This window comes from Juglans microcarpa x Juglans regia, chromosome 1D (assembly GCF_004785595.1).
Source record: "Juglans microcarpa x Juglans regia isolate MS1-56 chromosome 1D, Jm3101_v1.0, whole genome shotgun sequence".
NCBI lineage: Eukaryota > Viridiplantae > Streptophyta > Magnoliopsida > Fagales > Juglandaceae > Juglans > Juglans microcarpa x Juglans regia.
In genome coordinates this window covers 45948691-46020136 of record NC_054594.1, presented here as the reverse complement: position 1 = coordinate 46020136, position 71446 = coordinate 45948691, and the positions used below count along the sequence as shown (strand labels likewise).

At 36.0% G+C, this 71446-nt stretch overlaps 6 protein-coding genes across 9 annotated transcripts in view; 4 read left to right on the top strand and 2 right to left on the bottom strand.

Annotated features, from left to right (window-relative positions):
• Nucleotides 1–1704, bottom strand: part of LOC121263543 — a 2265-nt gene extending 561 nt beyond the window's left edge. The window contains exon 1 of the mRNA XM_041166497.1: nt 1–1704. This exon is cut by the window's left edge and continues 561 nt beyond it. Coding sequence (XP_041022431.1) covers nt 1–1470 — 1470 coding nt within the window. The 5' untranslated portion in view covers nt 1471–1704.
• A 16547-nt stretch (nt 1705–18251) lies between these two features.
• Nucleotides 18252–28618, top strand: LOC121263519 (protein RNA-directed DNA methylation 3). Of its 2 annotated transcripts, none has more exons than XM_041166455.1 (18): nt 18252–18506; nt 19837–20087; nt 20186–20341; nt 20462–20620; nt 20703–20786; nt 21602–21669; nt 21756–22091; nt 22187–22238; nt 22318–22473; nt 22576–22722; nt 22857–22959; nt 23047–23196; nt 23331–23385; nt 23480–23544; nt 23958–24027; nt 24810–24846; nt 24997–25051; nt 25135–28618. In XM_041166455.1, exons 1-18 carry the CDS (start codon nt 18323–18325, stop codon nt 28245–28247), a joined length of 5241 nt encoding a protein of 1746 aa, XP_041022389.1. In that variant the 5' UTR covers nt 18252–18322; the 3' UTR covers nt 28248–28618. The 2 variants fall into 2 exon arrangements, with proteins under 2 accessions (XP_041022389.1, XP_041022396.1); XM_041166462.1 differs by having other exon boundaries at nt 18253–18506; nt 22576–22719.
• Nucleotides 28619–30431: 1813 nt separating this feature from the next.
• LOC121263532 (probable pectate lyase 18) lies at nt 30432–34567 on the bottom strand. 2 transcript variants are annotated; one of them, XM_041166484.1, is made up of 6 exons: nt 34525–34556; nt 34003–34280; nt 33426–33710; nt 32729–33350; nt 32234–32439; nt 30432–30740 (listed from the first exon to the last, which is right to left on the bottom strand). In XM_041166484.1, exons 2-6 carry the CDS (start codon nt 34137–34139, stop codon nt 30491–30493), a joined length of 1500 nt encoding a protein of 499 aa, XP_041022418.1. In that variant the 5' UTR covers nt 34140–34280; nt 34525–34556; the 3' UTR covers nt 30432–30490. The 2 variants fall into 2 exon arrangements, with proteins under 2 accessions (XP_041022418.1, XP_041022410.1); XM_041166476.1 differs by having other exon boundaries at nt 34003–34567.
• An 11241-nt stretch (nt 34568–45808) lies between these two features.
• Nucleotides 45809–49265, top strand: LOC121263508 (SHUGOSHIN 2). 2 transcript variants are annotated; one of them, XM_041166438.1, is made up of 11 exons: nt 45809–46018; nt 46542–46717; nt 46864–46901; nt 47005–47113; nt 47241–47264; nt 47451–47519; nt 47885–47987; nt 48069–48126; nt 48234–48371; nt 48484–48783; nt 48959–49265. In XM_041166438.1, exons 1-11 carry the CDS (start codon nt 45973–45975, stop codon nt 48960–48962), a joined length of 1065 nt encoding a protein of 354 aa, XP_041022372.1. In that variant the 5' UTR covers nt 45809–45972; the 3' UTR covers nt 48963–49265. The 2 variants fall into 2 exon arrangements, with proteins under 2 accessions (XP_041022372.1, XP_041022380.1); XM_041166446.1 differs by having other exon boundaries at nt 45878–46018; nt 46509–46717; nt 48484–49020.
• A 3394-nt stretch (nt 49266–52659) lies between these two features.
• Nucleotides 52660–53689, top strand: LOC121263499 (MAP7 domain-containing protein 1-like). Its single transcript, XM_041166427.1, has 2 exons — nt 52660–52901; nt 53034–53689. The coding sequence occupies exons 1-2, from the start codon at nt 52851–52853 to the stop codon at nt 53658–53660; spliced, it is 678 nt and encodes a 225-aa protein (XP_041022361.1). The 5' UTR covers nt 52660–52850; the 3' UTR covers nt 53661–53689.
• A 2427-nt stretch (nt 53690–56116) lies between these two features.
• On the top strand, nt 56117–69542 carry LOC121263495 (pullulanase 1, chloroplastic). The gene is given in 29 exon segments (XM_041166415.1): nt 56117–56532; nt 57229–57370; nt 57493–57545; nt 57709–57817; nt 58916–59052; nt 59149–59348; nt 59582–59731; nt 60157–60217; nt 60759–60879; nt 61451–61541; nt 61629–61722; nt 61881–61976; nt 62134–62274; nt 63297–63347; nt 63520–63590; nt 63721–63813; nt 64221–64311; nt 64794–64865; nt 65055–65111; nt 66051–66119; nt 66502–66558; nt 66636–66710; nt 67625–67713; nt 67962–68039; nt 68362–68500; nt 68596–68705; nt 68795–68894; nt 69359–69425; nt 69428–69542. Coding segments are annotated over 29 exon segments (2910 nt in total). The 5' UTR covers nt 56117–56280; the 3' UTR covers nt 69472–69542.
• Nucleotides 69543–71446: the final 1904 nt, after the last annotated feature.

Here is a 71446-nt window from a genome sequence, read left to right as displayed (position 1 = left end):
CACAATCACGTTGAGTACATACAGCCCAATCGGGCTAGCCGCCGACCCAACATTATACAAAGTGGAGTAGTACTTTAGGCCGAAAATCTCAGAAATTGTTGTAAAAACTATAGACCATTGTGCACCAAAACCAAACCCGATTATTACTGATGCTACGTAGAGACCTCCATAGTGATGAAATGCCACTAGAAGGTGACCAACACATAGAATTAGAAGGATTAGAGTGAGCATGAGAGGGCGAGGGAACTTGTACTTCTTTAAGAGAATTTCAGAGACCAAACCCGCCATCACTCGTCCAAGATAATTCCATATGCTTACGAGTGACACGAAAGTGCTTATGCTTTGACGCGAGTACCCGAGAGAAGTTCCCATCTGTCCCAAATTGTCTATCGCCGTTAGTGCGCCACCAACGCCGGTAATTACCGCGAAGAAAAGTATCAACATGTCAACGCTGAAGACCGCTTGGAGTATAGTATAGTCCTCTCCTCGTTCTGGGGGACTAAATATGTTTGTCCAACAGGAAACTTGCTTTTCTGTGCTTGGTTCGAGGAGCAAATTTCGTGAGGCAGGAGATGCTTGTGGAAGAGATGAAGGAGTTTGCACGTTCGGCGTCTGATCAGTGATTACATTCAGCTGCGAACCATCTTTTAATGCCAATTGTTTGCTCTTCCAATGCCTATACTCTTCCCTGATAGATACAGCAAGTGGTAGAAAGAGCAGGCAAAGCACTGCAGCTGCGCTACCTCCATACTCGCTTTTCGTGAACGCAACCTTTTGCTCTACTACAATCATAACCAACAGAAACCCAGAAAGGCCAAATGTAATATAAAGGAAATTATAGAACACTTGGAGCTCGTTTGGCTGACGAGTGACCTTCATGAGCCGAATAAAAGGTGCAAAAGCCAAATTTATGGCTGCCGGAAGCCACCCTACCAGCAAAATCAAAGACTTGGAGTCCTTATAGTAGAAAGCATGATATAGCTGTGTTAGTATAGCACCACTGAGGCCGACATATCCCTTTAGAAGCCCTAGCACGACACCTCGGCTTTCAGGGAAGTTCTTGATGCAGGTGACCATTGCTCCGGTGTTAGCAAAAGCCGTTGAATTAGCACCGAGGCAGATGTACAAGCACATCATCCATACTTTGGGCTTCGCCATTTTTTGGGTCACGGCCAGCCATATCATTAAGTACCCGAACAAGTTCATGAATGCTCCGGCTGACAAAACAAACCACGGAGGAGTGACCTCGGCAAGGAGGCCGGACGGGACGCCGACGTTGGTACCAACGTCCTTAAAGAAGCTGATCAAATTGAGTGTAGTCTGGTCGTAGCCGAGCACCAACTTTACGACACTGGAATACAGTCCGAATGCATAGGGTGTGCCGGCGGTGGACATAATGATGAGAGACGCGAAAACCATGAGCCATGACCCATGGAGGACTTGGAGGATGAAGCTCTTCTTACTAGCCATGGCCCCTCCACTGATTGGATGCGATAGATCTCTCTAGCTCTCTGAGTCGTAGTAAGACTCTTTAGGTTGTCATGAATCAGTTAGAAGAGATGTGAGCTACTGCTAACAATACATATAGGCCAAGTGATGAGAAGAGAGGCGAGGTTCAACTTTCATGATGATCTATCAGTTCAATTATCATCTATGGGTTTACGTATTTTATAATTTAATTATGCTTTTCAAATTAATATATATCTTCTTCCTTTGGCGAGATATATATACTGGAATCAAAGCAGCAATATATTAATGAAGTTGAGAAAATTTCAACTCTTACGTACGCACCATATATACCATTAGTCCAGCTTTCTTCCCATAAATTAATCAGGATAATACATGTAGCTGGTATAAGAAAAGAGACATGACAGTTTGCTTTTGATTTTTTATTTAAAAAACATATAATGCATGCAATTATTTACTGATCTGTTTGATCTTAATTTCGATGCGAGATTGCAGGGTCAAACCTTCAAAAGGTTGGACTACATGCAGGGAGGCTTTAGCTGTTCTATCAATATACCTCCGAAGACGAGGGAGGGTGGAGATATTTGTTTTTGAATCGTGCATATATATATATAACCTGAAATATATAGCGGATTTTGAACAAGTATTATAGCCATAAAAAAATTACGTAAAATTAATCATACAATTATCGTACTTTTATATGATCTATCAGATCTATTTTATAATAAAAATAATTATTAAATTATTAAATTACATCCAGTTATAAAATTAGTTTCTTGTGATTCTTGAATTATTGAATATGCATTAGATTAGATGCACGTTCAAGACATGCTACAAGTATTTACATCATTCAGTCAGCTTTTAGGATGATTATTTTGTAGGATCCGGTGCCACAAAATCCGACAAACAGATCAATCAAATCCAAACACGTACAACTACGCAATTTCCACGGCATGTTTCGAGTGGCATACACAACAATAACAAAGATTTTTTTAAGACGATTTTCTTCTGGATCGAATTGAAAATTATCTAAAAAAGTGAGATTTTGAGATAAATTTTAGATTTCATCTCAAAAAAATGACTGAAGAGTAAAATTATTCGAACGCATTTGAACAGTATAATTAGGGATAAAATATTTTGTCTCTAATAATGAAACCGTTCGAATGTAATGTTTTAACGTTCAAACGGTTAAATTTAACCGTTTGAATGTACATTTTAGCGCGTTAAGTAATATTATGATAGCGGAAAATTATTCCACCTTTCGAACATGCAATTTTAACAGTTCGAATGATTAATCAGTATTGTTCGAACGTACATTTTGGCGCGTTAAGTATAATTATTATAGCGGAAAACTGCATTACGTTCGAATGTAAAATTTTACCGTTCGAATGATAAATCAGCACTGTTCGAACATACAATTTGGTGCGTTAAGTAACATTAATATAGCAAGAAATTGATATACCATTCGAACGTACAATATTCACCGTTCGAATAATGAATCAATACTGTTCGAACGTTATTTTCATGGTTCCAGTGATCATATGTTTTTTTTTTTTTTAGAATTATATTTATATTAACTAGTAATTATAAAAAATTTATCAATTTAATTATAGGAATAATATCAATCAATAATTAGTTTAGAAAATATAAACTAATACTAATTCATAATTAAATACTGAATTTACAAAATATTAAATATTGTCCATTCTAAAAATAAAATAAATAAATAAATAAAATATAGAAAGTACTAAGACGCCAAATCTTTTCACACTTCCTCGACTGTAGCTAAGCATTCTTCTATCTGTGTCAGTCGAGTACTGATGGTGACCTGTGTCGCAGACATGGCATCAAGCTTCGTACGTAACTTAGAGATGGTACCAATAATCTCTGTACAAAACTCAGATACAGCAGAACGGACCTCCATACACACTGCATCGATCAACGCTGATGTCTGACCGCTGGTCGCTGCACGCACGACCTCGGCCATGTCCTCACGAGTAGCGTTGTGTACTGATGCCTCGGTCTGTCTGATGTCCCAAAGGCCGCTACTTCGTGATCTCCTGGTTGTGCATCTCTCTGAGGATCAACCGAATCTGGAACATGTCTACGAAGACGCAGTCTCAAGTGTCCCGTGCTGCGTGAGAGGGTGGTGCTTTTGATCGGTCCCATCGGCTCCCGTTTACGCTCGGCAACATCAGGCACGACACCAGAAAATAGTAAAAATCGGGTGATCAGGATCCCGAATGGTAGTATATCCATCGAAATGTACCGAGACTCTGATCGAATCCTATCGAATATATACCCCACCAGGTCGATAGGAATACCACGAGCGACCCGTATCATAAATTTCGTCCGGTCAATGCCAACCTCTGTCTTGTGCTGCCGAGGGTCTATATTACTGACGATTATCAAATTCAGGATCTTGAAAAAAGAAGATAGATCTGCCTGCTTGATGCTCTTTGTCCCGTCATACGGTGGAGCATTTGGACTAACAACCAAATCCCTCACTTCATGATCAGCAAGGGTATCGACCTCATCTGTATAAACTGGTGCCTCCTCCTCAGCTATCTCCGCCTCAGCTGAAGGATCAGACTCTCTAGGCACCACGTTTGGATATGCATCTAACAACCTAGGAATACCGAGATGCTCAGCTAGTCCGTCCCGTGAAAATACAACTGAAACTCCTCTGACATAGATCATGTATGCCCCTCCGTCATCTGGGCTGGCACCACTGAGCTCTCTATAGAACTCAGAAATAACGTCAATATAGGAGACGGTCCCCCATGACTCCTCCTGCTCCTCTAAGATAGGTCCCCAACCACGTTCGCTGAAGATTGATGGCAGGGAATGACCCTCCCAGACAAGACTCTGGAAGTCAGAAAGCTTCACTTGTCGCTCTACTGAAACAGTCATCTCCCTGCCTGGATTGATACTAGTCTCAGCTGGATTGCATCGCTTACGTCCCGCCCTAGAAGAAGATATTTTAATCAACCTGAAATTTATAATTAAAGAGTTTATCAATACATTAACAATAAAAATATAATAAATAACTAATCACTAAATTACATAAGAATAGTAATTTAATAAAGTGAGACATTGTGAACAACAGAATTTTATGAAAATAATATCACATTATTTAATATTAATTAGATTAAATAATTAATAGAAATTAAATATAAAACAAAATGTGATAAATTTCTATATTAATTTAATTATAATATAATATCTATTCTCGTAAAGATTTAATAGAACTACAATATGGAATAAAAACATCGATTCACTAATGTTACTAAAATTAAAAATTCCGTTTGAACGCTTAAAATAGTGTTCGAACGGTATGCAAACCTGTTTGGCTGGTATACCGTTCGAATGGTCTACTACTTGTTTGGATTGTACCTTTCGAACGCACTAACCAGGGCTCGAACGGTATGCAAATTTAACTCAGCGCCTTCGCTGAGTCGACTCAGCCATTGAAATCGATGGAATCTTTCAACAAACAAATTGAAAGAGACTTAAATAAACCTTCCTACAATGGATTTAAGCAAATCTACGATGAGTATTGATGGATAAATTGTTTTATCCTAATTTAAACAAATAATCCATCAAAAACCTAAATTTAAACGGAAAAATAGTAACAAAAATAGCATACCGGTACTTAGAGAAAGAGGCTTCGATTGGGCACTATTCACAATGGCGACGGCGGCTTTAAACGGCTGAGATGGACGGTTCACTTGGAGAAAACGAAATTTTGTTAATAGTTCGAACGTCCGCAAGAACTTATTTTTGCAATACCGTTCGAACGGTTAGTAAATACGTTCGAACGGTCTACTTCAATACATTTAAATATTATACTAATATATTAATATATTATTATTTTAGTTATAGTCTAATTAGATGACACTATATATGATAGTATATATATGTTATCTATAGTCTAATATATTAAGATATTAATTAAGTATTTATGGTCTAATTAGATGACATTATATATGATACTATATATATGTTATATATATAGTCTAATATATTAACATAATATATTTTAGTTATAATCTAATTAGATGACACTATATATATGTTATTTATATAGTCTAATCTATTAACATATTATATTTTAGTTATGATTTAATTAGATGGCACTATCTATACTAGTACTATAGATGACATTATATATGATACTATATATATGTTATATATATAGTCTAATATATTAACATAATATATTTTAGTTATAATCTAATTAGATGACACTATATATATGTTATCTATATAGTCTAATATATTAACATATTATATTTTAGTTATGGTTTAATTAGATGACACTATCTATGGTAGTACTATAGATGACATTATATATGATACTATATATATGTTATATATATAGTCTAATATATTAACATAATATATTTTAGTTATAATCTAATTAGATAACACTATATATATGTTATCTATATAGTCTAATATATTAATATATTATATTTTAGTTATAATCCAATTAGATAACACTATATATATGTTATCTATATAGTCTAATATATTAATATATTATATTTTAGTTATGGTTTAAATAGATGACACTATCTATGGTAGTACTATAGATGACATTATATATGATACTATATATATGTTATATATATAGTCTAATATATTATAATATATTTTAGTTATAGTCTAATTAGATGACCCTATATATGATACTATATATATGTTATATATATAGTCTAATATATTAACATAATATATTTTAGTTATAATCTAATTAGATAACACTATATATGTGTTATCTATATAGTCTAATATATTAATATATTATATTTTAGTTATGGTTTAAATAGATGACACTATCTATGGTAGTACTATAGATGACATTATATATGATACTATATATATGTTATATATATAGTCTAATATATTATAATATATTTTAGTTATAGTCTAATTAGATGACCCTATATATGATACTATATATATGTTATATATATAGTCTAATATATTAACATAATATATTTGTGTTATAGTCTAATTAGATGACACTATCGATTATATATTATAATACGATATTACTATATTACTAAACTATAGTATCATCTAATATGTCTATATATATTAATGTTGTTGTTTTATTTGAATGCATAGTGTTAAAAAAATATTAATAAACATTTATCAAACCGTTCAAACTGTTAACAATAACGTTCGAACGGTTAATGATCGAGCGAGAAAACATCCATTAACGTTCGAACATACTATTTGTACGTTCGAACGTAAAAAGTTAGGAAGGAATTTATTCCCACTAAATATTTTCACATTCGAATGGTTAGTAACTAACCGTTCGAAAAGGAAATCTTGTGCAAATACACTTCAGAACCTCACAATCTTGCTCTCCTCCCGCACGCCACTCTCAGTCTCTTACGAAATAGATCAATCCCTTCGCGAACCAGAGTCATTCTTCCTCAAACTAGCCCCCAAACTCAAAATATTAACATCTCACTCAATTATTCTCAAATTACTACTTGTTGGGGAGCTCATTCGCACTGTATATAATCTAATCTCTTTGTATTTTCATCTCCAAATATTCAGGTATGCATTTTATATTCTCATTTTGGTTTGAATATAATATTTTGCAATGTTAAAAATTTGTATGCTATTGATATTGTTGTTTGTGTTGCTGTGAGAAATTTGTATTCTCGGATTAATGGAGTTTTCGGATGTTGAAGACGACTGAAATCTGGAATGAACACGTTCGAACGGGTTAGGATTACTGTTCGAACGTATATGTTATGTTCGAACATAGTGTAGCACCGTTCGAACGTAAACTATACATCAATATATTTACAATTAGAATACAAATATATAAGAATAGTTGTAAATTATATGTACAACTAAATCTTTAAATTAAAATACAATAGTTAAGATTTAATAATACTTAAATACTTAATTCTAAATTAATAAAATGAAGTTTATAAATTATATGTACTACTAAATCTTTAAATTAAAATACAGATAGTTAGGATTTAATAACACTTAAATAGTTAATTCTAAATTAATAAAATTAATATTTAAATTTAAATACTATTAAATCTTTAAATTATAATAAAATAGTTAAGATTTAATAATACTTAAATACTTAATTCTAAATTAATAAAATAAAGTTTGTAAATTATATGTACTACTAAATCTTTAAATTAAAATACAAGTAGTTAGGATTTAATAACACTTAAATAGTTAATTCTAAATTAATAAAATGAAGTTTGTAAATTATATGTACTATTAAATCTTTAAATTAAAATAAAATAGTTAAGATTTAATAATACTTAAATACTTAATTCTAAATTAATAAAATTAATATTTAAATTATATGTACTACTAAATCTTTAAATTAAAATACAAATATAGTTAGGATTTAATAACACTTAAATAGTTAATTCTAAATTAATAAAATTAATATTTAAATTAAAATACAATTTTTGTTTGTTCATCAAAATAAACCTTAGACATGTTCGAGAGTTATCAATCCGAATGAATGCTTGATTGATAACTCTTGAACTGTCCAAATTGGACAGTTTGAGATTGTAAGATCATTTTCGCAAACTATCAAACTATATTTGTTGTCGTCTTACATTATGATTTTGGTAGATTCATCAATTGTTCTCCAGTTATGCAGTTTCGGTGATGGTGCAACGACGTGTTAATCGTCAGTGCACACAACCAAACGAGCATATTTGGAGAACTATGGGTAGATGCTGCAAAAATTTTGTTGGACGTGATAGATAATAGATCATAGGTTGGCGACTATGATCTTATAATCCCGAATGGGATATGACCAACTACCCGGTGAAATGTGGCATACTCCTTGATTGATACATGATACATGCTTATTTGTTGATGCACATGTCATTATTTGTAATGAATATAGTCGGCATGGATAAGAGTTGGATGAGAGTTAGCGATCGATTGGGTCAGAATTACAATGTATATGCTGAAAGTGTTAAGAAATTCTTGGAGTTCGCATTGGGTACATGCAATAGTGATGGGCGTATCAGATGCCCATGCAAAAAATACAGGAATTTGCGTTCTCATAAGATAGACTTGGTGAAAGAGCATCTGTTTGTTAAATGTATTGATAAGGGTTATACTGATTGGGTCTTACATGACGAACCATATCCAACTTCATTTGAGGCTCCACATGAAGAAGAAGAGATCAATGAAGATGTACAACCAGAAGTTGTTGGAGATGAATACGATAAGGATATAGAGCAAATATTAGGTGATATCAGTGCGGGAATGTTTATGGATGAAGGTGACACGGACACATCAAGCTCAAATGATAGGGGTCATAACACTTTTGCGCGATTGTGGAATGATTCACAGCGTGAGCTATATCCAAGATGCAGAAGACACAATAAGTTGTCATTTACAGTAAGATTGCTTCACATCAAATCAATGTGTCGATTATCTATTAAGGCAGTCAATATGTTACTTGAGCTGTTTAAAGAGGCACTACCAATAGATAATACTTTACCTCGTAACTTCTATGAAGCAAAAAAGTTGAAATGAGGACTCGAATTTGATTACAATGTAATACATGCATGTAAGAATGACTGCATATTATTTTGGCGAGAGAATGAGCAGTTGAACGAGTGTCCCATATGCCACGAGTCAAGATGGACATCGGACAAGCAAAATGTTATGCAAAAGGTCATACGCCACATTCCATTGATACCTAGATTACAACGATTACTTATGTCACGAGCAACGACTGTAGACATGACATGACACTCATCAGATAAAGTAAGGAACGATGATATTTTGTCACATCCTGCTGACTCTCAGGTGTGGAAGGAATTTGATCAGGAACACACATGGTTTGCTGAAGAACCACGTAATGTAAGACTTGGGTTGGCAACAGATGGATTTAATCCGTTTGGGAACATGAGTACTAGTCATAGTACTTGGCCAGTTGTACTTATGCTGTATAATCTACCACCGTGGAAGTGTATGAAAGATCCATATTTCATTATGAGTTTGCTCATTGCAGGTCTGAGTTCACCTAAAAATGATATAGACATACACTTACAACCATTAATTGCAGAATTGAAAGATTTGTGGGAGAATGAGGTTGTCACATTTGATTCATAACAGGCAAGTCATTCAAGATGCATACTGCGGTGTTTTGGACAATAAATGATTTTCCCGCTTATGGAAATTTGTTAGGTTGGAGTACTAAGGGGAAAATGGCATATGCAAATCCGTATTGACATTGATGTTAATTGAAGGAAAAACAAAGAATACAGTAAACTCAATGAAGGATTTGAAGCGGTTGGGAATAAAACGGGAAATGCAATTGCAAGAAAATGGTTCGTTTGTCTACATGCCGATTGGGTGGTATACGTTGTCAAGAAACGAAATGGTTACATTTTGTGAGTGGCTAATGAAGATAAAATTACCAGACGGTTATGCCTCGAATCTAACAAGGTATGTGAGAACAAATGATTGGAAAATAACTGAATTAAAAAGTCATGATTGTCATGTCTTCTTACAGCGTATCTTGCCTATTGGTATTCGTGTGTACTTGACGAGAGATGTGCGCGTGGCTTTGACTGAGTTGGGTGCATTTTTTAAAGACTTATGTGCTAGGACGTTGAATGTAGAAGCTTTGGATCGAATGGAACGAGAAATTGCCATAATATTGTATAAGCTAGAAAGTATTTACCCACCGTCATTCTTCGACGTCATGGTTCACCTAGCCGTTCATTTGTCACGTGAGGCTCGACTTGCAGGACCAGTTCAATATAGATGGATGTATCCCATTGAACGATTTATTGAAAAGTTAAAACGTACAGTGGGTAACAAGACCCGCCCAGAAGGATCAATTCCAGAAGCATATATTGACGATGTGTGGCATACATCTGTTCCAAATATTTCCACGGAGTTGACACTCGGTTTGATCGGCCGGAAAGAAACTTTGAAGTTGACCGAGCAAGACAACGGCATGTGTTTTCTGTGTTTTTCCAACAAGTTCGTCCAATTGGTGCAGTGCGTGGTTATGACTTGTGTGGAAAAGAGTTCGAAAAAGTTCAATGGTACGTGTTGAACAATTGTCCTGAGATAGAGAACTACTTAAAATAAGTTATAACGTTTTCTTAATTTAAATTCGCTCATTTACTTTAAAAAAAATCTAAGAATATAAAAGATTTGTGGTAATCATCAATTCCAGTGATCATATTAACGTGCTCAAGGAACTGAGAGTAAATGATATAAACCAGAAACATGAAAAGGAGTTCCCGAGATGGTTTGAAGAACGGGTAATGACATTACATATGCTTTACTCAATAACCAATAAAAAAATATTGATTTAAATTTTGATATAATATATGATTTACTCAATATGTAGATTGTACAATTACATGCGAATAATCCAAATGATATATTGGATGAACTGTATGCATTGGCGCGTTGCCCATCGAGACGCGCTGCTCGATATTCTGCATGTATTTCTCGGAGAAGTAAATATCACACAATGGATCGAGATTGTTATAAGAAAATCCAAAATAGTGGTGTCTTAGTCGAATGAAGTCATGATGAAGAAAATATTGATTTCTATGGGGTTATTGTCGATATAATTGAAATGAAATATTTGAGAGAACTTGCGGTGTATCTATTTAAGTGTGATTGGTGGGATTTAAGTAATCCTCGTACTGGAGTCTGTTATGATGAATATTTTTTGAGTGTTAATACAACAAAAAAATGGTATGAAGATGATCCTTTTATTTTGGCTTATCAAGCATCTCAAGTATTCTACTTAGATATTCCGAAATTAGGAAATTAATGGCAAGTAGTGCAAAAATATTCTCTAAGAAATATACATGATGTTATCCATCAGGCAGAGGGACAAGATGAAAAAGAAGATGACCCATCTACTCAAGAAGCATATTAAGAGAGTCAACCCGCCTTAAATTTGTTTGTGGATTTGAGCCAGTATGAGATGAACCATTAAATAGAGAATATATTGAGGCTGAAATTATTGATGCGACAGTTGAGAAAAATGTTAAATCATCTGAAGTATCTACAGATGATGAGAGCGAATTGTCAAATGAAACTGATACAGATTATAATTGACCAATTATGTGTTAACATTACATTTGATGACAAATATTTTACTTATTGAATGTATCAGTAGTTTGAAATTATGCCGCCAAAGAGGAAGGCAGTTCGCAACCCATCTCTACCTGTTCCTAGCTCTCCTTCGGACTCACCATTAGAGATTGATTCTACAGAACAAGGTAAAAATCTAATACTCATAAAAGTTATTAATTAAGGTTCTATAATAGACATATAAATGAAATTGATTATAATGTTATATTTTATAGAGTCTACAGTACAATCTCGTCAAGGTCGAGGCACCACTAGAGGGGTGACGTTAGAAAAATATCGGAAGGTGGAGTAAGATCAAGGTTAACATTCTTGGCGAACATACTGAGGGCGAAGGACAACCAGCAGCTTGGCTTGCATCGCACGTGGATGCTCTTACACGAACTTACGTACCTTTGGCAACGACTTCATGGAAGAAAGTCCCCCAAGATGTTAAAGAGCTTATCAAGCGTTGTTTGGTAATGTTTAAATAATTGATTTAGTATAATAATTTTCTATATTTTACTTAAATTTAGAATATTATAAATGATAATGTGTTTGTGACTATTTTTGTTAAGAATGATTTCGAATTAAATTTTGGTCGGAAAGATGAGCGTAAGACTGTGGAAGAGCTTATAGGTAATGCATTCTGCAAATATAAGGCGAGATGTCATGAGCATTATAATAAGTTTGAGAAGAAAGAAGATGCACGCCAACATCCTTTTCAGGATGCCCGACCTTCTGAGTGGGAAAAACTTTGTGACATATTTGAGGATCCATCATATCAGGTATAATTAAATTTAATTATTTTATTTGTCCTATTTGTTATTTCGCTTCATAATATTTTTCAATTTCTTTGCAGGAGCGAAATTCTATAAACAAAACAAATATATGAAAATTGAAAATTAATTATCATGCAGACTCAAAATCTTTCCATCGTCTCTTTAAAAAATTGGTATTGCTATTTTTTTTTATTAGATATAGTTAATTATTTGGATGAATCGTAATGACTTTATATCTTAACACATTTATTGTAGCAAAATTCATATACCAATTATAATCTGACAAAATTATATGCTGCATCGCACATTGATCGTAATGGAGAGTGGATTCATCCTGATGCCCGTGAAAATTATGTAAGAATTCTAACCTGTTTTCATTAAATATATTAGAATATTTATGACGATATTAATTCTTTATCTTATATATGTCTAGGATAAAATGGTTGACCTACGTGCTGAATCTGCATCAGATCAAAATTCCTTAACAAGTGATATTGATATTTTTACACAAGTTCTGGGTCAACGTTCAGGATATTTGAGGGGTTTGGGTTGCTGTGTAAAGACTTCTCCCTCTTCCTCTTCTTCTGGGAATGCATCTATAACTTCTATAGAGCTAGAGAATGCGAATTCTAGAATTGAAGAATTGACTGCAAGGCAGCATGAGTTAGAGGCTCAACTGACAAAACAAGCAGATATAGAGATGCGCCTCAAACAACATGAAGAACAACAAGAAGAGTTCAGAAGACAGATGCAACTCCAAATGCAGCAGCTTATGCAACAATACTGGCCTCCAAGCAACCGATTTTTTTGCGTATAGATTTTGGGATTATCTATTTATGTACGAACAATGCCCGTCTCACTGTTATTTATTTAGTTCGCACTTATTATAAAACTTTTGTGAGTGTTAAATAGTTTCTAATATAATTTTTTTTTTCAAATATTAGAATGTCTATTTGGGTTTCTATTATTGAGTTTAAATAAAATAGTTATCGTTCGAACGAACAATAACGTTCTAAGTGTTCGAAAGGTAACATAATGTTCGAACGCAATTTATTTTCGTCAAGTTTGAACGATCACATAATGTTCGAACATCATTTATCTCCGTAGTGTTCGAACATAACTTATACCGTTTGAACCAATATACCGTTCGATCTGACTCTTGAACGTTCGAACGCAAAGCTATATTCATGCCGTTCGAACGAATTCATGTTTGTTCGAACATATTTTGTTATCGTTCAAACACGTTACTACTGTTCGAACGAAAAATTATTTTCGTTCAAACGATATTCTAAGACAAATTTCAATCGTGATAAAAGAAATTCCCGTTCGGACGATTTTCATCAATTTCGTCCTAAAAGATATTTTTTGAGATGAAATGGTGATTTTTGTCCTAATATATCTTTTGACATAGTGTTGTTGGCACGAGCTTGGGACGATTTTTTTTATCTCAAAATATATTTTGGGACAAAATGGCTGTCTTTTGAGACGAAATAATTAAACCAATAAGAAATATCCATTGTGATTGCACGAGACACGTATTTAATATTGTTTTAAAATGTCATCGAAAGTTCGTAAATTGCTTTTAATTAATCAACAATCACGGATTCGTATGATGTTTTGAGACTTCCCATAAAAAATCTGCGAAGTCTTGAAGCATGCATGCACGAACCTTCCATTTTTAGACCATCTCATGCAGCTGGCAGATTCTCGAATAAATGGGGGATCCGGATCGAAAAAGTCATCTGCCAACCTAGCTCGAATCTGTACATGATCATAGTAAAAGAATCAGAATCAGTACATAAAACTTTGTTAAAAATTAATAAAATTTTCAGAAAAAGAAAAACGTCCCCGTAGTTTAGTACGCTCAATATATATGTTGCTCTCATAGCTGCAGAGCCACTTGATTAATTTCATTCGAGAGTTGATATGATTTTATATCATGAATTTCTACACTACTTTCAGTACTCTTATGTTAAATCTGCTGCACGTGTACGTTAGTCAATTGTGATCAATTATACAAACGAAGATGCATATGTATTAATTTCCCAATTCCAGCCGGTGTACGTACGTGTTGATGACAAGTGATGATCTGCAACATAGAGAGAGTCAGAAAGGGTTCATTGGAGCGGAACCCCTTCTTTTTTATATGATGAAGACACCAAGTCATTGATTTTGCTAATGGGATCTCTTCTGATGACCATATCTTTCATTTTTCGTTCAGAAACAAAACCCCGAAACTTCTCCATCTGTAATAGCATTACTTTTAATTTACAAACATTTTCGCTTCCCAAGTGCAGAAAATCAACCTTCCTGCAGAAAACCCACGTCTCAGCCGCCAGATATAGGGGAGAACCAATGGATGATACCATAATCTCAACGGTTTTTAGCACTGACATGTTACTGCTGCTCTTGGCCACAATTTGCAGCCTGGGGGCCGGGACACTTTAGCGGTGATGGACAATTTGGGTAAGCTTGGAATTTCATTATGAGCCCGTGATACTCATGTGTAACCTGCACATTTATTTAAAAACATATCATTTTATCTTTTTATTTTATTTTATTTATAAATATGTCTGAATCATTTTTAATATTTGAATAAAAAATAAAATAACATATTTTTAAATAAATATACAGTAGATGAGACTTATATTTCTAATTTTTCATTTCATTACATATAAGGCGAGATATTCTTCTTGAAATTGAAGCACTTTTTCGTTGTCCGATTAGCGTCTGGCCGATATATCTCAGATCCTGGTCGTCGCAGGTTTGGTGTCAGAGTCTTTTCTTTTCTAACCAAGTGCAGCTTACTTTCCTTTCCTTTCCTTTTCTATTTAAAGTTAATTGTAAATAATTTTTTATTGTAATAAATTAATTATAAAAATCCATTTTTTTTTTTGGTAGGGGCCTAATCTCAGAACATTTTGGCCTTCAACACGATCTGTACGTACAATACCGAGGAAGTGGCTAGCCCAGAGGGTGAGGGTGACACCGTGACAGGGTACGTATTTGTCTGGTAGGGAGGCTGAGATCTAGAATTGGGGCTCGAGATCAGGGAGCCTGGGGAGGAGCTCTCGATCGATTGTATTACCGGGGTCCGGGGCTGACTGCTTTAAGCGCTAGCTCTTTCGTTATCAGTATTTCTATCGTACAAGCTACTGCTGCTATGACAGTACTATTCAGCTTGCTCTTTTCGCCTATTTTAGTACTGCTCATGATCAGGACTGGAAATTCTAAACGAAGTACTTCCGAGAGGAGGTGATCCGGTCAATACATACCTGAAAGGCTACTATTACAGGCGACGGAGCTAGCTAGATTGTCGAAGAACGTACGTGACCCGATGCAAAGATTACCGTTTGAACAAACTTTTAATAGAGGAGATCAGGGATTGATAGATCATGCATATATATGAATATAAGAAAGTAAGAGAGACATAAGTTCCAGTGTTGTACTCATGCATGCATAATATTTGATGTCACTGGGATTTTCTTGATTTTTCTTATAATTTTTTTTTTTTTAATTTCCATATGGATTGGGGAATATGGAGACTCGATTTCCGATTACTATATCTTGTTAAAAAAGATAAATGTGCAAGATGTTCAATTTTAACGTATCCATCATGCTAGTACTCTTTATTTCATATATATATATATATATATATTATCATCCTTAATTACAATTACTAAAGTGATATATTTTAATTGATTTTATACATCAGTTATAATATTCTAATTCCTTATATATTGAGTTTATGAACGTGGTGTATTAAATATCGAATTATTTAAAAACGAGAGACTTTTGCTCTTTATAAAAATGATTTTTAGGAATTCTAATTGTAATATTGATTAAGATTCAGATCATTTCCCTTTAACTTTTCTTAGATTTGAACTTGTAGTAATACCTCTCGAGTTTTTCTTGATTAGTCTTTAAGAAGATAACCTTCCATCATTATTATTATTATTATTATGGAAGAAGGCATCAACTCTTCCTCTTTTACTGAAAATGTGGAGGACAAAGATGTAGAAAACTTCACAGATTATCTTGAAGCGGTGGATTATAATGTATATTGATGTGACTTTTAAGCTTTGTTTAGAAGTTAAACTTAACTCAACTCAACTCAATAACTTTTTCAAATCCTAACATAAAATATAATAAATTATTCAACTTTTTCAAATATTAAAATAATAATAATATTAAAAAATAATATTCTAATAATATTTTATTATCTCAACTCAATTCAGTTTAACATCCAAACGCAATCTTAGGCTTTTAGCCGTGCCATCAAAGACTACCATTTAGTGATCCTCTCAAAGATTTAAATTTCGTACCGTACCGGCCGGTACGGCCGAAATTTTTCGTTTCGGCCGTCCGGCCGGTACAGGTACTTTACCTGTTCCGTACCGGCCAAAATACCGGCCGGTATCGGTCATACCGGCCTCAATTTCGGCCTGTACCGGCCTATATTTCGGCAGGTACCGGCCGATATTTCGGCCTGTGTTTTTTTTTTTTTTTTTTTCATTTTTTCAAACTACAAACTTATTTTTTAACCCTCAATTCAGACTAGACTATTTATAATTTATATATATATGTATTTGTATATAATTTATTTATATATAGACTATTATTTTAGAATATAATTTTTATATATATTTATATATATAATTTATTTATAGATCGACTATCCCGAAACGTTATCCCGAAACGCTATCCCGAAACGGTACCGGTACCGAAATATTTCGTTCCAGTACCTTGACCGGTACGCTGTCCGATACGGTATTCAAAACATTGGATCCTCATCCTCTCCTCTCTCTAGTAGAAGAACATGGGCGCATGCCAATATTTTTTTGAGTCCGGCTACTTTAGCCAGCTCTACTTGATCGCTAGTTATTTTTTAACCTCTTTTTTTTTTTCTATTCACATTTTTTAATAGATTTAAATATTTATAAAAAATAAAAAAATACATGAATATACTTAAAATCACTTCTTTAATCATTAAATAAAAAAAATTTCACTAAACAATACATTTAAGCAATATGTTTGGGGCGACATAATAGCCTTTTTCTATTTTTGTATATGTATTGATAGCAACACTAAAAAGGTTTATATTTTTTACCATTCCTTTTTTTTTAATTATAATGTAATTGTATTAAAAAATTATTATGGAATAATGTCTATTATCAATATAAAGGTTGAAGTACATTATTCATTCATTCATTCTTTTGTATTCAGATTGTAAGAACATTTTGAAAATTTCTCATCCTCTTGTGAAAAGAACCTTTCCCATCTTGTGATATATGCTATTAGACTTCTCAACTTTTCTTCTCATTCTTATAGAACCTCTGACCTACAGATAAATGAAAACGGACCATTATATTTCCACTTTAGACAATTTACTAAATATTACTAACAATGTTACTATTTATTCTAATTTGCGGAGGTTGCACTACTAATTTATTAGTTATAAGTTATTTATTTATAGGTTGGTGCGTAGAATACGTATCCTTAATAGTTAAAGAATAAGATTTTATTTATAATATTTAAAATTTACAAAAATGAGTAACAAGTAATATTAAATACAATTATTGATTGTGTAAGCGTCGTATACTTTTTTTAAAAAATAAATTTTTTATGTGAATCTTATATTTATTAATTTTTTTAAAATAATGTTCGATACTTATATAATCTATAATTACAAATAGTATTTATCATAAATAAATATATGATTTTATAAAAAAATTAACTTTTTTCATAATAAATTATATTTTTTTAAAAAAGAGTTCACGAACAACTCATAAGTTTATTTACCATTTATAGTGTCCTTTCGGCTTTCTCACGCTGACTCGGGAAGCACAGTACGGGGATACTGCCGTAAAATCATATTGTTTTCTACCAATAAATAGAGCCCTGTGAGTGTGCTCCCGTAACTCTCACCTCAGTAAGCGGGAAAAATGGCGAGGAAGGGCAAGGAGGTGGCCGGAAAGGCTCCCGCCGGCAAGAGAAAGTGCAGCAGAAACGATGAAAAGTCTGGATCCATTCGGAAGAAGAGGAATCGCGAGGTCCTCCAGTTCTTCGAGGACGTTGCTGCCGACGCCAACGATACCGATGCTAGCGACGACAGTGACATAGATGATTGTGCTCTCTCTCTCTCTCTCTCTCTCTCTCTCTCTGTCTGTCACTCTCTCTCTATTATGTTTTCTTGTGGTGCATTGTATTTGTTCTAGGGTTTCCTTGGGGATTTACTGTATTTGATGAATTTTGGCGATCAAATTGTGGAAATGAACATGCTTTCTTATTTTCTTCGTGTCTTTGATTTTGTTCTAGGTGGAATTTATGGGTGCTTTTGTTTTTTCTACGATGGGGACTTTTAGGGAATTGGATGTTAATTTCGGAGCTTGTATTGTAAAATGGTGCTTGTTGATGGTTTTTTAAATTATTTTGTGGGGTTTAGTTTAGGGTTTGTGGAGTCAGTTTTGATCTTTCGGCTCTAAGGGGTTTTCCGTCAAATATTTTATTTTGTTTCAATTTTGGGGTATGTTGCATGAAATGGTGTATATGTTTGTGTTTTCAGGTTTTGTGCGTGTTTGGTGGAAAATATATAGGTGGATAGGATTGTGCATGAGTAGGGTTTTCTTTTTTTATCGCTAACTCGCGCATGCACCCTATGGGTCTTTATGCCACAGCTTCGCCCTCCACCCTGTCTTATGGGGAGGAGGTAGTAGGTACCAATGGAGCTAGAGCTTATTGGCAAATAAAATCACTAAGTGGTTTTAGTTGAAATGACTTTGGGTATGGTGGACAATGGATTGAGTTATAGGTCCAAACTGCACGTTTTGGTAGCAATGTTGCTGAATTTCCACTGCATTGACATTGTTTTATGTTGTATGTGTCTCAGTTTTGCTTTTTATGGGAAAGGATAAAAATGGGAAAATTGTGCGTTTTCACTACAAGCACAGACATTTGTGATATACTTTACGGGACTATATGCGAATTAGTTTTTGCCAAGATTTTCTTATGGCAGTCTAAACAATGTTAGATTGCTGTAGTAATGTCAGTAAATTGTGCTTCTAGTATTTACACTAATATGTGCAATGTGCATGAAGGGTTCATTAAGCCATTTTTTAACAATTGTTGAAGTCAGAGGAACATATTGAAATGATTGTGTCTACGCCTTCCACTATGTTGCAGAAAATTTTCATATCTTCAACCTCTTGACTTTCTGACTGTTTTCTGTCGAACTTTGGGTTCCATACTTCAATTACGTAAGTTTTTGCGTTTCTGGTGTGTCTGGATGTTGGTCACTTGTCTGGCCAACAGTGCTGATGGTACAATGCAATTCTCAATTATCTTAGGTCTATTTTCATTATTTATCCGAAAGAAAAAAATGGTTTGATCTGCCAGCATACACAATTTGATCAATGCAAGTGTTTTAAACTAATATTCCTTTACCAATAATTGGTAACAGATTTTATGGAGGAAGAATTTTTTTCAGAGCCGAATATCAAGAGTGAAACAGGAAATGCCCAGGACGTTCCACTTGTGCCGAAAGAGGAGATAAATGAAGATGATTTCGATAAGATAATGGAGGAACGATATAAGACTGGTTCTGATTTCTCTACATTTGCTGGGGACGATTATGATAACAAAAGATCAATTGAAAGAAATTCTCTCATACCTTCTGCTAAGGATCCAACCATCTGGAAAGTTAAATGCATGGTATGGTACCTGGAATATTGTTTTGGTAATTGTTGAAGCCTATCCTCCCCCTCTGGTTCTCCTTTACCTTGTGTCTTGCTGAAACTTGTTTTCTGTAGGTTGGACGCGAGAGGCAATCAGCTTTTTGTCTCATGCAGAAATATGTTGACTTGAAATTATTAGGTTCCAAACTCCAGATACTTTCTGCATTTGCTCTTGATCAGATGAAGGGTTTTATTTGTATCGAAGCGGAGAAGCAATGTGACATCAATGAGGTAATGTGTTGGATTAACTTTGATGATATTGTGATTAACTGTACTCATAAAATTTTTTGTTACTGCAGACAATTTTATTATTAGTAGACTAATATCTGTACCATGCTTTTGTGAGCTTAGGCATGCAAAGGCATTTCTAGTATATATCCTACCCGTATAATGCCAGTGCCGAAAAACGAAGTTTCTCATTTGTTCTCTGCCCGAAGTAAGTGCAATGAAGTTTCTAAGGGAACGTGGGCTCGTGTGAAGAATGGAAAGTACAAAGGAGACCTAGCACAGGTGCGGTCTCAACTTGACATAGTTGTCCACCAGTTGCTTTTAATATTTATTTCTTATTTTTTTTAATTTTTTCTTCCTGTAGATTGTAGCTGTGAACAATGCACGGAAAAAAGCAACAGTGAAGCTTATTCCAAGAATTGATCTACAAGCATTGGCTGCGAAATATGTAATGCAATTTATTTCTGCATTGGTTCCCTTTTCTTTTTCTTGGTGATAGTTAATTTTTTACACGTATGATTTGATATATAATACATAATTTTGTTATATACAATTCTCAAAGTTGATTTCGATTTTGCTGGGAAAAAATGCATTTTCTGTGTAATTGCTTTTCAGATTTACTATCTTTCATGAACATATTAAAAAAGACGTACCTATCAAAAAAATAAATAAATTAAGAAAGACGCAAAAATGATAGTTTATTGCATTTTCTGTTGTGGAGTTCATCTTTGTTATATTCCATCAGATTGAATTAACTATTAATTGACGTATTTGTCAAAGAAAAAACTGATAGTTTCTTGATTCTCTTCATAAGTTTAAAGACAACAGTCTCTTGCTTTGTTAATCTATAGTGTCCCATCTTAACACCTAGGGATTGGCTTGAGTGGTAAGGACTTTGGTTTTTGGGGTATGCTCCCTTGTCTAAGATTTGAACCCTTGGGTGCAAGTAATTTCTAAAGGCCATGTCGCATTGGTAAAAAGCAAATAATCTACCTAATCTGTGTGATGTGGGCACTTATAGTGGGCGTCTTATATGTGCTTGGGGTATAACTGGATAAAAGACATGTTGCTTTTATAGCCTTTTAAAGGAAAATAGGGTTAATTATGGGAGAAAGGAAATCGGGTTTATAATTTTAATTGTTGAGAAGTTTATGTGCTTTGTTCACTGCAGTCAGAACATTGTCTATTTTTTTTTTCTCCTTTGGGATTAATGAACTTGGTATGTGTAACATTAATAATCTATTTAGCATATCATTCTTACAGGGTGGGGGAGTTAAGCTCAAGAAAAATTCAATTCCGGCACCAAGATTGATGAGCACAAGTGAACTTGAGTAATATGCATAATCTTTTCTTTTTTAATTTATCTTTTCAAAGTCTCAGCTTCTCTTACATATATGTTTTTATTCAAACTTTGTAGGGAGTTTCGGCCTCTCATTAAATTCAAACGTGATCGTGACACCGATACAGTTTTTGAGATGTTAGATGGTTTGATGTTTAAGGGTGGATATTTGTTTAAGAAAATACCAATAGATTCTTTAAGTTGCTGGGGAGTTGAGCCATCAGAAGAGGACCTCCTGAAGTTTAAACCTTCTGTGAATACTGAATCTGATAATTTGGAGTGGCTTTCACAGCTTTATGGTGAGCAAAAGAAAAAGCGGATCATAAGAAGTGATAAAGGGGGTGGAAAAGGAGAGGGCTCTTCAGGATCTGGTGATGTGAACGGTTTTGAACTATATGATTTTGTTTGTTTTGGGTGAGTCCTGTACAAACTCATGCAGCATTCATGATCCTGTGCATATCACTTATATTTATCCAACTGCTTTGCATTTATTTTGTTTGCTACTTCAGGCGTAAAGATTTTGGTGTTATCGTAGGCATGGAGAAAGATAATACTTTCAAGGTAGATAATTTGTTGATGTGGTTTATATCTTTATACGCATTTTTTAAATTGGTCACTTACCCTGTATTTATTGTTATAGATTCTGAAAGAGGGGTTGGTAGGACCTGATGTGGTGACTATTCAGCTGCCTGAGTTAAAGAGTGGGCCTTTTGATACGAAATTCACTGCTTTGGATCAGCGCATGAAGCCCATATCTGTCACTGATACTATAAAGGTTTTGGAAGGACCAATAAAGGTTTGATGCTATTATAAATGGAAAGTTGTCTTATACGTAGTTTGCTTGATTATAATTGGCTTTAGAGGTTTAAGATTAATATACTAGTTATTGACTTTGCAGGGTAGGCAAGGGATTGTTAGGAAAATCTACAGAGGCATAATCTTTTTCTATGATGAGAATGAGACAGAAAATGGTGGTTATCTCTGTGCTAAATCCCACTCGTGTGAGAAAATCAAGTTATTCACTGATATGTGTAATGAAAAGGTCGTGAGTATTAAAAAGCAGCCGTAGTTTCCTTTCTTACATTTTCCTTTTTGTTTTTGTTTGAGAAAGGAGAGAGGGGGGGGGGGGTGTTTGCCTCCTAACGTTCTTTTAAATGATCTTTGTTCTCCCTTGTTCAGGGTGGTGAATCGGGTCCATCGGGTTTTGAGGACTTCGCATCATCTCCTAAATCACCTCTTTCTCCTAAAATGCCGTGGCAAGCTGGAGAAAATAGTCGTGAATGTATGTGTTGGTGTTCAGTTTTTTAAGTCCTGAGCTATAGAAACCAACGTTTTATGTCTTGGCAATTAATAAATGTTTTCTATGCAGTCAATCGTGGGGACAAAGATGGAATGTTCTCTATTGGTCAAACCTTGAGAATCCGTATTGGTCCTCTAAAGGGATACCTCTGCCGTGTTTTAGCTTTACGTCATTCTGATGTTACAGTCAAGCTTGATTCACAGCATAAGGTTCTTACAGGTTTGTTAATGATGGTCTGCTCTTATTCTATTGCATGAGATATGTGACTGTTTTGATGTTTTTATTCTTTTTTATAAATTTGTCACTGTTATGATGTATCTCCATGTTTCGGTATTTTTTTGGTATTACTGCAGTTAAAAGCGAGCATCTTTCTGAGGTTCGAGGGAAGAGCTGTACCATATCTCTGAGGTACTCATTTACAATTGTAATGATGCGTTTCAGCGTGTTTTTTTTTTTTTTTTTGCAATAATCATTCTGACATGCTTCGTCCTAACTTTAAAAGTGAGAATCCAGAGTCCAGTTCTTTAGAGCCATTTAATCTGCTTGGAACCGAAGGCTGCTCCAGAGGTGGGAACCTATGATACTCCCAAGTTTGAATATATTTTTATAGGTATTAAATGATTTTATCAACGAAAACAAAAGGTATAGCCCGAGTTTGAATATTGATGCTGGAACAGCATATTATTAGATCATTGAATTTGCATGTGGTAGAAGAATCTGTATGTGTACTTATAAAAAAAAAAAAAAAGAATCTGTATGTGTAGCGTGGAGGTTAAGTTGTTAGATTATGCACACAAATTTATCTTATGGTTTCTTTCTCCTATCATTTTCTGTTTCATATTAAGATATATGTTTCCCTTGTATCTTAATTTTGTTCTTCAAGTTAACTTTTTATTTTATTTGTAAAAATTATTATTCAAATTGTTGCCTTTTGTTTATGGAGATTGCCTTCATGTTAATTAGACATTTGTTTTTTGAAGATTGGATGCAGGGAGCCGGAACATCAGCAGGGAGTGATGGGTGGAATTCTGGAGGGCCGTCTGCTGAAAGGTACAATTATGGTGATATCAATGATACTCATTCACTTTCTATGCCATAAAAATTTTGAAATAGAGGAAGTATATATTGGGGATGGGCCGATGGCTACCAGATTTCATGGAACAATGCTGTTGTGAATTATCTGTAAATTTTAAATGCTTGTCTTTCTGTCCCATGAATTTGAATTCGTCCATTTATATGTCTTGTAATGATTTAATATGTAAATCCATCCTCTAGAATCAGAGCTCCAAAGAAAGTTGGAGCTATCCCTTTAGGAGATGGGATAGGTCATATCGTAACATTTCTTGAAAATTTCTTGTTCTACAAGTGCTAGATGTTGGATGGAAACTGTCTGATTTCACTTTGATCTAAAATATTTCTGGACGTTCTTTTAGTTGGATTTTTACCATTCTTTATTTGCTTTTGGCTGTATTATAATAAAGAAAGTTAAAGTAAGTGCTGCTTTTTACTTCTGGCTTATATCTTATTGTTATAACTGCTTAAGTCACTCTCTTAACTACATCGGTGCTTGTTGGAAATAAAAATGCTCGAATTGATGGGCACAACCTAGAAATAACAAGAGGAAGACTGAAAAAAGGGACTGCAACTGGGTTTACTATATTCTTGTGGGTTGTTCTACATATAGGTTTAATATAAATTTTGTAGCAAACAATCTAAGTCTTATTACTTTTTATGTTAGCGGTACTATTGCTTCTACCTTTTCTTTTTACTATGAAAGTATATTTCAACCCTGGCTTTGCCATATTCTGACACTGGTAATCACTTTCTTGCAGGAGCTCTTGGCCTAGTTTCCCTGCCTCAGGGTCATCGGTTGGTTTTGAACTTCCTCTAAATATGTCAGCTCATTTGTGTGTGTGTGTGTGTGCGCGCGTGTGCTTATATGAGTATGTATGCAGGAATATCTAATTCTCCATTCATCTGTGACCATTTCTTATTTAATGGATTTGCTGATGATTTCAGCTTCAGCCGGAGTCCAGTTCTGCGAATCCTTTAGAGGGTAATGATGCCGAAAAAGGTATTTATTAATACACCGTGCATCTCAGTAATGAATTTTATGTTAAGGTAATCAATTGTGTGAATCCTTGTTATAATGTGAAGGTGTAGAAAATGCTGCTTGGGAGAGCAAAGTAATTCCTAATCAAAGTTCATCCTGGGGTGTTGTGGCAACTCATGAAAAGTCATCTTGGGGTGCTTCAGCATCTAATGGAGATCCATCCTTGGCTGCTGCAGTTATTAATGAAAAGTCATCCTGGGGTGCTTCCACAGCTAATGAAAATTCATCATGGGGTGCTGCAGCTGCTAATGAAAAATCATCTTGGGGTGCTTCCACATCTAATGAAAAATCTTCTTGGGGTACTGCAGCTTCCAATGATAGGGCTGTTGATCAAATTGCAGGCTGGATAGAGGGCAAAGATGCTTGGAACAAAACTATTTCAAAAACTGGATTTGGGGGCAGTTCATCTAACAGCTGGGATAAATCAGTAGCACCTGACAGAGATCTGCCAGGCTCTGCAAAAGTTTCTGGAGACAATTGGGGCAAAGGAAACCTCAAAATTGGAACTCTGGCTGATTCTTCAAATGATGCTGGTGTCACCTGGGAGAAAAAGACTGTATCTGATAATCAGGGTGGCAAGAGAACATCAGGGGAACCCTGGAATAAAGGTAAGAGTATTGCTGCAAATCTGACCAGCAATTGGAGTGATTCGACTGCTGGAATGACTCAACTGGATTCTTGGGGCAAAAGTAAAGATGCAGCTGAAGCTGGATTGTGGGAAAGAGAAAAGAACGGAAACTCTGCTGTTGATTGGGATGGCAGGAAAAATATGGGTTCTGGCTGGGATCAACAGAAATCATGGGACCAAGGCAAAGGTGCAGTTGTTGGTGAGGGATCTACTTGGGGAAAAGCTGTGGACAGTGCAGCTAAAGGCACCGCTTCTGGATTTCAAGAAGATTCTTGGGGCAAGGCTATTAAAAACTGGAGCACTAAGGATGGATCAAGTGGAAGCAAGACTGACTGGAAAATCTCGACTCCTGTGGCTGAGAATCAGGCTGGGGATTGGGGTAATGCTGGTGGCAATCAGACCCAAGCCAGAGGTTCTTGGAATAAACCAGGTGGAGGGTCAACGTGGAGTAAACACGCTGATGCAACTTTGGAAGATGAATCTAAAGGCAAGAGGGATCAAGATGACTGTTGGAATGGATCCAAAAGTTCTGGTGGGGATCAAGGTTCTTCTTGGAATAAACAAGATGGAGGTTCCTGGGGTAAACCAGCTGGGGGGTCGACATGGAGTAAGCAAGCTGCTGCAAGTTTGGAAGATGAATCTAGAGGCAAGAGGGATCAAGATGACTGTTGGAATAGATCCAAAAATTCCAGTGGGGATCAAGGTTCTGGTGGTTGGAACAAGGGGTGGGTGGAAAATAAAGAGGATACAAATGGGCGAGGTAGCTGGGCAAGGCCAAAAGCATTCGATAAGGATAGTGGGTTTGGTGGGAGAAGGGGGAGAGGAGGTGGCCAGGGAGGTAGAGATCAATTTGGCAGGGGAAGTTCATTCAGTCAGCGACTTTCTGGTTGGAATGGAGCTCAAGAAAATACAAGTACAAATGATGGGACATCCACAGGGAATTCGTCTGGGCGGACCAATGACCAAGCATGGGGCAGTGGGGATACTCGCCGAATGTATGGAGGTAAGTCCTCTGGCTGGAATAATATTACTACTGGAAACAATGAAGAGGATGACCATAAAGATCAAGGGTGTGATTGGAACAAGGGGAAAACATCATATGATGGTTCGGCAAGTGGATGGAATCAAAGTTCTGGTTGGAAAAGTGGATCAAATGATGGAAAAAATGATGATTCTAATTGGGGCAGAAGTAGTTGGAACTCTGGATCAAGTGATGCCACTAGAAACCAGGATTCAAGATGGGGTAGAAAAAGTGATGGGAAAGAAGATGGGAACCAGGATTCTAATTGGGGCAAAAGAAGTAACTGGAACTCTGAATCTGGTGATGCAAACAAGGACTCAGGCTGGGGCAAGAAAAGCAATTGGGCAAGTGGCAATCAGTCAGTAGCTGGTGGAAGTGGAGACCAAACTGAGAGTTTCAGTGAAAGGGCAAGTGATGGGAATTACAGAGGAGGTTTTGGAGGTAGAGGCAGTTCAGACAGGGGAGGCTCTAGAGGTAGAGGGGGTTTTGGAGGCAGAGGTGGAGACAGGGGGGGTTTTGGTGGCAGAGGCAGAGAACGGGGGGGTTTTGGTGGTCGAGGTAGATCAGACAGAGGAGGTTTTGGTGGTAGATCAGACCGAGGAGGATTTGGAGGCAGAGGCCGTGGAAGGTGGGATCAAAGTGGTGGTTGGAATAACAGAAATGATGGTAGTGAGGATAAGCTCTCTGACTGGAACCAAGAGGCAGGGGAGGGATGGAAGAAAAATGACGGTGTAGAAACTTGGAATGGAGCTGGTGATAAGAATAAGTCGCAGAGTTGGAATGCAGGAAGCTGTGGAACTAGCAATCAAACCAGTGGGTGGAATAGCGAGGGTTGGAACCAGCCAACAGCAGCTAAAGATGCTGCTGGTAGTTGCTGGAACAGAGGATCCGGTTCAAGTAATGAAGCTGGTGGAAGTAAGGGAAACAATGGAGGATCAACAGAAGCCTCTGGTGGGAACCAGTCGTCAAGCTGGGGCAAATCGACCATAGCCACTGATATTAAAGAAACTAATCAACAAGGGGGTGGCTGGAACGGTGGAACCAAATCAAGCTCTCACTCTGGGGGCTGGAACAACCAGGACTCAGGTAGTAGTGCTCTCACTGGTGGCTGGAACGAGGGAACAGTATCAAGGAATGAAGCTGGTGGAAGTAGGGGAAACAATTGGGGATCAACAGATGCTTCTGGTGGGAACCAGTGGGGCAAATCGGCCATAACCATGGAAATTAAAGAAACTAATCAGCAAGGGGGTGGCTGGAACAACCAGGATTCAGGTTGTGATCGAGGAATGGGTACAGAGATTAGAGCTGGTGGTGGAGATAAGGCAGTTCCATGCGGTCAATCAAATGCTGCTGATAGGGGTCAGACATCTAGCTGGAATCAGTCAAAAGATGTAAAAGGAGAATCTAATAGGATGAGAAACCAACTGATTCGTGGGATAAAGCAACAGCAAGCTCTTGGGGGAAGGGAAATGACATTGATGGTAAAGGAGGGTGGTAAAAACGCTTAAGCATTAGCTTGACGTATGTTCAGAGTTCTTATGCCTGTAGATATCGGTACTACTTTCTGGTGTACACGGGAAGGGTCTAAGTGAACTGTAAGGGTCTTAAGTGAACTGTATGGAACCCGATATTATACCTAAAATAACTGTATGTCTTTACATTTTGAACCATGTTGCTGGTGTAGGCAGTCGTTGGACTGGCAAATCATGCACAGCTCCTCGATTTAGCAAGAGATGTTCATGTTTTTCATGGCATTGGATGCTGAATCGCAAGCATTAAAAATTTTGTGAGTGCTTGATCTTTTAGCTTCAACGACACAATTTCCACATGTTCTTACCAGATTTTTAAATTTCAACAATTTCATTAGTCTTCTTTTTTATTGTGATTCATTTCCTTGTTTTAGTAGGTTCTAAAATGCTAATGCAATTATTTCTAGTAGAGGCGCATGTGGGATTCTTCCTTTATTTTGTATTTCTTTAAACCTCCTTTCCCTTGGGTAAGAGAAATTTGAATCTCCTTCTGTTTCCTCCATTGTAGGTTCAAGGGAAAACTATAAGAGAGCTTGATTGATATCCATGCCATATAAGCTGATGATGATGGTGAATAAGACGACAAATAGCATTTTTTTTCCCAAATTCTCATATTATAACTTGATGGGTATTGATATAAGATGGATTATATTTTAGTTTTATCCATATTAATATTCTTAAAATATTGAGCTGACAGAGAAAAGAAGATAGTAAATTTAATTTTGGTCTTGCGTGGAGAGTTATCAAATGAAACAGATCACCAGAAAAATCAGAGAACATATACCTTAAATGTTGTACATCAATGGTCAGACTTAATAGGCAAGAGCATAATGCGCTCATGAGTTACAAGTGATTCTTTAATGCAACAACTTGGGTTTCTGTTTTCTATTTTTTTGGAGCTGCTTGTCTAGCGTCTACTAGCTAGTCTCCAATTGGCCATATTTATAAGGCAAATTCAACAAATTCACCACCAAAAGAGCCACTGCTTACACCCACATATTTAATATGATCAGTCTCAGTCTTTCTAAGATTACTTTCTCACTTTAAAGGTGAATGGTCATTTAATTAGGATGCACCTTAATTTCAACTAATATGGATGGATAATGAAAAGACAGAAGGTGGGGAGAGAGGCGTCTATAGGCTTCGTTTGGAAGCTAAATTTTTCTCAATTCATCTCAATTTATTATTACAATTTTTTCATATTTCAACACAAAATATAATAAACAATTCAATTTTTTCAAATCTCAAAATAATAATAATATTAAAAAATAATATTTTAATAATATTTTATTATCTCAACTCAATTTAACTCAACTCAGTTCAACATTTAAACGCAGTCATAATCTACATCTTTGAAATCATTTCATATTATATTATTGTGGGAACGAACGATAGATTCTTAAGAGCTGACTATTAATAATCATGAAACCCTTATTATTGGACGGTTTGGCAATTTTCTCCGCCATGGAGACATGCCATGTTAAATCCTCTATTATTACGAAGAGACCACAAAACAAAAATCAATGAAAAAGTGGTTGATTCAAGACTAATTATGTGGGGCTTTGAAATTGACGTGGCGTCCGAATTCCACCTCATCCACCCATATCCTATCCCGAAAAGACCTCCCTTTTTTTTATCCTTAAATGGGGTCTACCTTTGTCCATCAACAAACTGCAATAGTGAAAAAAAAAAAAGAAAAATTTGTCTGTAACTGTATAATACTTACGTAACTGTCATCATTAGTATTTTTTTAAAGTAATACTTACGTAACTGTATTATACGTATTATACTTATTATACTTACATATTTGTTTTAAAGTATTATACGTAACTGTATAATACTTATGTATTTTACAATTATATATAATATTATTTTTTCGTAAAGAAGGTCTAAAAACAAAGCTGCGCGTATGGCGGAGAAAGCCAATAAACATGCAATGTGCGATGAAAGCTCCACAAATTAATTGGCCGGCCAGCTCGTAATATATATATAAGTAATTGGTCATATCACGCAACTCGATCGATTTGTTGATGCTCTTTATATGAATAATAATATGCATGCATGGGGCAAGAAGTCAAATTGATGGGCAATTTGTTTTTTTTATTTATTTTTTCTTTCTGGCTTCATCTAATAATTACGAAACCTATACATATATACATACATACATACATATATATATATATATATATATTCGATCTAGCTTTTGCCTTCAACTTTTAAAATTATAATTTTAAGGGTAACAATAATAGGAGATGGAGATTGGTGGTAGTCATGTACAAAGTTAAAATAAAAATTAAAAGTGACAAAAGGACTGAAGTAGTAGAAGATAACGTGAGAGGTACTGGTGCCGCTGCGCTCCCGAATATCATTCCAAAGTAGTCACTACCGTCGCCGGACCCAGTATTGTCACTGTACGTGGTGCTACCATTAATGAATCCTGGATATGATGTCGACGCTGTCTCGCTGCTCTCCGCAATGGATCATCATGCACAAGCCACGAAATAGATAACACATTATTGCTAAAACTCATGATATATAGCAGCATATTATATATTATACATATATAAAGATCAGTCATAAACAAAACAAATAATGTACGTACAACGTAATTATGACATTATATACATATATAGTTTTATTTTTTCTTCATAATTTGAGCATTATTAAGGGCTCGTTGGGTATATAATAATAATAATTTTAAATTAAAAATAATATTTACATGACTACGTACTGATCCCGACATGTTCTAAAACCTCAATTAATACATGGGGCTGGGTATCAAAACAGAACAAGCTCGCTGTCATCATTAGTATATTATTGGCAGGCATTTTTAGTAGGCCGGAAATTAGGGCCGGTGTGATCTACACATGGACTAAGATGGCTGACCTACTTCTTATACCAAAACTTCTCAAACAACTGTTACAATTGGGTACCATTTTTTAAATGTAGGGATGCATATGATATGCATGGAATATTGTGTGATATTCAATAGAAACTGATCAGTTAGTTTCTCTCAATACGAGAGGCGCCGCGAATGCAACTCATCGTGAAATTCCCTGAAAGATATATACATCGAGGGAAAATGATAGGATACAGCAATTACAAAAAGTCATGGGAAAAGACCGGCCCCATGAATTTTCATTACTAGTGATACAGCATCTACCTGGTTGTCCAGTCCGTGACTTGGTTTATATCAAATCAGAAGAGGGCTCCAAAAGTCCTAATAATTAATACAACATTTGCTTTACTTTACAGAGAATAATTAATTTAAGTCACCGCTCCCATCCACTCACCACAAATAATCTCCCACTTTATCTCATTTTACTTTATTTGTAAAAGTATCGTTAAATACAATTTTAAAATGCGTAAGTCTTGTATCTATGCGTCGTGCCTACACAAGTTTTTATCTAACCAGTAGAGTTTTTTGGTGCAATCTCCTACTCGTAGAAATCCCTTGCAGTTTTGGCTGTAATTCTGGGTAGCTATTCAAACGAAATTATATATATTCTAATAATATAAGAAAGAGTTGGGTGCATTTGTGCCATGCATTCAGCCGATAAGGATAAAAAGGTCCCTCGTGGAAAAAATGAACCATTCAAGTCCCTCGTGGAAAGTGACCTTTATCAGTTTTCACTTTCCGCCCTCTTTTTTATTGCTTTCAATTCATGTTTAGTGAAAACCCATGTTGTTGGTGAAAGCCCAGGGACTAAAAAAAAAAAAAAAGGGCTCAAAAATAGCGCAAGTTGACATAAAACGATGATAAATATTCCCACCCAGAACAAGTTGGCAACGCCCCCAAATTGCGATGGTTGTTTCAAAACCCAAAACTCCCTCAACGAGACAGGTACTTCAGTTTTTTATTTTTTATTTTTTATTTTGAGATATACGAGAAACAGAGCAAAAGGGTAAACACAGAGAGTGAGTGACGTAGAGAGGAGTGGGTCAGGATTAAAGGATAATAGTACCTGGGCCCACCAAGGACACCAGCGTTCATGGTGAGCTGATCAATTAGCCCAGCGGCCTTGGGTTCTACACTTGAGGCCTTGGCGTATTGGACGCTTGCTCCCGCCCCCGACGGCACAAAGAATGCTCCATTTACCATTATGTCCCCCTCCGTCCTCCAGTTCCAGTCCGTCCACTCCCTCTCGTCCGTCTCCACCCGCTTTGTCACCTGTCAACCATATTTTATTTACAATATTATTATTATTATTTTTCCCATCTGAATTTCAACATATACCCCCGACATAAACGGTAAACCTCATCTAAACCGTAGCGAGTAAAACAGACGCGCCGCTGCTTAAAGTGGGATAACGTGTAACGCATTTCAGATACAGAGACAAACAAGCGGTAACAAAGATCACTAAAGTGGGGTCTTCGCAAACATAATTAAGCAATCATAAGCAAACAAAGATATGAATGAAAAGGAGTAACTAACGCATGATTAAAACAATAGAAGTTACCTCCTTGGCGTTTGGGTCCCCCGGTGCTGTGTAACGATTACCCTGACTATTAATGGTCGGGTTCGCGCTACCGCCGATGGCGTACATCTCCCACTGCGTGAAATCGTTGTTGACCACGTGTATATACCCGCGTCTGCACCGTGGCATGCGCTGCACTAGCGCCTCACCGAAGTGATTGAACGCTATCGTTACCTGCATGCCCGAGTCCAAGGCGTAACGATCGTTGTGACCCAGCAGCATCACCTCGTCGTGATGCGAGAAGTAACTGTTGGATATGGTGATCCCCGTGGACCCCATTATGGCGTCGATCAATCCGTCCGTGCAGTAAGACAAGGAGCAGTGGTCTATCCATATCTGTCGCGCACTGAAGATGGAGATTCCGTCGCCGTCCGATCTTCCCCTCCATCCGGCGTGCGTCGGTGAAGACCGTATGTTGGCGTTCCCCGACGGCTTGCAGTGGTGGATGTGGACGTTGTGGATGATGACGTTGGACACGTACTGCAGTGTGATGCACCCGTTGCCCACAATGTGGACGTTCACGCCTCGACCGTCGATGGTCTTGTAGCTGTTGACGATCAGCTCGTGCTTCAGTTTTATGCCCATGTCCGCCGCGAATACAATCCTGTCGACGCAATAGCTTGTGTTTCATGAGCTGCATAGTGAAATATGTTTGAACTACATTTTAATTTAACTTTACCAGAGGGGTTCTTCTTGGATCACGGCGTGGCGGAGGGTACCCGGGACCGGGTTTGCTGGGTCGCTGTCGGACGAGTCAGTTACGACGTAGAACTGACCACCTTTGCCACCGAGGGCGTTGTGACCGAACCCGATGGCGCAGTCGGCGAGCCTTTGGCGGTTGTTCTGCCAGTCAGCGTCGCAGCGCCAGCAATCGTCGATGGGATTTCCGGTGAGGCATGGGGAAATTTGGTCCTTTGCTTGGAGAGAGAGCATTTGTCTCTGCGAGAGAGAGGCATTGACGCGCCTGCAAAGAAAAGAGGAAGGGTGAGATGGTTGGAAAGGAGTACTCTGTTTGCTTCTTGAGAAATGCAGGGGAAAGTGGAGAAAATGAGGGAACCTCGATCGGATGGGGGGGCTCTGTTTGTTCTGGAATAAAATGGATGAAAATAAAAGTAAAAATAAATTCTCTAACGATTGAAGTAAAATAAATTCTCTAACGATTGAAGATGGGATTTTTTTTTAAAATGTTCGAGACTAAAATCTTGGAAAGTGAGGCCATCTCCGGAATGTAAACACAGGGTTGGGGTGAGTATTACCTTTGGACTTCTTGGACAACAGCTTCAGGATCGGGGTGTTGGTGAGGGAGCGTCCGATTGAGTGTCGCGTTGGCGAGGAAGGACAGAGAGGTGGAGAGAAAACATATTAAGAGAATGCAGGTGGTAGGAAGCAGCATCCTTGAACGAAGAATAATAATTACAATTTGGGGATATATACCGTTGGATTTTCCTTTTTTATCTTAGCTTCTGTAACTTAAGACTCTTTCAGCCTCTTGAATACGTTATGGGCAGCAGCAACCAATTACTAACTCAGAAAGCTGCAAATTTTACAAAAATGTGATGTATTTATATAATAAAGCAAGAATATTATGATGATTGTATTGTTAATAATGCAAAATGCGGATGCTTTTCTCCTCTGCTCAGGGTTTTGAATAGGATTCAGTTTATTTGAAAGGGAAGAAAAGAAGATACAGGCCGAGTTTTGGCCGTGATTATGGAGGTGATGGACGATGATGAAGGAGGAATTGGAAAGGACACTCTCTCAGTCACTCACATTCTTACCTTGCTGGATAATCATTCTAGGTGGAGTGGAACTATATATTTATCATTAACAGAAAGACAGGCATAGTACGTATTTATCCTGAAATGGCTGCACCAACACCCCCTGGTTCTCTTGCTTTCTCACTTCACCTGAACAAAACTAGATCATCTTTTTGGCCTTTGTCTACCGTTAAAGATTCTTTGCCTCAAGGATGCACGGGTTCTTATTACGACAATCCCCGCACGTGAAATACCCTTTTTGATTTGTAAAATGCTAGTTTGTACTTTGGGTTTCACGGCTAATTTATTTTATTTTTTAAATATTTTAAAAAAATTACTAGTAATAAATTTATGTATTTTTTAAAAATATTTAAAAATAAAAGAGAATGAATTAGCGGCCACGCTTTTTAAGAGTTGAGCTGCAAAGTAGCATCATCCTTTATTTGTATATTATAACTCGGTGAGAATTTAGATCGAGGGTTTTGATGGATATATCATTATAAGGGAAGTGATTTTTTCTAGCGATTATTTTTGTTTGGAAAAGTCCTATAAATTGCCGCCCCCACATTTTTTTAGTGATTTACACATCGCTACATGTTTGCCAGTATTATTCATCTACTTCTGATCTATCCCAACAAAAATAAAAAATCGCTGCTAAAAAGTTATCTTTATCGGTATTTTTTTTACGCCACAAATGCCCATTCGGTTTGCCCATTAAATCGTTGGGAAAACATCTTTGCGGGGAATTTTGGTCATCACAAATATTAAATAAATCGCCGCAAATGAATAAATCTATTCCAACGGACTAATTAAATCGCTGGTAAAACTTTTTCCCGGCACTTACTTATCGTCGCCAATACTATTAAAATTGCCGCAAAAATAAGTATTCTTGAAGATTTTAATTTATTGTCGGCAGAATATATTCCTAGTAAGTTATTGTCGCTAAAATTGAGTTTTTGCGACAATAATGTGTCGCCGCAAATAGCTTTAATTTACGAAAAAATTATTTCTGGCAAGTTTTACTCGCCGGAAAAGGGTTTTCACAAAATAAAAATAAAAAAAATTACCACCAACAGAATTTTACCTTACAGTTTGGTTTATAGTTCTTTTGACATTCTCAAAAAGGATCCCTACTCCTAATATGACCATATTATGATCTCCTTAACTCAAACGAAAAGACTATAGTATATGCTTAAGAATAAAGAAACTAAAACCAAAAAATCCAGATAAACTAAGCTTGAGAATGAAAATTGAATAAAATGTCACAAAAGCAAGCCTCCAAGTGAACTTACTGCATACCTACTTATTGCATACCCACTTGTTGAATCCAACCACAATCATAATACTTGCTTAGAATTCACCATTTTTTCTAAACAAACTTCATGCTCCATTCACTACATACTCTTAACTTTAGAGCCACAATCAAGGAGTCCTTAAAGTCACACATTTCTAACTTGTGTATAGCATGGCGAATGCAACTAGGGACTGTATGCATCTATAACCATCTTACATTTTTAGCAACAAAGAGCACAGCCAATTTGTGCAAGAGAAAGAGCAACCAGCCGCAATTCTTGCGGTGATGATAACAGTTGTCAAGGCCATTTCCCAAAATGAAGAACCAAGATCTGAAAGACAAGAAAGTGAAATTTATTCAAATAATAGTTGTCACTACAAAGCAGTTCGTACCAGACTGCAGATCACAGTTGACAAGAGATATAACATCAATTCAGAGAACGAATAAGAAAGGGCAAATTTTTGATGCAGTTGATATCCATTGGATTACGAGTCTTTGTAGTGTTTCTTTAACAACTTTGAATGCATGAAAACTCAACAATAAAAGCACTTCCATAAAGGCTTGATGCAGATTTGCCATATTCCATTTTAGACGTTTATGTCAGTGGAGGGTTGTTAAGTTTGAAGTTTCTGCTATAGTACTTTACTATTACACGCTGCAACTCTTCTTGCTAAATGACGTGGAACAAGATCAACCTAAAAATGATTGCAATTAGAAATGAAATTTTTAAGGACAACAAATTACATCCAGTAGGCAAGATCAATCAGTAAACCCCACCACGAGTTTGTGTTACCCCACCCTAATTTGCGTGAACCTCCATTCCCTCTACCTGTATATAACATTAGATCATGTTGCAAATATTTTTTTTTTAATTTGCAGATCATATTGTAAATAATTAAGCAGAAAATAAGTGCAGAAAACAAGCAAATACTCTATTCCATGCAATAGAATCAATACTTTCTACAAAACTTGGCTTTAAAATTGGAATAATTTAGATGTCACCTTGATCATGCACACATCAAGACAAGCTACAAATAATTTTAAAATCTGAACATATAGGTAGTCATTCAGGATCCAATTTTTCTTTTTCCAGAAAAAAATGGGTATGTCCCTTCTTAGATCCAATTGAAGATAAGCCTTCCAAATGGTGAAATCAGGTGTTAGAAAATTGGAAGTGTTGCGTGAGCAGAGGAGAAATGGGAGGGAGTTTACCGTAAAAACGTATGAAAAATCTCCAAAATCCAACGACTGCACAAAATGAAATTCATTTCACAGAAATTTCATAGGAATGGAAATTAACTTGAAGTGAATGTGGGTGTTTCATGACAAGCAAAGAAGGAGAAGGGCCTTACCACTGATCAGCAACTCAGAACTCCAATAACGAACACAAACGCGCAGCACCAAACCCACAAGAAATTTACAGTGGGGAGAGAGAGAGAGAGAGAGAGATGGAGAGAAATACCTGGATGAGCACCGTGCGAGAGAGGAAGGTGGATTGGGGAGAGAGGGGGGAGGGGGAGCGGCTGGAGGGAAATGAAGAAGGGGAAAACGTGGGCTAATTAAATTTGTTAGCTTTTTGCGGCAAGTTAATATCGCCGCAAAATAGATAAAATTTCGCCACCAAAGATGATAAGCTTATTTCAACGATTTAGAGAATGGTTGTAACTTCTTATTTGCGGCGACTAAAATTCGTTGAAAATAGTCCAGTATAGTTTTGCTTAAATTGGTAAAAGACTTATTTCTGGCGTTGTTTATTTGCCGTTGATAAGAATTAATTTGTTACATAAAATTTTTACGGCGACAATCTTCGCTACAAAAAGAATATATTGCGGCGATTTTCATTTTCAACGGAAATAAAATACCACTACAGTAACAATACTTGTTGCAGCAAGAAAAGTCGCTGCAATAAGTACAAAAGTCACCACAAATAAGTGAACAGTGAATTCAGCATCATAATTTTTGACTATATTGCATTGGAATTCAGTGTCGAATTAAAAATCGCCGCAAATAAGGACTAATTGTGGTGATTTGTTTTGCGACGATATAAAAATCACTGAAAAATGCATGATTTCTTGTAGTGTATATGGATTCCTCAGTAAAGATTGCAGGTGGCAGTTAAAGGTTCTTTTAGTCAAGGGAATATGGAGGTGCCCTTAATTTAATAGAGCTTTTTTTTTTTTTTTTCCCCTTAAGCTAGGCCAAACAATTAGATTATGATAAGTGCTACAACTATAAAAAGATCTTATAAAAATAAACTTACAAACTAAAGTAGTTACATACAATACGTTAGGTTTACTTTACACTAAAAATAGTTTTATAATCCAATATATATACTGTATCGAGTTATGAAAGTTTGTGAATTTATTTTGTATGATTTCTTTGTAGCTAAAACATTTCTTCTATATTATTTGCTAGTGTTGCGTACTTGGGACTACCACATTGAGTGAGCGTATCTGTTTGAATTATTCTCAAACTAAATGATTGAATGTTACTTTATATGCATCCATAAACATTGACAATGGATGAAAACAGTTGGGAACAGAATGCTTGGCCGCCCTAATCATAACTGAAAGAGAGTTTAAACAATCTGAGTGGAAGAATGATAGCTAAGAAACAGTAGGCCGAAATGAAAAGAGAGTGTGATATATTGAATATTAATGATGATGATTATAATACAAGAGTTGATCAATAGAGTTTGTGAATTTAATATTTTTAAGTTGTAATATTATTCCCTAATTGAAATAATAAACAAAGAAGGTTGGTTCAAATGGACAAAAGGTCGCCACGATAACTAATTATGCACTCAAAATTGTTGTCACTCTCGTTTCCCATGGATGCACCGACATTAATCAACATGTCACTTGACTTACTATGACCGACATATAATGCATGCGTTGGCTTCTGCGTTTGGTGCCTGAAGCTTCATTTGCTTTTTTGTCGATTTCTTTCTTAACAAGTAAACTTCCATGATTGCAAGATCCATGCTCATGCCAGCCCACAATAATAATAATAATAACAATAATAATAAGAGAAAAAATATTTATAATTGTGAATTGTGCAACCGTCGGCGTATAATCACTTTAAAAAAAGTGAATAAAACATGACATCCATATTTTTTAATAATAGACTCTAATTTTTTTCAAAATAATTACACGATATTTACGTATTTTATAGTTATATGTAGAATTACTCAATAATAATAATAATTGACATGACCTAAATTGTACTATATATTGTTTTGAGATTTTTTGTGAACTGATACGATATTTTTTGTGATGAAATTGTAGGCAACCCTTTAGACTAATTTGGAGAAATTCGATAATCAAACTTTGACGGAGTTAATAACCCAAAAATCATGTCTTAATCGAGAAAAATTCAATACATGATGAACATGAGGCGGCGATAAGATTCTTGTACACTTTTCCAAAAAATCGGCCGTGAGAGAAGAAAGAATTAAATATCAGCATGAATAAAACGATTCCTTTATTTTTTATTGAAACAATAATAATAATAATAATAATAATAATAATAATAATAAAAAGTATGGAAAAGTTTGGGCTTTTAACATTCCAAAAATTTCTCTGGCCTAATTAATTATAACTACCAGCCAGCGATCGACTTGGTTACGGCCTGCATGCGGGAGATAAAACGCGAAGAGGTAATTAATTAGTTAAAAAAGTTTGATACTGATCACTAAAAGAACTATATGATCATAAAGGGAGGCACTGATTTTAATGGAGGATTCAAACTCCTAACTTCGATCGTTTTCCAAAGTATAATTGCTTTCCGTGATTAATGGATTGGATATAAATCATGTTTTGGAAGCATAGCGCAGAAATTAAAGCATATGTTTTTCGAAGACTTACTGCCTACTAATGTTCAAAAACCAACCAATTAAAGGTGATTTTTCTTGTGATCTGCTTCTGATCCCTTAGTGGCTTCAAACGTGTAATCTAAGGGTCTTTCGTCCCTTCATATCTGATCTGTAATGTTTTTTTTTTTCCTTCACTGTACGTACTGTTAACAAAGTCATGAAAAGGCCAAAAAAAGAAGTGAAAAAGCAGCCGGTGAATTAAATAGAAAAATTAAAAAAAAATAATTAAGTACTCCAGCTTATTTTAGCTTTTTAATTAGCTGATCATGATCATGAACGAGTGAGTCTGATCTTCTCTCACTTTTGTTACAAAGTGCATGCTGTTGTGGTGGTTTGGAAATCTTGGATTCAAACTACCATAATTTGTAGTCGATCGTCTCTAGTCGTTGCAACCTGGCCTACACCTTTGAACACATGCATGACTACACGACTTTGAGTGTTAATGGCTTTGTTTTCACCGTCGATGTCGCAATAAGATACTTTGACGAACTCCTCGTGAACCTAATTGATTCAGCAATTAAATGCCTTCACATTCAAGTTGTCATCAAAGAAACTTGTGATCTACTTAGTCCCAGTGGTCAAGCTAGCGGCCGCCTAGCTAGTATACGTAGTACTTGATCCATATATATTCAGATTGAAAAATTTCTTCTTTTTTGGTGGGTTTTGTGTCAATATCCGATCGAGAAGATATATAATTAATCAAAAAGTTAATGTTGTCTCCTTAAATCATGTAACTCGTGAATTTGGAATCCCCGGATATTCCAATAATTAGTGCTGCTTTTCCAAGTTATTCTGTTTATCAAATCCAGTACTTTTTCTGTCATAACAAACTAACCCCATTTTAGAGATCCGGCCGATAAGGATGCCGGCCATATATAAGAATGGGTGGCCGGATCGGTGCCAACAACCGGCCTATATAGCTAGACACCTTTGGCATGCAAGGTAATTTGGTTAACTTTACGTACTCAGATACGATTCCTTCATATGTAGTTCGATATTTGTTCGAATTGGAGCTAGCTAGGGAGAATTAATTCGAAGAGAAAGTGGACTGATCCAGGGCCGGCAAGCCCCAGAATATTTCCCAGGTTTTAATTACATGGAAAGTCTTTATATCGTGTTTCCTCTGATATATGCATGCTCGGTAGATCAGACCGAAAGCTAGCTAGCAAAGATCTATGACACTTTTTCCGATCAACATTTCATGCTTTGCTTATGTACGTAATAGTATCCGATAAGGTGAATAATTCGAATGCTTTATCAACTTGCAAGACTATGACATTGATACCGACCTATTCTTATACTTTTCTAGTTCTTTGTATGGAAACACTTCGAGCTCATTGACCATTAAGGCCGAAAAACAAATTATATTAAAAAAAACGGCAGTTTTGTTTTGATAAGGAAATTATATGGGGTGGGGAGGCTTGCGGTGCTTAATCTACGTGGATTTTGTCTTGGTTGGAGGAAAAAGCTGATCCGATTCATTGCCTCGATGAGGAGAAAGTACTAGAGCATGAAAACGGGCGGCTAAAGTATGCATCATGCATGCATGGGTCGACGAAAGTACCAAACTTGTCGAACTTATAAGAGATCGAGAGAAGAGATCAATTTGGCGTATATATTTAATTCTATGATTCCCAGTCTTGCATGAGTCATAAAGTCGGATATATGAAAATGGGATGACAGACTGCTTTTTGAGCAAAATACAATTAGGGAAATGCAAATTGAGGCTTGGCGGAGGAAAATAAGTTTTGATGATCAATGCAGATAATAGCAACGTTTTAACCCAAAGCAACGCACAACTTAGATAGAAAGATACTAAAGCGTATCGAGGAAAAAGAGGCCGGGTAAAAGCCTTAGCTTTCCTAGTAGATAGATGCTAAACCAGCAATGAAGAAAGGTACGGTTTGCTTGAGATGACTAGGACCCATGCACGCGCGACAACGAATTGATTATATATATTGACAATCCATGCAGATTTGATTCAATAGAAGTCAGGATGGCCCCACCTCAAGCCTCCTGATGTTATAATCACCATTAATTAAATCTAATTAATTGGTTAATAGGCGAAGTACCTCATCCTTTGGTCATATCCGTACGTCTCAAAAATATTCAGAAAGAGGAAAAGGGATGAAAAGAAACACCCTTTACTTAATTGATTGGTATTAATCGGAAGTAAGTTTGTTTTGCATGTGAGCAATGTTATTGTAATATCTTTAATTGGATGATTTACTTATAGGATGGTAGTGAACGAATTCTTATATTCCTTGGGAGGGATAAGAAGTTTAAGCCCTTCGTATATTATAATTTCAAAGAGCTCAAATTATAACTATTGATTAATCCTTTTAAATTATAGGTCTAGATTTGTCTTAGCCTGGACATTCTTTAGACCATTACGAATAGTATTAGATAGGCCTGCAACCCGCCAGTTAAAGCCAGGTTTGCACCCGACCCGACCTAAAAGTCCTCATGATAAGGCGCCAACCCAAACCGACTCGACTCGAACAAAATCAAGCCGGGTCGAACCTGTATGACCCGACTTTTAAAAACAAGTTGATCTCCTTCTCCACGCTTCTAGAAACAGAAACTGATCTTAAAAAAAAATAAAAGAAACGAAAACCGATTTAGTGATTTACAAACCATGGAGAGGAAAAGAGAGAAGTTGTATTGGGATCGAAGGAGAAGATCTCGCTGAGAAGGTGAGGCATCCCCAAACATCAACCTGCCCAGTACCAGCAGCGGCAACCGTAGATGTGTAAACGGCGGTGTCTAACGGCGTCTTCTAGATTTATCTCATCTCTTCTCTTCTCTTCTCTGCATAGCAAACTAAAAAAAACTCATCCTTTTTTGCTTCTCTCTCAGCAACTGCTAAGGAATTTAAATTATGGTGGACGAGAAGAGGGCATGGGGTATTGGGTGGAAGGAAAGAGAGGGCCTCCAAGACAAGAGAGCAAGAGAGATAGTCGACGAAGATGAGCTTGGACTCTCCAGCACCTTACTGGACCGTGATTGAGCATAGTCAACGAGATTTTGCCACATTGTTGGTTTTTGGCCGCGAGTTTCAACCTTTTCTATTTCATCCTCCATGCCGGTTTCAAGTTCTTTTTTTTTACTCCTGATTTTTTTGTAATATTTCTGCTACTGAATTCTGATCTGGTGATGAAGATAAGATTGATAAGATGAATACGGAAGCTTCGCGACGAGGACCAAGTCCAACGATTGAGTAAGCAATTGGTTAGGGTTTGAGGAACTGTCGGACAGGTTGACATTAATTAATGAACCCGTTAATTTAGTCGGTTGGAGACTCGCTCAAGTCATACCTGACAAAATACGGGTCGATTCGAGTCAGCATAATCGGGTTCAGCGGGTGTTCGGGTCACATTCACACCCCTAGCCTGCAACCTGACCAAACCGGGATGTGTTTGGGCCCGATCCGACCCTATTCGACTTCCAGTCTGACACTAACCAATCCGACCCGATTCACTTCCAATCTGACACTAACCAATCCGACCCGACTTGAATCGGGTCAACCCGTTATAACAACTACTAATTAAAAAGCCTCAGTCTGACTGCATGCATGCCCAACTTTATTGAAAACAGAGTTTATATCATTATATTTGCCTTGACAAGATCTGGATCTCTCTCTCCCTTAAAATTACTTCAATGCCTCGTAATAATCCTTGACTGCTAATTGAGAAAAAAAAAATCCCTGACTGCCATCTCATCACCACAACTTCAAACTACTCTGCATGCAACTGAGAGCTCTAATAATCTTCATTATTATTCAACAAAAGTCATTCAATCCTACTGCCACATCTCCGTGAGGTTCCATCTTAATCGTCCCAAGGTCTGAGAGGTTGACTTTTCCCACTACAACACTCCACTTCTCTCTGTCTCTTCCTCGCAACCATTTTCTGCACAAGATAGAAACAATTAAACAAAGATTGAGGGAGGGGAGAAAGAGACCCTTTTTGTTTTGAGTGAGAGAGAAAAAGAGAGAGAGAGATCGAGAGAGATAAAAACTAGTGCTGCTTCTACTAGTTTGAGCCTGCACCAAAAATGGGTTCCATTGCATTTCTATTCTATGTTAATTTCATCTTTTTGTTTACAAGCCCAACATGGGTTTGTGCAAATCCAGAGCTTAGAGCGCTCATGGACATTAAGGCAGATTTGGACCCATGGAGCTAGTACCTATCTTCATGGACCATCGATGGTAACCCAAGTGATCGTTCCTTTGAAGGTGTTGCCTGCAATGAGAAAGGTCAAGTGGCGAACATTTCGTTGCAAGGAAAGGGGCTCTCAAGCAAGATCTCTCCAGCCATTGTTGGGCTCAAGCACTTAATCATCAACGAATGTAGGGAAGCGCTGATGAACAGAGAGGTGACGACGATGACGAACAGAGAAGACGGCGATGACGATGATCACAAAGAGAAATGGGGAGGGATGGCAGCAAGGGGGTGAGATTTGAGAGGGCCAGAGAGTTGGCGGCTAGGGATTGAAATCCCTTGCATTGTTAAAACATGTAGTCGGATTGTTTTTACTTTTAGCGGGTTCGACCCGCAAGCTAGTTGAAACCACATTTCTCGGTCGGGTCGGGTCGGATACTAAAAGTATAGGATCATTTGAGTCATGGCACTTATAATAGACTTGACCTAAAGAGGAGCGATTGTTATATCCCAAATTGTTTGGGAGAGACAAGTTTAAGCCTTTTATAATGAGTTCAAAGTGCTCCAATTTGCAATAATGGTTAGTCCCTTAAGATTATAGGCCCATATGTACTTTGAACTTTCTTTAGGTTGTTAAAAATGGTATTATTTTAATCATATATAAATTTCTCAAACAATATGTTTCAATCAAATGCATTATCCATGACCACACGATCATAGAAAATTACCAATATACTACAAAAACATCATGCCACGAAGGGTATCAATATACTACAAAGATATCATAAAGTGAAAACATTGTCATAATGGGGTGTCAAACATAAACTTCTCCTTCCTGATTGGAGGCCCTTGTAGTCATTTTAGAAGGTTTTGAATTTCTTACTTCCAAGTAAGGTGGAATCTCATTCACCATGTTTCTATACACAGGTAATTTAGGATATTATAATTGTTTTTCATCCTTAATTTTATAATTTTCAATCACATTGATTGATGTATTACATTTTAAATAGTTTTGTAAGTTAAATACTTAAAAGTACAAATATGCTTATTAACTAAGAAAATTCATGATAAAGATAAAGAAAAATGTTAAGTAGTCACCTGATTTTGTCCCCTCAATTTGATTGCTTATGTTTTTTAAGGTTTATATTTTTTTTTGATGATTAAGAAAGTAATTACTAGTAAATGTTTATATTTTAAAAAAACATTTAAATATATTAAAAGTGTTTGAAAAGAATTTAGAAATGCACTATAGACACGGCTCCTAGCACTGTCCATAGATAAAATAAAATATGACCTATATACCTTAAGAAGATGCCCAAAGAGAGTTGGGGAGAGTGATGATTAGTTGCCCATTAGGAGAAGTTGTTGGGCTGAGTGGCCCATGAACACTGAGAGAGAAATTCGGTGACCTCTATAATCTTTGCACGCGTTCATCTTCTGTTTTTCCTTGCTTCAGACATCACGTTCTGATTGAGAAATGAGTTGTATAAATTTTAAATTGATAATTTTTTTATAAATTTTTGTAAAAATAAATTCTATTTGAAAAAGTAAAAAAATTTATATTTTTTATTAGTTGAATTTATTTTTTATAAAAGATTTATATCATCTCGTTTGTATTCAAAACTCACTTCAACTTATCTCATCATTATAATTTTTTTAAATTTTTACACAAAATATAATAAATAATTTAATTTTTTTAAATCTCAAAATAACTTTTTTAAATCTTCACATAAAATATAATAAATAATTCAATTTTTATTTTATTATTTATAAATCATCTTAATTTATCTCTGAATCTAAATATATCCCTGTACTACTTAACATTGCTTCATTCTGATTTGTCCTTTCACGAATTTATGTGACAGGCTGTAATTCTATCACGGTTGTCCAGTCGGGTCCGTGCCGACGTTAGTTTGAACTTTGAAAACAGGTTCGGACTCACCGAACCTCGCTTCGGGAAGCCGTTGGGTTCTCCAAACCATCCATCTCATTGACGGTTTTACCCTTTTTTTTTGGTTCTTCTCTTTCCCTCCTCAGATTCAATTCCTATTTCCTAGGCGAGCAGACTATGCTAGTTTCCTCTGAGAGAGAGAGAGAGAGAGAGAGAGAGAATTAGGGTTTTAAACTTGCACACCACAATGGACGGTGACATCATACTTGATTTAGAAAATTGTGTTGCTGGTGGTAAGCAAAACGCTCTTGACCTAATTTTTCCTTTACTTCTTGATCTTTATAAACACTAAAATGGCCGTACTATTAGTTGAACTTCATGATTTGAATCTTATTTTTGTGTTTGATGTTCATTTCTTGATTACCTATTAGGCCTCTAGGGTTAGAGTCTATTATATCATGATTGCGAAATGTGGTGCCGGGTGGGTTTTTGGGATTAGGGTTTGCTTGATCTTATGAAGGGCTTTGCATGCGCATGATGTTGTTACGGATAGGTTTCGGTAGAATTACAGTTTGGCTGGGAATTGAGTTAAGAACCCTTTTTTTTTTTTCATGAGCAAGATGAAGATTTTATTAATGATGAAAGAGGATGTTACCTCAGTACACAGGAAGGGCGACTTATTGACCATTCACGATATTCAATATAGTTTTATGGTTCTTTTTCTTCAGTTTTCTAATTTTCTTGGCACCCAATTAGGGGTTCACGTTTTTTAGTTGTGATTAGATTCTTCAATTAGTGACAAAAAGTGAGTGGCAGACGGTAACGCAAAAGGAATGGTAAAGGGACCCAAAATTGGAAGTGCTCCAAGGAAAAGGCTTGCTGACATAACCAACTTGCAGCAGCAGCAGCAGCAGCTAAAAGCAGTAAACCAAGATGTGAAGCAGCTGCCCATTTCTCTTACAACTAAAGAGTATATTGAAAAGCTACGGAAGGTATGTTTATATTGATTCCATATTTTGTCGACTATATGTTTATATTGATTCCATATTTTGTCTACTATATGTCACTGGATATTCATGATCTTTAAATATGTGTTCTTAGTTTAATTTACTTAGGTACTCCTGAATATGATTTTCAGGAAAACATGACACTTATGAAGCTTCTTGTAGAAAGAAAGTATCCTTCATGAACAATCTGGCTTACCGATTTATTCATTTTCTCACATTAGTTTTTGCAATATGGTTGTGGCCTTTCTCCTTTCCTTGACTTTGGTTGGCAGTAAAATTATTGAACTGAGCGTAATTGAGTTACAGAAACTGAGAATCAATTTTCTGAAAGTGCAGCAACAGAATTTGCAACTTGCCCAAGCAAACAGCCAGATGTTGGCGGTACCTTCACATCTATTAATTCTCAGTTGTTCAATTTTCTTAAAACTTTCAGTTAACTATTTTCCGGGACTTCTGAATCAGAGTGTTGATGCCTTGATGAAACTGACATGTCATTTTCATCCTGCAGGAGCTTAATTCAGGTAAAGACAGGGTAAGTTAAATTCTGTTGCAAGAAAGTGGTACAACTTGATTTCGTTCTCTTATTAGGTGTTTCTCATGTAGGCACTCGGGCAATACCTATCTTTTCATCAATAAAAGAGAGTGTTACAGTGTTACTACTCGATGCGCTGATCCCTTTTTTAGTAATCCGTAATAACTGTGTTTTGTTCCTTTTCAGCTAAAAGCACTTCAGCATGAGCTTGGATGCAAAAATGGCTTGCTCAAAGCACGAAAACTAGACTTGGAGGTTAGTTTAACTAGTATCCCATTTAATCAATTCCATGTTCTGGATCGGAATCGTGAGGTGTACTGCTTAATCATTTCTACTAACTTAAAGCCCCAATTAGTATTCTCGTTATATTATGGGTAAATTTCCTTTGGAATAAATTACCCAATTTCTATTACTATTACTGATACTTTGTGTGAGGTTATTAGAATAGAATGTTGTTGACCTAGAATTTTTTACTTATATTATAAAGAACTTGGTTTTTTTTTTTTTTTTTTCCAATATCAAAGTGAAAAGACTAACCCATCAAAATACAGAAAATGAGGTATGTGGTTCTTCAATCTTTTGCTGTCTCCTGAATTACTTTTTTCATTCACTGCTTTAAGGTAGGTACAACTAAGCGTGATGAAGCAGGGGAATTGTCTCAAGCTGATAGGAGGGATGCTAAACCATGCCACACTAACAGGAGACGGCAATCCAAACGTCAATGTAATCATCATAGTAGACATTCATTTGAGAATTTGAATCTGTTTATGGTACCAACTTTTTTCTTTTATGTTTTGGATGCAGCTTTGGCTCCTACCACAGTTAACCAAGTCCATGCCACAGAGACGGTTGAAATTAAGAGGTTTGTCTATGCCTGTTTAATTGCTTCGTGTTAAATTGTAGTCAGTGTTCCTGTTGACAATGATCCAGAGAATGAAAGGCTCCTTACGTGCATTGATGTTCCATCAGCCGTAATTTGAGAAGGAGATCTACAAGGCTTAAACCTGAAGAGCCAGAGCCAACGGAAGACATGTTTGAGATAGTTGACGCTTCTGGTCCTACCTCTCTTAAACCAGTCCATCCTAAAGAGAATATTGGAAATAAGAGGTTTGTCCGTGCATTTTTCATAGCTCTCTGTAGGTTAATGTTTCCAATGGATTTTTACAAATTATCCAGAGAATTAAAAGATCCTTAGATGTACTTAATCATTTTCTATCAGGCATTGTCTGAGAAGGCAATCTGCAAGGTTTAAATCTGAAGAGCCAGAACAAGCTGAAGACTTGTTTGAGATAGAGGATGCTAAATTTCCTGTCTCTCCTGTAGTTGATGATCTGGTGCATGACATTGGTCGAACATCATCAGGATTGTCAGTCAAAAAAGAAGATGAAGGAAATACCTCCCTCAGATTTGAAGCACAACAAACGCGAAGATCATCTGTTGGAAGGCCATTGCGCCGAGCAGCTGAGAAGATTCAGTCCTACAAGGAAACTCCTATCAATGTGAAGATGCGACGGCAGGAGTGAGTCCATTCTGTCCAAACTCCAATTTTGGTTGTGTGCCTGGTGCCATTTTTTTTTTGCATTGTGTTGTTCTTGGTTCTCGCACGGTTTGCACCTTCTGTTTAAACAACTTATATCTTTCTGGATACATGCTCCTAACTCCGCTATATTTTTTTCCTTTATTATCGTTTGCAGATGATACTAAGGATGCAACAAAAAAGTTAACTCAATTTAGTTCATTGAGTTGCACTTGAATAGGCTAAACTCTCTCTCTCTCTCTCTCTCTCTCTCAAATCTGTGTGTGTGTTAGGGGTTTCTCTTTGAACCTAGGTAATAAGTTGTTAGAGTAGAACTTAGTAGTAGGAGGATTTGTTCCAAATCTAAGGTATGTCGCATCTTTTATAAGATATATTTATTGCTAACCAAAGCTCTAATGTTGGCCTAACCACTAAAGAGACATTATCACAATGATTAATTGATCACTAGCATGATTGACCGGAAAGAAAATTAAAAGATTTAAAAATAATATTTTTTGGATAAGTAATGGAAGTTCTTACAAAAAAAAGATTTAAAATAAAACGAAGATCAGAAAAAACCCATGGAAATAATATCAGACGATTATAAAAATGTTTGTTTACATTGGATGCATGACATGCAGGCCTTTACCTGATACGCATGGTAATATGGTATATGTATAGGATAAAAGATAACATATATTGTGGGGTTCGCTTGTCGGAGAATTCGGTGTATTTGCATTAGGCCTAGGCAGGTTAAAAATAAGACTTTTTTTATCAGAATTAATTTTTGTCGGATAATTCCCCTAAAGTCTTGCAATTTCAAAGGTTTTCTCACTGTTGAGTTGACAATAAGTACAAGGTTTGCGAAATCATATTTTGGGCATTGAAAAAGATAGATTTTCTCACATTTGCATTCCTTTTCCCTTTTTGTATTTTTCAGCAAAAAGTGTAAGGAGAGGGTAATAGGTTCGTATCTACCACCTATGAACCTACTACGTGGTTGTCTGCTGGGGGTTTTACTCACCGTTGATTTTTCATCGGCTGTCTCTTCCAATGACTTGCAATTTCCACTGAATCGGGAATTATATACAGATTCTAGAAAATCATGTTATAATTTTGACATATTGAACATTAATGAAAAAAAATATTTAACAAAAATGACTAAGATATCGTTTGGATTCGAAGATGTGTTAAGATGAGTTGAGATGAATTGTGAATAGTAGTGAGATGAGTTATGAATAGTAGTGAGATTTGTGAGTTAAAGTTGATGAATAATAATGAATAGTAGTGAGATGAGTTGAAATGAGTTGAGATGATTTACGAATACAAACTGAGCCTTAAGAGGAGAGATTATCCAATTTCGATATTATCTATCTATCTATCTATCATCGAAGAGATGTACGTGATCATATATGTAGCATTAATTCCACATGATCTGTGTACGAGTCTCGCAATGACAGGGAGTTACGATCATTATTTCAAAATGAACTTTAATCGTAATTCGACTCGGCCAACCCCACAAAAGATAAATTAGAGAATTTATGTTTATAAAGACTCGAATCCATCGAAACCAAATCGGTACAAGTATATATAGTTATGCTAGTGCGTAGTTGCATTCCATTTTCAAACTGGCTCGTTCTAATCATTGACAATATATGATAATCCATTACTAAAGTCAATAACGCCTTTGTCCCTTCACATGATGCAGTAGTAAATCTTGTTCGTTTTTCTTGGTTACTATCCAATCAACATTCTTCCCTCCTAGCTCTTTGACGTGTGGGTCCAGCATCTTTAATTCACCCCGCGCACATGTAAAAGGGAAAGAAATTAAGGCTGTAAAGGTTGAATCTGGCCAATATCGTATGTCATACTCCTACAACGCCAAACCGCGTTAGCGCACGAACAAAGCAAAGCAGTAAAAGTTGAAACTGATGCGCTAGTAAAGTTGTTAATTGTTGAGGTATTTATTTATATGTTTCTTCGTATGAAATACTAAAATTTATACAATGATTTGATTCGAAGGATCGAATTAATGATGGCATGCTGCATGAATCGTGATGGCTATATATGCATGCGGGTCTGCATGCATGCAGTGATTATTATTTGGACAATAACATGCATGGCGATTGCATCGCACAAACTCGACAATTAACAAAGATCCAGGAGGAGGCCGTCCAGGTTTTTTTCAACCGAAACTCGAAGCCTAATAATAAAACATGTTGGTGTGGAATATTGCACTATAATGCATGTTGATCATGGACGTTGGAAAGAGGAAATTAATGGAGGACCCACACGCGGCAAGGCATGGCTTGTCCGAGTTTCCCAAAACAGTGAGTTTTGAACGGGTCAAGTTGGACAGCCGTTATTCTTTTTCTTTTTTTCACCCCACGTAAAGGATAACACCTGTTGTCCTAAAGGGCTCCATAAGGACCCTACCCAGCATCTGCTTTGCCATATTTTTTTTATGGAAGATTTTCGGTTCCGCTCCCTTTTCTGACTGAATATATAATGTGAAAGAGGAAAAGACAAATTAAGGTGCATGCAGCAGTCTCGAAGGATCGGGGGCAGTGATGTTTTATTTACAGTCTGTGAAATGATCATTAATGTTGGTTGCTCACTTTGTGTTTCACTCCAAACATAGTCTGAATCTGGTTTAGTAGTAAATATATATGAAACAAATTTCGATTGTACCATGTTTTTCACAGTTTGTCCCGATACAATGATATCTGTAGACAGTAGACTCCTGGTCGTTTCCCAGCTGGTTTCTCTTCTTAAACAATATGCAAAACGTACGACAGTTGTGAGCAGGGATATTGTTTTCGATTGTACCGTGTTTTTCACAATTTGTCCCAATACATGTGATAGCTTAGATGTACAGTAAACTCCAGGTCGTTTCTGGTCGTTTCCCTTGCTACCCGGGCTCTCTTCTTAAATAATGCAAAACAGCAGTCAATTCTGAATTTTTGTTTACATAAATGAGTCAACATAAGAGATGAATCGATGCTAAGACTCTAGTTTTCATTGATTTCCTTTCACTCAGTATTTTAGCAAAAGGAATGGCAGACTTCAACATCAGCAATGTGTTTAGCGTGTGAAAATTTGTCCCGTCAACTTAACTACATGAGAGTATTGGTACTTTCATTTTTTTATGAAAATAATGAGTCCTATAATAAACACCCGATTTATAAATAGCATAATCCAAGAAAGAATACTCATTTTTAGATGCACTTAGGAGTTACGCTCGTGGGTTACATCCATTCATCTCCTTTACTTCTCTATTACAGAGAGAGATAGAGAGAGAGTATGTTGCATATATGACATACTGCATGCTGTAGTACAATGATCTTGTCCATTGTATGAGTCAAAAGAAGAACCTCTGCATACGAGCTCAAAGGAAAAAAGGGTGTTTGGATCAGATAGCTTTAATCATTCATCAAATTGCACGATCTTTTAGTCTGATAGTGGAGAGATATTTCCAACACTATACTAATAATGCTAGGATTGGTTTGCTCTTTTCTTTCCTTTTTTCTTTCTTAAAAAAAAAAAAAAAAAACAAAGAGAATTATGGTAAACATATATAGCTTAAAATAGTATTGATGTGTGTTAAAACAAGCAACGTGTATTGTAAACTTGAATGATTTCCGTCAGTTTTTGATATGCTAATTAAGGGGACACACATCAAGCATTAACGTTTTCGAATTTACTTTTTAGCATTCGCACGTGCCCGCCGCAGGTAGTTACACAAAAAGTAGTAATATGAAAAGGAAGTGGCTCTCACTTTTTACTGCAGATTTCCACATTCCTTCCCTCCTTGTTTCAAGTCGTGCGCACAGCATCCAAATACATAAAGATAAACGCACTCCGCAATTTGGCCTGTGCTTATACTTTTTGGCCTTTGTATTTTTGTCCAAACTCATGTCCCGTGAAAAGAAAAGAGTTAAAATTACGAGAATAAAAGGAAGGTAAACAGCAACGAAGTGCTTCAATTCTATAAAAAGTTCCAAGAAACCACACCTAAATAACCCCCCCATCCCTTCCACCTCTACTTTGGGCTCAGACTACTGCAAGCAATGGAGGTTCAATGCAGTCTTCTTGGCTGGGAATTATGCCACCACGAAGAGGTGAGACATTCTGTAAGCATGTTTAAGTCCTGTGCTTGCTGTCTTTTGTTTGGCTAGGCATTTTTCTGTTTCTTGTGATTGCAGTTTGTTTTTTAGGGGTTGTAATAGTTGTTACGACTATGAAATTGGCAGGGAGTGGAAGAGTTGAGACGTTCTCTCTTGTACACAACCTTCGAGTTAGAGACAACTCTTGTAGCAGCCAAGGAGGAGATCTCCAGAAGAGAACATGAGCTGATTAATATCAAAGATCTGTTGAGCAGGACCATCAAAGAGAGGGATGAAGCACAGGCAAGATGCCAGAAACTAACTTTGGAGAAACTCATGCTTCAACAACAACTACAGCAGCAGCAGCAGCAGCAAATACTAGAGCAGCAAGTAGCTGCTTCAAACAATGAAGATGAATCAAAAGGCACCGACTCTAGCAAGCATTCTGCCTCTTCTGACTCCCATGGGAACATGATTTCCTCTCCGGACTCGGACCCAAGTTTACAAGCACTGCCAGAAGCCGCCATGCAGTTCATAGCCGAGAAGCCACTGCCAGAAAAAGGGAAGCTCCTGCAGGCAGTGATGGAAGCTGGACCACTCTTGCATACCCTCCTCCTGGCCGGACCGCTCCCTCGGTGGCAGCACCCACCTCCCCAAATCAACTCCATTGAGATTCCACCAGTGGCAATTTCTTCCCCTTCACCACGTCTTGTACACCAAGACTCTGGAATTAGTTTCAATGGATGTTTTAATAACAAGTCTAATGCTCTGTGATGGCTCTGTTTCTTCCCACAAGGGCCAAGAATTGAGAGGTTGCTCTCCGTTGACCAACACCTAGCTAGCGTTTTCTCCTAATTTTCTAGTATGCCCATCTTTTTCATACTATTAAAAGATGAAAAGGTCATTAGCATGAAATGGATGGCGTTTATTATGCATTTACTTTCCAAAATCTGTACACAGCTTTATCTTAGAAATGAAAATCCTCTAACTTCTCAAGCATCCCGGATAGAGAACTAACCCGTCTTCTGACGACTCTGATTCATACTAATAGTTTATAATGTGAAATGGATTTGTGTTTGACAAAACGACTGGAAATTCATTACCTCTGGGATTATCTAAACACTCATATCTTTGTGCCCGTAAAATGGGGCCAAATCTCAGAAGATGGATTAATTTAATAAAAGCAATATTGTTGGGCTCATGTGATTCTATCTTGCTTTTGCTTTTGTTTTTTGTTTATATCATAATAAAGTAGAATAATGATGGCAAGTATGACCAAGACAATCAATCATAAATCTTCCCATGGATTTTTTCCTTTTCCATGAAGCACACCTACCACTCACGGCTAGTGTCTGCCACTAAAAGTACATCCAATTAGATTTCAATAGCATAACTAATGAGTCGAGCCAGATCCAATAAAAATAAAAACATCAGGCTTTGATCCACATCAGAACTTTATGCATATATGCCCGCCAATAAAAGCAGCAATTGATCAAGTTTTAATTGTAAAACCGGCTTTGAAATTATGCCCAATGTTCACATGGAGATCAGCTTTGGTTATTGATTGATATAATAGACCATTAATGCAACAAGTCAAATGTAAATTGTAGCTACTTGAGAAGTTTCCAATCTTAAAAGAGTAGTTTCAGCCATTGTTGTGCGAGGAACATGCTGGTGTGTTGGAGATTTACCTATTTTGGTCCCACCCAAGACACATTTTCAAGAACGTTGTTTTGCACCTCTGCTAAAGGTCAAGGTTTCGGCTACTTTTGTTGTTTTCTCTGATCAAACTGATTAAACCACTATCTAATTAACCAAGGACTATATATGCATAAGATGGCTTGAAATGTTGGAAAAGTTCTTTCCTGCTCACAGCTTAACTTTAGCAGCAGACCAGATTATGTTAAAATGTTCAAGCAACCTAAAAATCAACAAACTTTCAAATACGAACGTTATCCTGCAAGCTGGTTTATTTCATGTGTGCGTGTGATATTAGAGAGGCCCAAAAAGCAAGAACTTTTGACGGGGTTTAATAATCTTTAACCAGATTTTAGAATTCTGACCTCGGCTTAGCTTACCAGATTGATGGCAAAGGAATTCCAGACTGAGTACTGGGTTAGAGAAACGTGAAATAATAATAAAAAAAATGTTTCTTTTTTAACTCTCAAACTGCTCTTTCACATTCCTAACAGATTTATCCGACAAAAGTTATATATTAAATTACAAAAAAATGTAAATGAAGACCTACGAATTAGGATTAGAGTCCGCAAGAATGATGCAAGTATCATTTGTCTTATAAAAAATAGGACTCACAAGATAAGTGTAAATGAAGACCTAGGTTATTAAATCACGTACAAGTATCTTTAAAAATAATTTGAAAAAATTAATTGTTTTATGATATGTCTCATTTTTTTTGTTCAAAGGACTCACCATGCACGCTTTGAACTCGTATATCTCATCCTATAACATCATTATAACTTTCTTAAATCTTCATACAAAATATAATAAATAATTTAATTTGTTCAAATCTCAAAATAATAATAATATTATAACAATATTTTATTTAACTTTCAACTTTCATCTCAACTCAATGTCCAAACGGTAATTTATAGGATTCATATTAATCAATTGATCACCTATCTTTATAGGAGAGACACATTTTCTACAGAAGTTATTGTTTTTCTAAGTGAACCTTTTGTGATGTACTATATGTTAAGTAAGTACTTAAAGTATTATAAGGCTGTGTTTGAATGTTGAACTGAGTTGAGTTGAGATAATAAAATATTATTAGAATATTATTTTTTAATATTATTATTATTTTAGAATTTAAAAAAATTGAATTGTTTATTATATTTTGTGTTAAAATTTAAAAAAATTATAATGATAAGTTGAGATAAATTGAGATGATTTTAAGTTCCAAACAAAGCAGATTCGGATATAAGTCTACCTCTATCCACTTGGTCAAAAAAATTTGAATATAAACCTAAAAAAATATTGATATAACCTGCTTGAACAATTATATTCAACAGTTCTACACTACACATTAATTTTTTTTAACAAATATATGGTATAGAGGAGCGAGATGCTGAACAGAAAAACATTTTAATTTGGACTTTGGGGTTGGGAATCCAACAAACGACAAACCGTATACTCTCGGGTTACAAAAGCTACAGCTCGTCTTGTCCTTGGAGCGGGAGGACGCTTTGTATAAACTCGGTAGTCGGTAGTGAGTCACTGAATAGAGTCTAGAGACGATACAAGAAGCAGAGCAGAAAAACTTGATCCGAATGGGAGCCACAGAGAGATTTTTTGCCACAGAGAGATTGAGATTTGAGAGCTTCTTTCTTTCTTCTCTCTAAGCAATTGGATCCCAAGATATTCGAGATCCACACACATGTTTCCTTCTTTAGCATCTTCCACTCCCCTCTTTATTCTCTCCTCACCAGCTTCGCCTCCAACTTCCATTGCTCACTTCCTTCCTCCTCCTCCCGTCTCGTGTCCTTCGTCTCTGTCTCGACGTCGTGTCAGTCCCGGACCAAACCCTCACCCTCTCCTCTCCCTTCCGTCCCATTCCACAACCTTCCCCAGACACCTCCTTCGATGCTTCTCCATGCCCGTGTGTGAGTCCACTTCTACGACTACCCAGGTTTGTTCTAATTGATTCTTTTTCCCTTTGCGAGCGTCATTTTTCTTCGATCGTTAAAAGTAACATAACTGAGTCACAGAATGCTATTTATTTTTTTGCAAAGAGATGGATAAGTTGCCGAGTTTGAGGTTTTTGGTCTTTGAGCAAATGGCGATCGTGCGTTGGGTGTTATGATCATGAGGCTTAAATAATTAACTAAATTAGCATCAAACAGTTTAGAGCTTTTGGATTAATAGTTGAGTCTTTAACAATTGGTATCGGAGAGATTCCACGTCACGCGTTTAAGTTACGGAGGGCGATCTATAGGCTGGATTAAAATGCTTTGGTAGTATGTATAGACATAGTGTTAAGTCATTGAATACTGTTCTATCAATGATAAGGATGTTCACAAAAATATATTATGCCGTTGAATTAAGGCCACTGTATCCAAAAAAAAAACTATATATACTTGACGTTTATAAAAACCCAGAGCCTGCGTACAAGTTGAGAAGAATCGGGTCGAACTCATATTTGAGTTCCTGATGATGACATGATATCGGTGTGTTATCGTTATCTGGATTTTTGGTCTGTTGATATTAAATATTGCCGGAATTGTTTATTATCGGGGTCTTTGCCTTTCTTTTGAATTTAAATATTTTTCTTGAAGTGATTATACTGTAACTTATAAGCCTTTGATTTGATTAAAATGCTGATCAGCTGCGGGACAGTTTGTTGTACTCGAGAGCATACTGGGTAAGTGAGTCTACAATTGCGTGGAATGTGGATGTTGGAGATGATTCCTGCTACTTATTCACCAGTAAATCTGCTACTTTATCATTTACAGATGATAAAGTTAGAGGTAGATAATCTACTGGCTATTGCCTCCATAAATACCTTCCTGATTTGATTTTGTGATAGTTTAGGTGGCTTTGAAAGCAAGTGAATAGAATCTGAAATTTGACTAGATTTCCATTGTACCAGGTGAGGACTTCAAAATTAAGCTCGAAGAGGACAGTGAGGGTCTTCCAGAAAATGTAACATGTTTCGTAGAAACAATTATAGTTTTTAGACCTAGCGCAAGTAGTATTTATGGTCTCTCTGTAGTTTGCTTAGACATGACGTTCTATTGGTGATTTTATGTTGTGTAGATGAAGGACTACTAATAACTACTTGCTCCTCTGTTCATAATATTGTTAGGTGACCGAAAAGTTTCCTCATATCCAAGATTACCTGGCATTTAAAATGCCTCCTGGTTTGGATACCAAAACTCTACTCAAATGCCAGTTAGCAGTTGCTGCTCTTAATTGTAAGCATTGTGTTGTGTTTTTTTCTTTCTTGGTCACTCACGAACAATTCTTTATTGGGGAATGATAAGAATAAATGATCTACATATTTTTTTTTATTAGTAAAAAAGAAACTTTATTAATGAGAATAAGCGGACCCAAGTACACGGGACTTATAGAAGAGCAACACCTATACGTGATTGTCTAAAGATACAAGGAAATCATGAATGCTCGTGCCATCAAAGTCTATTACAATCGACCAATGGAATAAAGTATTAAGAAAATCATGAATATGCCATCAAAGTCCATCATGATTTGCTTTGCTGTGGGGAGGCGCGTTTTGTCCCAATCGGGCTTGGTGTATATTGGATGGGCTTACTGTTCATTAGGGGTTCTCTATGATGGGCTTCTCTTGTATACACCCAATGTACTTGGTTACGCCTATTGATATTAATAAATGTTTACTTATAAAAAAAATAAAAAAATGTCCATCCATATGCTGCACCAAAGGCAAATCAGGACCATCTTCGGCATGGCTGTGATTTGAGTATTAGCTTGAATGCCTCTCCAACTTGCTAGTAAACCACCCTTCTCAGCATCACCCAAAGTAACCCCACTCTAGCAAAGATATCATTCCTTAATTTGCTGGCCACTTCACCATGCAAATGATCTACATATAACTCTAATAAGTGGTATAAAATCCTCAGCTTGGCTCTTAAAGCATATTTTTTGGTACAAGTTCTCATTTAAAGGATTGATCTGTTTAAGAAATTTGACTAGTCTTCCATGTGAAATGTACCTCATGCTGTTATATATATATATCTATAACTTATGGCACAATTATGTCATTTGGTGATATACATACACGCGCGTGTGCACACACACAAACACATACTCTTTTGCTTACGTGCATACTGCGTATGTATGTATGTATGTATGTATGTATGTTTGACTGTACATGCATGCATAAGTATGGCGCGCTTATACACACACGCAAGTATGTGTTTGTTTGAATAACAGTTTGTGATAGACCCAAGTCAAAGTAACACTTCTATTTTACTCACTTTATTTCACTGGTGTCTATTGAAATGTATACATATCCTCACCTCTTTTTCTTACAGCTGATGGGAAATGCACAAATGCTACTGGTTTGCAGTTACCTGGTGTCCTTGATGAATTATTCTCATATAATGGTCCTCTTGGTGCGCTTTTCTTTGAAGAATCTGTGTTGCTTTACCTCTGGGCTCCTACTGCTCAAGTATATCTATTTCTAAAAACTTTAATTCTTTCGTTTCACCACTGTTATTCTCAAAATCTCTCAATATTTTTCTTAATTACTAACTTGTCAAAATAGGCAGTACGTGCTTGCATTTATAGGGATCCATCAGGTGGGGACCCCCTGGAAATTGTCCAGCTTGAGGAGGTTAACGGTGTTTGGAGTACTGAAGGACCAAAAAGATGGGAAGGCTGTTACTATGTCTATGAAGTGTCTGTATACCATCCTAGCACCTTGCGAGTTGAAAAATGCCATGCAAATGATCCATATGCTAGAGGGTATGCTGGTTGTCTCAGTTACCCTACAATTACTAAAATTGCCAAGGTGTATCTACATTCTCAAGTAGTACCAGTTTAAAAAATTTGATATTTACACGTGCGAACATTTTTACCATAAAAAAATGAATATTTACACATGTATGTGTGTATGTTTTTTATGGTACGTGTGTATGTGGATACATACGTGTATGCACTTTTCCCTTATGTTCTTATTGTTTTCCTTGTTAAAGCAGGCTCTCTGCAGATGGCAAGCGGACATTTTTGGTGAACTTTGATTCTGATATATTAAAACCTGAAGGATGGGATAATTTGGCAAATGAGAAACCCGAAATACTTCATTTCTCAGACATAAGTATATATGAATTGCATATAAGGGATTTCAGGTGCGAACTTGATTTTTATTGTGCTTATAACTTTTTCATCGCTTGTTACTTTCAAACTTGCAAATGGAGCCTGCTTGGTCTATCATTTCTTTTGTTTTCTGACAGCAGAATGTAATGGGGTGATCTTAAGTTTTCCCGTTTATTTTGTCTTGATGTAACACCTCATAAAAACAATATATTTACTTTAATTAGCAGCCCAGAAGAGAGATACTCAGAAAACCCAATTTCCTGTCCTGTCTTACTCAAGAAGACTGAACAAAAAAAGATTCAGAGATTCTCATTCTACCCATACGTAAATAACATCTGAGAATGCTATTTCAGGTTTCAATCGATAGGCGTTGTTGCCGGTTTCTAAATTTTTAATATTATCTATTCCTAAGTTCTGCACAGTTGTGTTCCTCTGATATTCTGTGTTGCTATTGCAGTGCCAATGACCATACTGTGCCTCCTGAATTTCGTGGTTGTTATCTGGCTTTCACTTTGCAGGTGTTTATCTTCTCTCAGTCCTGATTATAGACAAAGTTGCTCTTAAAAAAAAAAGAAAAAATTCTTTCCACCCTTCTATGCCATAACAAATGTCATCCGTACATGTGTTTATTTTTTCCTGGATGATTATTTTTAGATCTAATATTGCTCAATAGCATTTGCATCTGTTTTCCTGGATGATTTAACAAAATGGTGGGAAATTCTGCAGTTATTGTGCCAGTAAAAAATTTGTGGTGATTGACTGGGAAGGATGATAGCAGTGAAATTGTCACTATTAGAAAAACTATATGCTTCTGGAACAATGGATGTGGTCTTTTCCCATATGCTTTTCTTGATCTTTGCCAAACAATTGATTTGAGTCTAAAAAGCGGAAGATTAATAATAAGTTTGAGTGGATAGGACTTTTTTTTCTTATCCAAAAAAGTGGATAGGGATTATACATAAGCATGCTCATTCAATTACACATGTGGCTTTTAAATAGGTGTAAGTAAAAGACTGCTATTTTAATGTATTATCTAATAGTAAGATACATTGATTGAAGGATTCATCAGGTGTGCTTCATCTGAAGAAACTATCAGATGCTGGTATCACTCATGTCCATCTGCTTCCAACCTTCCAATTTGCTGGTGTTGACGATGAGAAGGAGAACTGGAAGTGCGTGGGTAAGATTGTTTCTCAGTACAGCCTTGGCCCTCTGGTTCTAAAAACTTTTTCCTACTCTCTACCAAAAAAGGAGAAGTGTATCATAGTGACAAATGGATGCTTTGACTTACTAATCTAGTTTTATAAATTGTTAATTCTCACAATTTTAGTTGCTATAAGGGTTCAGGTTTGGCCCAGTCAAGTCTTTGGCACCATCTCAATAGTTAGGGCTGGTTTGTTTACACAAAACCAAACTATCTCATCTCATATAATCATTACAACTTTTCCAGACTCCCACACAAAATATAATAAACAATTCAACTTTTTCAAATCCCAAAACAAAAATAATATTAAAAAATAATATTATAACAATATTTTATTCAACTTTCAACAAAACATCTCATCTCATCTCATATAAATTGCGTAACCAAACAATGCCTTAGTTGCACCTTATTTTGGGAGACATTGATTGACTTGAACCTTCTCTCTTTTCTCTTTCAAATTCAAACTTAGCATATTAATGGGGCTCAAAGTACTTTGATTGTTTGCCTGGTGACATTATCCATCATTGTACTACTTGGGATTTTGCAGATACCAAGATGCTGGAGCAATTACCTCCTGATTCAGATGAGCAACAAGCTCTAATTACAGCAATCCAAAATGATGATGGATATAACTGGGGGTAAGCAGGCAAGTTAGGATAATATTTATCAATTGTATTCATGTTGTGTTTGCTTGTTTACATTTTGTCTCTCTATGTCTTACAAAGGTACAATCCTGTTCTCTGGGGTGTCCCTAAAGGAGGTTATGCAAGTAACCCAAATGGTCCTTGCCGTATAATTGAGTTTAGAAAGATGATTCAGGTATGCATTGTATGTTTCTTTTTTGAGTGGCATGGATCTTGTGCTTAATTTATTTTGTGATGGGCAGAATTGAAATTCAGGCATGATGTTATAGCTGTAGTCAACTTAGGTAAGGGCTTTCATTGCTTTGCTATTAAAACACCATGTATTCATTTTAGGCACTTAACCGTATTGGCCTTCGTGTTGTATTGGATGTCGTCTACAATCATTTGCAAGGAAGCGGGCCATTTGATGAGAATTCTGTCCTTGATAAGGTGGTGATCTATAATTAATGTTCTCTATCCACTTGTTTCTGGATAGTTGTTTAAGTCATAATTATAATATTACATTGTATATACCAGTGATTTCTTGATGTTTTATTTTTCTGGAAAGTTGTCTGCTTTTTTGTTGTCACGTAAGACGTCTCTCTAGATTGTTCCAGGTTACTATCTGAGACGGAACACAGATGGTTTTATTGAGCATAGTACATGCATGAACAACACCGCCAGTGAGCATGTTATGGTTGAGCGACTGATTCTCGATGATCTTCTTCACTGGGCAATTCATCATAAGGTGATTGTTTGCACAGTGTTATGGTGTGTTGAGTACCTCAACCTTGTCTTTGATAAATCGATATAATCAGAAAGCTCATTATTTTCCTTTCGCTAGGACAATAAGTTCCTGTTTGTGTTTGAGTTTGGAAGCTTAGGCTTGCTTGGAAGATGGGATAGTTTCATCTCGTCCCATCCCATCTCATATCATCTTATTTCCTTCTCAAACATCATTCAAACTCAGACACTTTTCAATTTCAAGTCTTTAACTTTTTCATCTAATCATACCTAATCATTACAACTTTCCCAAACTTCCAAACAAAACACAAAAAATAATTCAACTTTTTCAAATTCCAAAACAAAAATAATATTAAAAACTTATATTCTAACAATATTTTAACTTTATAATATTTTAACAATATTTCTCTCTCCTTTCCTAAAATCCCATAGAACATCATAATTCAAACTTTTTCATCACTATTTATAAACTATTTCACTACTCTTTATAGATTTCTCATTTCATCTCATTCCTCAAGCATCCCCTAAAAAGTGCTTTTAACAACCTAAAAGATCTTTTAAAGAAAAAATGGTACTTTTGGTAAATTTGTAAAAAGTGCTTTAAGCACCTAAAAGAAGTTGAAAGTCAACTTTTTTAAAAAGCACAAAATTGAAACTTTTATTGAAAAGCTCCTGCAGATAATTCTACATTTTGTAGAACTACCGTAACTGATTTTAAAGTGCTTTTGATGCATGTTTACCAAACAGTAAACAACTTTTTAATAGTAGAGCTTTTAAGTAAAGCTCTACAATTAAAAACACCACTCTGAAAAGCTCTATTTCCTAACACAATCCCAAACAGGCACTAATGCGTTGTGACTTAAGGCAGGTTCATGATTTAAACTCTCTTTTTTTTTTTTTTTTCCAGTTTTGCTTTAAGATTTTAATGTGGAGATCACCTATTAAAAATACTTATAAAAAATATTTTAATTGGGAGATCTATAAATTGTTGGTAACTATTAATATAATAGTACTTTGTTGTGCCAGGTTGATGGGTTCCGGTTTGATCTAATGGGTCATATAATGAAAAGTACAATGGTAAGCAACTCTATATTTGTCATTAAGTCTGGTGATTTTATCTAAATTATAAAGAGATCTAAGTTCAATTCTCTCCGAGTACTTGTAAGAACTAGCAGAAATTTTGCCTGGTGCAATGAGCAGATGTGCAAGAGTGATGCGAGTATAAGATAATTTTATGTTCTATGGGCAGGTGAAAGCAAAGGATGCACTCCACAGCCTAACAATGGAAAGGGATGGGATTGATGGTTCAAGTATCTATATGTAACTTTGGAGTCACAAAGTTGTTTTTCTTTTTTAGGGTTGATCATTACTGTGCATGGCTTGGCTATACATAAGTTTTGATGCACTCACCCGTGTTGTAATTTTTGCTCTATACTGTTACTTTTTTCAGATATGGTGAAGGATGGGACTTTGGTGAAGTTGCCAAGAATGGACGTGGGGTGAACGCATCACAGTTTAATCTTGGTGGAACAGGAATCGGGAGGTAAGGTTTGTTCTTGGGCTATGCCTTGTCACTTGCTTCAATAAAATTTTATTTTACTTATTAAAAAAAAAATTGTTCTTTGCCATCATATCTCATATACCAATCTTTCCTAGGTGTGAAAACAAACCTGATGCAGGATTAGCCATGAAATAGGTCTATTTCTGTAATAGACGTTACATGGTTGACTTGCTGGATGTAGAGAGGATACTTTTTTTTATCGGTAAAAAAAAAAAAAAAAAAAAAATTGAATATAAGAGTTGGCAACATTTCTTTGCTTTGGACCCTGCAAGGATTTTATTTATATGACTCTAGTAGAAACTATATACTCTTTGATCCTGTCAAGTCAGTCTTATTATTCATCTGAATAAGGAATTTAGTTTGTATGAGTCATTTGGGATTTAATACAGCTTTAATGATCGTATTCGGGATGCAATTCTTGGTGGATCTCCATTTGGCCATCCTCTTCAGCAAGGATTTGTGACCGGTCTATTGTTGCAGGTATCTATAATTTCTTCTATGCAAATGCATTTTATTTTATCTTGTTTGTTTTTCTATTCTCATATATTTTTCTCTCAGAGAAAAACTAGCTACAATGGAGAAATAGCAAGAGACTTTTGAAGTAATGTTTTGAATGACTCCGTGAAAATATGGATTACCCGTGGTTATTGAGAAAGTTTATTGAATGGGCTAAAGGAATATGTTTATTCTACTGTAGATTATTTAAATGCTTGGTGAAGATCACATATGTGAAGAACATTGAAGTAATTTTCATGTTCTCTCTTGTTTGCTACAGTTATTATTTCGTTGCAGTTGCATGATCTGCACCTTGCCTGCATTTACCTTAGCCATTGACTAATTATTCTATATTGCTGTTGTAGTCACATTGATCCCGTTGCTAAAGGTTGATTTTTGCTCGGAGAATGTTTCTATTCTTATGCAATTTCTGTATAATATATATAATTTTCATTATTTTTGTGCAGCCTAATGGACATGATCATGGTACAGAAGCTGTTTCAGGATGCATGCTTGCTGTGGCGAAGGATCACATCCAGGTTAATTGTCTCAGTGCAGTCGTTTATGTTATAGTGTTGGATAGATGATTTTTAAAGTCAAATTAGTGGCATTAAGCATGGAAATATGAGGTAACTGGTGCACAATTTCTTATATTTTCGAACCATCCTAAATTATGTTTTTATTTTTCGTGGATTTATTACTAACTATATTAATTTCGCATTATTCAGGTTGGTATGGCTGCAAACTTGAGGGATTTTGTGATAACTTCTTATCAAGGGGAAGAGGTATGGGATTTTACGCCATTGCATTATGTCGTATACCATTTCAAGTCATACTTCTCATATAAATTTTCAGTTTATGCAGCTTTATTTTACTTGCCGCGTGAGTTTTAAAGATACTGTTTTTCCATGTCTATCTGGTGTCTCTATATCAATATTTCTTTTTTGGCATAGTCTGATACAGGGATGTCTTTGTCTGCTTAGAAAGCAATTGCAGGAAAATCATGTCTATAATTTAAGTGATCTAACTTGCTTGTCAAAAGAATTTAATAATTTAAATGATCTAACTGAGGTTGTTGAAGACCATAGATGTTTCTTTTTCCATACCTTATGTCTTTCGGCCTCATCTATTGTTTTCAGTGGGGATTTTCCATGATTTCCTTGTATCGATCTCTAGCTCTTAATTGTATCTAGGTGTTCTCAGTTGTATACTTCGTGTGTACTTGGGCTACACTTAGTTCTTGCTTTAATAAAACTTTATTTTACTTATGAAAAAAAAGAAAGATCAGTTGCAACTGGCAAAGGCGTATGTCATGTGTACATGTAATCATAAATTCACATGTGTGTACATGTAATCATAAATTCACATGTGTTGAATGGAAGAACACTTTTTGTAAGTTGAATGGCAGAAAACTAAATACATGAAATGTCCAAGGTTTGCGAAATCTGGGCCTTGAAAACCTCTGAAGTGGGAACAAAAACAATTTTATGATTGTGATTTTGCCCTGTACCTTTATTGTATTCATGGGTGCAGACACTGATGCGCACACTCTGACACTTGCATTTGTCAAGCCTGACTAACTACAGTTAATAACAGCATACTGCTTTGCTGTGCACATAGGAACTTCAAATTATAAACCGTCTCAATATAATTTATTACTTTACAATAATTCTAAAACTAGGAAATACATTGCCGATAACATTTCATAATGATGATCTGCTCAGGTAAAAGGATCAGAAGTATTAACTCATGATGGGACACCTGTTGCATATGCTTTATGTTCCACAGAAACTGTAAGCACCTTATTGGCAAATATTTTGCTTCTTGTGAGTTCATACAACATTGCCAGTTTAGATGCAATTTTAATTATGATTTTGAGAATGCTGCTGGAGAACATGCTTAAAAAGCATCACTCATCTATTTGTTGGAGTTGAATTTTATGAGATATTCCGTCAGCTTTTCAAAAATAATTTTGATCTTTGATATTGTGGGTTCTTGCCTTTTGGAATAATGTTGATCTTTGTTATTGTGGATTTTGAGCAAAATCACCGTTGATCGGTCAATTTATTGATTACAAAATTGATGCCTTTTGGAACAAGAGACTGCAAAATATCATTGTTAGAGCTGCCCTACACCACTAGCGTGATTGACAGTAACTTTTTTTCTATTTTCAAGGTTAATTATGTTTCTGCTCATGACAATGAGACCCTATTTGACATAGTGAGTTTGAAGGTATGCTCAATTTATTCTTACAATTTGTTGTATTATTTCCGTGATGTTCAGTTCTGATCTTTGTCTTATACATGTAGACACCAAAGGAAATTTCTGTAGATGAGAGGTGCAGGATAAATCATTTGGCAACAGGTGTAATAGCACTGTCACAGGTTTCAACAATTCCTAAAATTTAAATAGCAATGAAATCTTATTATTTATGTTATTGTTTGTTTTGTACAAATGTATTAACCATAGTATTTAAACTAAATGTAGTTCATGGTTTGTTGAGACTTATGACAGATGAATTTCATCCTTTTAAGCTGTAATAGTATAAATAAAAGGCCTTATGATTTGTAATAAGCATATTTCACTGCAAGCAAAAATAGATTGTTTTGGAAAACAAAGTTTTTGTGTAATTTATTTTCAGATTCTGCTCTTATTGTAATCCTTGTTATCCTTCACGTGTTCAGAAATGGTACGTTATGCTGTGGAGTGAGGGCAACTCATTATATGGATTGGTCCAGGAACTAGCTTCCTTGAATATGTCCTGTTCATAATGAGATTAACGACTGCAACAGATTAACTTGACTTTACAAATTAATATGTTAGGGGTCATCCTGAAATCATAAGCGAAACTATCATCTTAGTTTTTTTTATGATAATATCAAAACTAAATAGCACATTATGTGACATAAAAGTCATTTCAGAAATATTAGTTCAAAATGATGGGTGACCGAATGCAGAAGACTGTTGAATTCAACACCTATTCATGAGAAATGTGGCAGAATCAACAGCCTTGCTATTTGTAACCAGAATATAAACTCAGTGCAGAGTTTGAATATAAATCCCTTTGAAGTTTAGCTATACATCCATTAACATATTTACTGTTAGATAATTCTGTTGCAAATTTCTGGTTAAATAGAGACGGTAGCTGATCATCTATTAACAATATATTCTGTGCTGAAACTTCTGTTCTCATTGTTTGCCTCAATTCATGTAGTTTCTCATTTATACCTGCAAACTACAGCTATCACTCTCTCCAGCTACTTTGACTTACTTTAGTTGGGTTGGGATCTTTTCTTAGGGAATACCTTTTTTCCACTCTGGTGATGAGATTCTTCGCTCAAAATCTCTTGATCGTGATTCGTACAACTCTGGTGATTGGTTCAACAGGTCCACTATGATTCTCATGCTCAACTTTTTTAATAGTAATTGTTATCCAAGATTATTGGACAGTATTTGTTTCTTATGACTTGTAAATGGTACCTGATCTTCTTCTTGATAATAAAACAACGGAGGTCATAACTTGGGATCGTTATGTGATCATTATGAATTGTTCCTTTATCTTTGGTAATGGTTGTGGACTCAATTGTAAAAGTAATATGTTTTAAATTTGATGATTGCTTTTTCATGCTTTTTAGGCTTGACTTTACTTACAATTCTAACAATTGGGGCGTTGGCCTTCCTCCAAAAGAGAAGAATGAAAAGAACTGGCCACTGTAAGCAGTCACTTATGTCTAATCATTGTTTGATATTGTATTTATTTCATTTTAGTGCTAATTATTAAACGAAAACATATATAATCATTTCATTGAGGTCTCAGTTTTTGTAGCTTTCAACAGTGCCCATTTAATAAAGAAAATGTTATTCTGAATTTCTGATGCAGAGAGCTATTGTTAATAGTTTTTTTTTTTTTTTTTTTTATATATATTATTTTATTTATAGGTGCTATTGTTAATAGTTTATTGGATATCATTCTTCCCTCTGTAATGTCTGTTTTGATATTTACCGCTAATCTTGCTTTTTTTTTCCCATTTCTAGAATTCAACCTAGATTAGCAGATCCATCCTTCAAGCCTCAGCGGGGTCACATTCTTGCTGCTGTGGACAACTTTTTAAACCTGTTGCGCATAAGATACTCTTCACCACTTTTCCGGTTGAGGACAGCAAATGCTATCCAGGTGATATGTCATATCTTTTTCAGGAAAAGGGCTTTGTTTCATCAGAGCAATGTTACTTCCAAATTCTAGACTTGTGATAAAGCATACGTTTTCAGGAAAGGGTTCATTTCCACAACACTGGACCATCGGGGGCCCCTGGTGTGATAGTCATGAGCATTCAAGATGGTCATGAAGGCGTCCCAGGGTTATCTCAACTGGATCCCACGTGTGTATAAATAAATCGTGTTTTATTTTTTCTTTCCTGGTCTGAATAATATAATTAACAAAGTAATTGTTGCCTTTTGTTCTTCACAGGTACTCATACATTGTGGTTATCATCAATGCATGTCCTACTAAGGTGTCATTTGCTTGCCCCGCGCTGCAGGCAAGAACTCTTAAATTGCATCCAGTTCAGGTAACACATCATCTGATGTTGAAACAGAATTACTTCCCCATAGCTTGTCTTTTTATGTTCTTGTAGAGGCATCCACTGTCTGCATTGGTGAAAGTTGTTTAAAGGCTATTGCAAATATTGAAAGGGGATTAACTAGCTGAAGTTTATGCCATAGCACTATGTTTTCTTCACCATAGTATCACATAGTAATAATTCAAATAACCGAGTTGCAATTGTTGCTATATTTATGTTTTTTTATCTTTTAGAACTTCTGAACATTTTTAGCACCAAGGTTCTCTTGAATTGTGTACTATATCCATAAGATTAATTATGTTTTTAACCGTCATTTCTTTAAGGGTAGGTCTTGGTCACTGAAGTATAGTACCTTGAAGTTTCTTCCAAATGCATCTTACCCAATGTAACTATTTGGAGCTTTTAACAATCGTTAGCACTAATGGCTATTCTGTATTGGAAACTTGGTGCAGGCAATGTCGACTGATGAACTAGTCAAGAGTTCAACATATGAAGCATCTTCTGGGTGCTTAGCTGTGCCCCAAGGACAACAGTTGTTTTGTTGAGCCTCGTGAGGTTTGAGTAGCTCTGATGTCAGATGAATGTGGCCGTTGACTCTGCATTTCATTTGTTAAAAGGTACAAAATTAAAATTCTCTGTCCATCAGTTCATTCCGATTCCACAATACCGACCTTGAGACAATCTGAAAAGTTGTTTTGCTCAATGCTGAGCTGTTCTCGAGGAGAGTGAAGCCCCCCCCCCCCCCCCCCCCCCCCCCCCCCAGTAATGTTTTGTTGGATTTGTGGAATGTTAGTCTGTCAACTCTTTAGTCACATATGATCATTCCAAGATAGCACCATATTTAATAAGAAGCTGGGTAGTATAGGCCTCGAAAGCACAAGAGTGAGTTTAACCTTTCTTTTTGCCGTATAGTAGATCTCAAAAAGGGTTTTCTGAGTTTATTATGAGGTAATAGTTCAGGTTTGATTGTCGTATTACGTTCAGCCATGTTCAATTTTTATGAGTTGGGCTATCACTCACTCAACGTAACCTCATATTGTAAAGGCCTCCAGTGAATGAATTTTGTATTTAAAGGTCCAATAGAACTCTCCAAAAGTTAAGGAAACAGAACTTATACAACGTATGATATGTTAATATACCAGTGTGTTAATAGCAACCTAAATTTTATTCTAGGTGGTCAGTATTATGCTCTTGTGAATATTAACGCCAAATTGTTTTTTTTTGGTCGTTTGTGATGTGAACCAGTGTGTTGCCAATATGGCATAGAGGATTTTCTGTTTCCATGGCCGATTACGAATGTTGGTGATGTTGATCGTTTTACTGTCTCTCAAAACGAAAATGTTATATTTATGTTAGTTGATTTGACAAACTTTTGCATCAATTGTGTGCTTGATATGGCAATAAACAAGCCTGTAAATATAATTTTTCACTAAGGTTGATCTCTAGCTATACCTTTAATAACTTTGAGATTTGATGTTGTCTTTTAAATAGTGTGACTAGTGCAAATGTTACATTATCGGAAGTATTTTAGGAGGGGGTGGGTGGGTAAAAGAACCATTATGCATGATCAATACATACCAATAATTCAAGTAGTGTGCAAGTAATTATTTGATCATTTGTGGGTGTTGTACCCCATTAAGAATTTCCCCATAATGAATTTACAAATGATAACCATATTCATAATTCCTACCTTGTTTCACCCACGATTGTTGGTCGAATGCCTACTTTTTTTCTTCTTCTTTTTTTTTTTTTTTTTTTTTTTTTTTTATTTTTTATCTTTTTTCTTTTGGTTGCTGTTGGGTGAGTCGGACATGAATAGTTACTTCACGAGGAGAGACTGGACCAGATGCATTCAAATTAGTAAGAACCCATTTCGGATGGAGTAGGCATAAAGTCGTTATCCTCTAAAAGCAAAAACACATTTTCAAGTTCTGCAACATAAAACTTAATTAATACAATCATAATCGAATTCAATTTCTCATAACACTTGCGTACTTATTGCCACTACTGTGGAGACGGAACCCAACAAGTTGCACGTTTGATGGAGAGCCAAACGCATTAATTGAGTGATTTCGTTTTCACCCCTAATTTCATATTGAAATAATAAGTTGATTTAGGAACATCACTGCTATCAGGGATTTAGGTTCTTAGAGTTCAATCAAAAGGTCAAGAGCCAGAGAGAGATGGGTACATAAAGTGAACTCTACATTAGGGGTGTTACCCGCATGATGTGGGGCAGGATGGTCTATGAGAGCTCAATTATGCCAGCCATGTTGGCATTTTCAGTCACTAAATTCATATTGTGCGTTAAACTTCACACTTTAAGATCTCAGGATTTAAAAACGAATTAGAGACCAGATTTAAGAACAACTAAACAAACAATAGTTCCTTCTAGAAAAAGAGAGTGGCTGGTCCGCCGCCTAGAAGCAACCGCCAGTGAGCTAGCCATGTGTTGGCAGTGGCAGTGGCAGTGCACGGGCCATGCAAGAGGTGGAGATCTCCCCATGCCATCTAGCAGCCTTCCGGGTAGAGGCAAGATC

Bases quoted from the DNA above. Each gene is read 5' to 3' on its own strand.
- LOC121263519 (XM_041166455.1), top strand. From the start codon at position 18,323: ATGGCGAGGAAGGGCAAGGAGGTGGCCGGAAAGGCTCCCGCCGGCAAG. The intron at 18,507-19,836 runs GTGCTCTCTCTC...AATTGGTAACAG, and splicing joins CGACAGTGACATAGATGATT to ATTTTATGGAGGAAGAATTT. The intron at 20,621-20,702 runs GTGCGGTCTCAA...TTCTTCCTGTAG, and splicing joins ACAAAGGAGACCTAGCACAG to ATTGTAGCTGTGAACAATGC.
- LOC121263532 (XM_041166476.1), bottom strand. From the start codon at position 34,139: ATGCTGCTTCCTACCACCTGCATTCTCTTAATATGTTTTCTCTCCACC. The intron at 33,711-34,002 runs GTAATACTCACC...TTTTCTTTGCAG, and splicing joins GTTGTCCAAGAAGTCCAAAG to GCGCGTCAATGCCTCTCTCT. The intron at 32,440-32,728 runs GTAACTTCTATT...TATGGTTGACAG, and splicing joins GGGACCCAAACGCCAAGGAG to GTGACAAAGCGGGTGGAGAC.
- LOC121263508 (XM_041166438.1), top strand. From the start codon at position 45,973: ATGGACGGTGACATCATACTTGATTTAGAAAATTGTGTTGCTGGTG. The intron at 46,718-46,863 runs GTATGTTTATAT...TATGATTTTCAG, and splicing joins ATATTGAAAAGCTACGGAAG to GAAAACATGACACTTATGAA. The intron at 47,265-47,450 runs GTAAGTTAAATT...GTTCCTTTTCAG, and splicing joins TTAATTCAGGTAAAGACAGG to CTAAAAGCACTTCAGCATGA.
- LOC121263499 (XM_041166427.1), top strand. From the start codon at position 52,851: ATGGAGGTTCAATGCAGTCTTCTTGGCTGGGAATTATGCCACCACGAA. The intron at 52,902-53,033 runs GTGAGACATTCT...TGAAATTGGCAG, and splicing joins AATTATGCCACCACGAAGAG to GGAGTGGAAGAGTTGAGACG.